At 38.1% G+C, this 57,328-nt stretch overlaps 2 protein-coding genes across 2 annotated transcripts; both read left to right on the plus strand.

The window, feature by feature from the left end:
* The first annotated feature begins 18,259 nt into the window (after positions 1-18,259).
* shisa9b (shisa family member 9b) lies at positions 18,260-40,051 on the plus strand. Its single transcript, XM_003442066.5, has 4 exons — positions 18,260-19,123; positions 21,650-21,756; positions 34,175-34,306; positions 35,916-40,051. The coding sequence occupies exons 1-4, from the start codon at positions 18,615-18,617 to the stop codon at positions 36,293-36,295; spliced, it is 1,128 nt and encodes a 375-aa protein (XP_003442114.2). The 5' UTR covers positions 18,260-18,614; the 3' UTR covers positions 36,296-40,051.
* Positions 40,052-54,288: 14,237 nt separating this feature from the next.
* igfals (insulin-like growth factor binding protein, acid labile subunit) lies at positions 54,289-56,756 on the plus strand. Its single transcript, XM_005468781.4, has 2 exons — positions 54,289-54,381; positions 54,522-56,756. Exons 1-2 carry the CDS (start codon positions 54,363-54,365, stop codon positions 56,261-56,263), a joined length of 1,761 nt encoding a protein of 586 aa, XP_005468838.1. The 5' UTR covers positions 54,289-54,362; the 3' UTR covers positions 56,264-56,756.
* Positions 56,757-57,328: the final 572 nt, after the last annotated feature.

The following is a 57,328-nucleotide window of genomic DNA, read 5'->3' on the forward strand; positions in this document are numbered from 1 at the left end:
GAAGTGAGGGGTGGAGCTCCCGCAGTGCAGCATTGTGATGATTTTATTATGTACTGGCACATCAGGACATTCTTGTTCTTTTGGATGAGATAGGATTTGCGCAGTTTTAATACACCAATACATTTATATGAATACAAACACAAAGCGTTGCCATGCACAGAATTTGCTGAGAAGGCTCAGTCTAGCGATGATCATATTTAAGACTCTTAAAGTTTTGAATAATGCATCAGTTGGCCTTCTGGTCTCTTAAAGAATCATTTTTTTTCACTGAGGTGATGAAAGGATGCAGCATGAAGCAAAGATCGTATATTTAAAACTCCACTGTGTGGAGTGTGGAGCTCTAGAAAGGTTCAAACATCACAAATAGAAGTCAGCTGAATGACACTGCCATCTAGTGGAATAATCAGAGAGGAGATGAGCAAGAAGAAAGCCATTATCAATGTTCTGTTACTCGGGAGCCATATGTGCCCCACAGCAAACAATGATGTTATTTATGCAGAATTGAAACTTGAAACCAAAAGCAGCTGCAGCGTCATGCTTCTATTCATCCGAGACACGACACAAGCAGCCAAACATGTTTTTCATTTTACTATTGAAATTAGCATGAAAAGCAATAAGTGGTAGAAAGCATCAGATACACCATGGACTCTCACTCCAAAGATGAAAGCATAAATTACCAAGCTGTGTTGAATATTGGCCACATGTACTCCAGAATTTTTCACTTAAATGTGGAAATGGGCATGTCCAGCCAAGTGGGGGTGCAATTTTCAAACCAAATTATTTCTTAAGCGAGCACAAGCTGCACGAACCTGATTTATTTTTACAGGGATGAGCAAGCTGGAAACTGAGTGGATAATGATCAGTAGTATGATCATGTAGCTGCTTTTAGTGAGATGTTCTTTGCTTTATTAATTATCCATAAAAGACAATCTTTATGTCAGCCTTAAGAGCTTATTTACATGTACAAATGAATGCAGTGATTAGACTGAGGACTAAGATCATGTATCTCTTGCTTTTCCTCTCATGCTTGGATTTAATCACAGACACAAGGGGGCAGTGAAGTCTTTAAGAGCAGCAGCTTGTCATCTGGCTTTGAAAAGAGGAGGTTAAAATTATATCTGAAGTGTTGCTCGGTGCCACAGAGCGATAATTTTAAAATCTTTTTCAGTACATATGCCCTCCATCAGCTCTGCCCTAAATATGGATCCAAGTATGAAGCTACAAGAGTGTGATGATAATATTAGTCAGTGATTTTCTCCCTCGGAGGCAAATTGTTGGAGTGACTCCATCATGATTCTGCGGGATGTTATCTGTTCTATAACTATATTAAAATTACCACGAGGTACGCCTGCTTGGGATAATTCTTTTAAAATTTGCATTCACATCTATTTCAATCATTTTGATGTGTTATTTTTATGAAGTTTGAAAGAGAATGATTAAAAGTTTCATTATGTGTGTCAGGATGGCTTAAATTTTTTGTAAGAATCTCATATATAGGGCGACGGATGTCAGCTCCTTTCGGCGCACTAAATGACTTCACTTCAAATACAGCTGCGAGGAATAGTGAGTGCTGTGCAAAAGTCTTGATCCAGTTGTCATTTCTTTACATTTTGCTTCTAAGGAGCCAGATTTCTTCTTGAGCAATAAATCTCCAGGTCTTTTAATGTTTTCCTTTGGACATTGGCTGCTATTTCACTCATTTCAGTCCAGTTCTTATACCTGACAATTTTCAGAGGATGTTTTTTCAAAGTGCCTTAAAATGACCTATAAAGCTTTAAAGCAGGGGTCCCCAATCCCAGTCCACGGGGGCCGGTGTCCCTGCAGGTTTTAGATGTGTCCTTGATCCATCACAGCTGATTTAAATGGATAAATTACCTCCTCAACATGTCTTGGAGTTCTCCAGAGGCCTGGTAATGAACTAATCATGTGATTCAGGTGTGTTGACCCAGGGTGAGATCTAAAACCTGCAGGGACACCGGCCCTCGCGGACTGGGATTGGGGACCCCTGCTTTAAAGCATAAAAAGGCACCTAACTCAAGAGATGAAGTAGAGTTCTGTCTACAAATAACAGACAAAATAACCAGTTATTAATAGCTGTTTAGATTTGAATTCAAAATCCTGCTCCTCACATATAAGGTCTTAAATAATCACGCCCCATCTTATCTTAATTACCTTATAGTACCATATCCCCTCATTAGAGCACTTCGCTCTCGCACTGCAGGCTTACTTGTTGTTCCTAGAGTATTTAAAAGTAGAATGGGAGGGAGAGCCTTCAGTTTTCAGGCTCCTCTTCTATGGAACCAGCTTCCAGTTTGGATTCGGGAGACAGACACTATCTCTACTTTTAACATTAGGTTTAAAACTTTTCTGTTTGCTAAAGCATATAGTTAGGGTTGGATCAGGTGACCCTCAATTCTCCCTTAGATATGCTGCAATAGGTGTAGGCTGCCGGGGGATTCCCATGATGCATTTGCTTCTTCAGACACCTTTCTCACTCACTATGTGTTAATAGACCTCTCTGCATTGAATCACACTTGTTATTAATCTCTGTCTCTCTTCCACAGCATGTCTTTTTTCCTGTCTTCCTTCTCTCACCCCAACCGGTCGCAGCAGATGGCCCCGCCCCTCCCTGAGCCTGGTTCTGCCGGAGGCTTCTTCCTGTTAAAAGGGAGTTTTTCCTTCCCTCTGTCACCAAAGTGCTTGCTCATAGTGGGTCATATGATTGTTGTGTTTTTCTCTATATGTATAACTGTAGGGTCTACCTTACAATATAGAGTGCCTTGAGGCGACTGTTGTTGTGATTTGCCGCTGTATAAATAAAATTGAATTGAAATTTTTTTTTAGACATGCAGCCTGCTGCAAAAACACATAACTGGACACGTATAAAATACACGTTTTGTACCTACAAGGTGAGTCCCAAAGAGCTATTAGCTGAAAACATGGCAGTTTGACGAAAAAAAATTATAGGACACAAGAAGAAGCGGAAGGCCTAAAAAACTATCCAATATATCTGAAAGTAATGTCCTTAAAAAACAGGAAAAAACAAATCCAGTAAAGCCCTGACACAGGACCTAATGCATCATGACCATCTACTATTTGTTGAAGCCTCAGAAATGTTCTTGGTGAAAAGGTTGCTATTAACCAGCCATTTTGAAGGAAGGGAAATGGAGAGCAAAGGCTTAAGTATAACAAATTGTACAACAAATAGAGTAAAAATTGATGACAACAGGTCTTATGAAGTGAAGAATCAAAATGTGAAAGTTTTGCTTCAAATAATGTTCAGTATGAACAATGACACCTTTATTTAAAAATAACGAATATACTGTTAAAACTCTGACAAAATGAAATTGCAAACAGTTTCTCTTAATGTCACATTTTGCAAAGCAAGCAAACAAAGTGTAAAGTAACATGTCCAAAAAACATAAAAAATGTGATTTCATATTAAGTATGCATCATAGGATCAACAGAAGCAGCAATATCCTGCTCCATGACTATAATCAATCTCAGTAACCACAGGATTCTGTGTAGTTTTTTTTTAAAGCCACTGGTGGCTTTTAAAAGCCGTGTCCAATCTAAATTGAATAGAGTCCTTTCAGTTTTAAACAGTCCGTTGCTCTCTCTCCATGGATACAGTTGTGTTTGCAGAGTTGCAGTGGTGATTAAGGCATATACAAATAAGCCGGACTCAGCCTGATTCCCTCTGATTGTAAATGTCAAAACTATTTGAGAGGCAGGACACTGCTATTTGGCAAAAGCGCCACCAGAGCAACTGAGGTTTCTGAGCGTCTATCATCTCGAGAAGCACAGCATTTGTTTTAAATAGATAAGCGTTGACAGGTTGATATGAAATCCCTCTGGGTACAGCTTATTAGCCCTGTTCTTGTTTCCATTTATGGCATTTAGTTTTTAGTTGTTCACCGAGTTCCCACAATAAGCCAACGCTATAATTGAAAGAGCACATTTGCACTGTAATCAGGTTTTTTTAAGGGGTGTTTTGCAGATTGTGATTTTCTGTGTCATTTGTTTTTGCACCCTGGAAGTGTGTATTCAATTTAATTCAACTGAATAATCAGTACAATCAGTATAAATACTACCTTCCAAATAGCCCTGCTTATATAAGTATATTAAAAACCTTACACAGGCAACTTTAATTAAAAATGGCTGCAGTGAATCTGTTTTTTTTTTTTCGATTAGCTATTATTTTGACAGTTGTTTTCTTAATTAAATGATGCGTCATATTGTCTGCCTCAGTTTTAGGCAGACAGTTTAAAGACGAGAAGTTCCAGTTTCACAAAGCATAAAACTACTAACTGGATCAATTCCAAAAACAGGTATTTTGTGTTAAAGAACTAGTCAGTCATTTCAGCTTTAACAAGAATATGTCTGATGCGAGCTTTTGAAAGAGTGCAAACCTTTTCGCAATGTTTCTCCTGGGCATTTAGTTTGTCCGTGTGAGCCAGTAATTAAGATATGGAACTACGGAGACCCTTTATAAAGTTCAGCCTATGTCCAAAGTGGTACTGAGTCAATTATTTTCAGAGGGTTATAGGTGATTTAGGAAAACAGAAATCTTTAATGAGTCTCAAAATATCACCAAGTGGCCACAGTGGTACTTTCAGCATCTCATCTGAACCCCTTGTGCAGAAATAATATGAGCTAAATGTTTCTGATAACTAGTGATCAGTACGCAACAGCTTGGAGTCATTTTACCCCCAAAACAGAACAACTTCATCTGGGGTGCTGGCTGGTTTTCTCACATGAACTGCAAACTTAATTTTTGCTGACTGAGATCAGTCTTAAACATTAACTTCATTCTTCTGTGACCATTCTCTGGTATAAAAGACACGTTTGTTGTCTTGCTGCATGATCCACTTTCGCTTGAGATTCAGTTCACACACAGATGTTGTGGCATTTTCTTTTTGAATTTTCTTGTATAATTCAAAATTCAATTCTCTATCAGTGGTGGCAAGCCGTCCTTGCCCGGTGCATCAAAACAGGTCCAAACAATGATGCTAACATCACCCTGTTTCACAGCTAGAACACTTCTGAGCATCAGACAAGGTTTTATTTTGGTGTTATTCATTCAATCATTTATTATTTTCATTTTTAAAAAAAGGCTAATCAAACTACTTTCTGGTCTGTTCATGTGATTTTTTGCAAACTGCACTTGGGCAGCAGTCTTTTTATTTTTTGGAGAGGAGTATATGGCATGGCTTTGCCCTTGCACCCCTGCAAGCCACATCTTTCAGCGCTTTTCTGATTGTGAACTCGTGAATACAAATGGCGGTATTTCTTTAAAATCAAAAACATGCACAATCTATATAATGACTAGACACATTAAGAAAGACAAAACTCAAATGACAAAATATAGACAGACAGTAGAGTACAGGGCACAAACTGCAGTATAGTGAAATGCTGCATGAACGATTCCACTTTAAAAACTGTTTCATTTTAAAATGATCCCAATCAGGATCCAGTTTGACTTCTGAACTGAAACTCTGTTTGTCCAAATGAGGATTTGGCTTTTAGCAATTTCAAACAGATGCTCCACATGTTACTGAACCCAAAGCTTTTGGAGATCACTGAGCATAGGAAGCCCGATTATGTAAGCATTTGTATGGCAGTCAGTCTATAATAAATTTTGCATGCATGTTGCTAAAGCAACCTTGGTTACCTTTTTCAAAAAATACTTGCTTCTCAATTTTCAGATGTGAATGTAAAATAAGGCCCAAATATCATATTTTATATGTGAAACCTCCTCTATGGATTACACATAAATATTTACATTTTAATTTATTGGCTTCTTTTGAGGACCCAGTCCTGGAAAAAAAGCAAAATGACACTGTTTTCTTAATGCTGTGTGTGAGATATGCTTTCAAACCATGGTGATATGAACCATCAATCACGCAACAGTCAATCCATTGCTGTCTGATACATATATCACTGTATTGTTGACATAAGTCTTGAAAATCTGCTCTAAGACATATCTGTGAGTAGATAATTTATCTATAATTTAAGCACACCAAGAACTGACTCCAATGGACTCTGTGGACCCTGCAGACAATTGCATGCTTTGCTGTGGGAGTGATCTTTGTAGACCCCTCCTGAGGAGGGTAACACAGTCTGTTTGAGTGTAGATGGAGTCTGTGGAGTCTAAACTCTTTAGAGATGATCCTGCAACATTTTTCAGCCTGAAGACAACCAGCAAGAGTCCAGAAACCTGGTTCATAAATAAACTAAGATGTCTATTCACGATTTAGTTCACAATCAGAATCGCTGCTAATTTTCCAGATTTCCATCTTTATGCCACTAACGGATATTATTTTCTCTTAATAAGTACATGAACAAGCCTAATATTTATTTCATTTTCTTAATCTCTAAAGGGTTTAATAAAGACCGTGTAATAATGATCAGTTTATTTCATTATACCACACCACAAAAATTAGATCTGTCTAGACTGTCTGAGACAACATGATAAAAATACCCTTTTTCAACTAAGTTTATGGCTGCGATGCCAACAGTTGTCAGTTTCAATACAACACCAACGAGCACCTTTAGCAATAAAGCTTTAAAAACATTGGGCAGAGGTAAAGGCAGGGCTGAATATATGACACGGAAAAGTAAATTTGCAAAAAAAAAACAACCTGAAAAAATAAATGTCAATCTTCGCCGCCTTGAAATACCATCCTGATACGGGCTCGGTGAAATAAAAGCACAATTTGTCGTAAATGGAAAAGTTGTCTGGCCCTGACAAGAGCTGAACAGCTTGATCACATTGTAAAGAAGTGCGACAAGCAACACTCACCAGCTTGTTAAAACTTTCCTGATCTATGAAAGGCATCTGCTCTGTCCACATGCAAACAGAGAATATAAACAGAGCAATAAAGACACAACAAATAGGTGAGAGGCATTAAAGGCTATTGGTGAAGCACTGTTAACGAGACTGTCTGCAGATCTGGGTGTTTTCAGATACTATTTGCAGATTATGATAGGCTGGGCAGACCTGAGTCTTTCCCTCAAAGGTCAAATTTAGCCTCAATTTGATTTGAGTAACCCAGCCAAGTGTCTGCTCAGTGTGTGCAAGTGTGTGCAAGTGTGTGCGCGCCCGTGTGTGTGTGTGTGTGTGTGTGTGTGTGTGTGTGTGTGTGTGTGTGTGTGTGCACACTGCTGCCAAATTCTCCCAGAGAGCATGTCAGGGAGATCAGCTTTGCTCCAGTAAAATGTGTGAGCTCAAAATAGGCCTGATCGAAGAATAGTGTTTCATATTACAGTGCACAGGAGACCCATGCAGCTAAAGCTCTTGCTGATGTCCTCTTCACTTTTCTGGACTGAGGTCTCCACTTCTCATGAACAGCACACTGTGGACTCTAACAGGACACTAGGCAAGGTCACATTATCACCACAGGGAAGTAAAAGAAGCCAAGGACAGGGAGCTGCACAGATACTAAATGATCTGTCAAAAGAACCCTTGACCTATAGATTACTTGAAAGGTGCTTTAACTTGTTTGTTTGGCTCGTGACCTCAAACAGGAATTAATTATTCTACATCATTTTAAAGTAGGTCATAAACATGCAGGTCCACAGTGCTGTCTTTTGGCACCATTGTTTTCTATTCTTATTACAATGCTTTACGCGTGACTTTGCTTCTTACACTTGTGCTTTGAAAGACTCTAAAAATATTCAAAGAAGCCACAAGCACATTGCACATAGTAAAGGGCATTTTATGGGCCTGCTCACCCGGGAGCAGACTGGACAGACATCCAGACATTAGTGCTATAGTTGAGTCACAATTCTCTGGGATATATGCCAAGGCTGGCAACCCATTTCTGGATATCTCTGCTGTCGCAGGTCCACAGTCTTTTCCCTCCAAGCATCTAATGTTCCAGCACCAAAAAGCAATATGTCCCCCCCTCTCCACAGACCTACATATCTGGGTCTCTCACACATAATGCATCGCCTGCAGCAAGAGTGTTTTTGAATGGCAAGGTGAATACTCAATGACATCTGAAAATAACCACCTACAGCAGTGATTCTTGGAAAAGAAGAACAATTTTCTACAGTAGAGCTATGATTGTACATTTTTTCAGTTCTATTGAACTTTCAGACAAGTGGAAGTTGAGTGTTCTGGGTTAGTGATTAAAAGTGGATATTATGAGGAGGAGATGGGGCACTTATTTAAGATTAAAAAAGCACGCCGAATGAAAAAATAAGAATTAGCTGATCACATTCTATACATACAGCTTTTATATCTATTTAAATAACTGACCAGATAAGTACCCAAATACACTGCAAAATTGCTGTTGAATGGAAAGAGTTGCTCCTAGGACTTTGAAGGCATTCGGCACACTTTCCACAAAAGTATTTTGCTCAAATGATCCCAAACACCCTGGGAAAACTGCAACAGAATGGTTGGGGGAAAAAGGTGTTGCAATGACTCAGTCAGTCTCAAGCCAATTGCTGTGAGCTGTGCATAAAGGTAAGGCTGCAAAAATTTGTTTATGCACCTACATTATGAAGTGCCTTGAGGTGACTGTTGTGATTTGGCAGTATAAAAATAAAACTGAATTGAAATTGAATTAAATTGAAAACTGAAGTGATCACTTAGCTGAGCTGGCATTTTGCAGCAGAACTTTACTGAGGTAACCGAGGTGGAAGAGGTCCACAGTAACTGGAACACTATCCTAAATCTAGTGTCACTTCCCAGATGATCTGTTGCTTGAAGGAATTTTGGATGGTTGTCTGTTTCTAAGATGGTTTACGTCTATTCCAAGTCTTTTTGCATTTGTACATCTCATTGTTTCTCACTGCAGATCTGTGCAGTACCAGAGAGAATCGAAATACTTTTTAATCCTGCCAAAACTAATGTATTTCTATCATTTTTGAGACCTTTTAGTGAGCTTAATGGTTCTAAATTGATTATGACCAACACTGCTCTGCTAAATGCCAGCTTTCTTTAAGGTCACCAAGTTACACAACAACAAAAGCAAACAAACATTTAGTGTAACGTAATCTCCTGTAGTTAGAGAAATAGTGCTAATAGGTAGATGCTTCTTATTTTAAGGCACACCAAACTAACCAGCAGCTGCATGTGTCCTTAAACCTATAAGATAAATATGCATGATACCATAGATGGATGGTACTTTTCCAAAATATCCACATTTTGCTATAAGACAACTTTCAATAACATTAAATTAAATTGCATATCACAGCTTATTAAATTGTTACAGTAATATATAACATACATAGCTAGAAGCCTAGCTGACCCATTAGAAAACAATGTAAGTCAGGGAGAAAGCTTCTTCAACTTTGTCTGCTTGACACAGACAGACTGTAGCAGCCAGACGAGTATTACTCCCAGTGGTCAGGAGGCTCATTATCCCCTGTGAAGCTCATATAGTTAGAAGAGAGGTGAACTCTCATTCTGGTATAATGAGCTTGGCATCCCGATGGAGACTTGCATGAAGCTGGCCAACTCAGAACAAATCAGCCACCCTGTTGCTTCACAGATGACTGAGGAAAATGATTGGACCCTATGATGATGTCCTGAATGGGCCGTTAGGTACCCACTGCCAGGCAACGCTGCTTCCACCACTTCCTGTGAGCACTCTGAGCCAACTATTAAAAAGGCATTCGGGACTTTTCTTATAGTTTTCTCTGACTTAGTCGCAGCTGTTCATACCGGCATCTTACAAGAACAAAAAAAGAAGCTCAAATATCTTGAGTCACTCCGCTGAGGTAAGTAAATTATTAGCCAAGATTTTTGTACATATTTCTGCTTTTTTCTTGTTTTTTGGGGAAGAACAGGATGTTCTTTTCTATTTTATGGTTCAAGTTATTTTACTTTTCTCACTCAAGAAGAACAGTACAAGTGTACCTACTTTAGGAGCTAGTGCATTAATTATACCACTGCAGAATACATACATACATTGTATGATCAAACAAAAGTAAAATATTCACACATGTTGAAGCGTTTAGATTAAAAAGACAACTCAGTTTTCTATTAGTGTGTTATTTATATTGTGATTCAGCCTATTTTCTCCCCGCTAAAGCAGATAAAAGAAGAGAAACTTCTAAAATAGACATTTCTATAAAAATAAAAATGTCCAAAAACTTCTCCTGACATCCTTTTCAACATCTTCTTTAAACATGAGAGAGTTTGAAGTCTTTCCAGTTGCTATTTGCAGCTACAGAGAGTCAAAGATGATGAAACATTTCTTACCACTCTTTGTCAGAGTAGTAAGCAGAAACAGCTGCAGGTATGTCAGTGGTTCAACTCTGTCTCAGCAGCGAATCTTCTCCTGTGTCACAGAGCAGCTTCTTTATGGGGCCGCGACCACTGAGAGTGACCGATGGATTTTGGCTCTTAGGCAGAAAGTGCTGAAGTGTAAAAAGAGTACCATTTACAACATCAAAAAAACAGAAGAGGCTGCATACTCTTCTTACGACACCAATGATTAAGTTTAAGTTTCCCCGTCTAATGACAAGAACATACATCATCTGAACAAAAACAGGGAGCTGATCTCAAACCCTTTCAGCCCTGTTCAGCTTCTTTCTGCTTTAAAAAAAACAGAAAAAACTTGAGAACACAATTTCACCAGTTTTTCCCCAACCACACAAAACTATCAGTGATAAATCTAAAAAGTGCTTTGAATCAATAATAGCTGTCAGTCTATGTAGAGATTGGTACAGACTACACAAAAACCAAATTATTCTTTTTCTTTCCCCCCGCTACATACTTTGAAGTTGATTTCCAGAAGACATACTGGGAACACAAAAAGAAATAAGCAATTTGGAAAATTGGCCACAGTGACAGCAGAGACTTCAGCGAATGAAACAACCTCAGAAATATGCCGCTGTTCCAAATGCATATTTAACAGCTTGAGCTACAATGAAATTTATTAACACCATCTCAGGGCAGTGATAACCTTCACAAAAAAGCTAGCTACACACTAGTATGAACCTTAAGGCTCACACTCATTTTTTATCTCACAGTAATATCCTGCAGCTTTAGCATCAGGTCATGAAACCCCTTCGCAGAGTACAGCGTTCAATCAGGTCTGTCTCACTCGTGGTCATTGGGGCTATTTTTTTCTGTTACCATGACAACATCCCTCTGCACTCCTCTGCCTCTTGATTGTGTGGAAAATGAACGAGAAGACAAAGGGAAAAATGTCAGGCGCCGAGCAGCAGAGACCGACACAGGCGAACAGTCATCACTGACTGGCCTACTTTGTCTACAAATTACTTAAAAGGCTCAGCTTGATGTGTTTGAGATGTTGCATATCTCACCAACTTTAGTTGCAGTGCTGCTATCTATCTATAGCTGCGGAAAAGTGTGTCGCTCGATCTTACAGGGCAATCCTTCGCTGCCATTGCACATTTAGTGAAACCAGTCATGGAGTGTAACTGATCAGAGTGAATCAGACTGATCAGATTGAACGGGAGGCGCCAAAAAAAAATAAAAAATCCTCCATTCAGTGGCGTACCGCTGATGTGACCTTCAGATTTTAAGCTCCAGTGTTTCCACTATCCTCCAGTACTTCTCATAACTAGGACAAAGGAGAAAGGAAAACAAGCACACTGGATGTTCACCAAGGCCCACTATGGGACCAAAAGCCTGAAGTAAAAGCGTACAGCTTTTTGACCCAGTAACACTCAGTGAACAGTCCTGTGAACGCAGTAGCCTTAGGAGGAAAACTTCAGTATGATAGCCGGGCACTGTATTTTCAAAGAACTTCCTGTAAACGTACTAAAAATGGAACTAGGACTTAAAAACAACTCACTTCAGTGACATAATTTGAGTGCATGTTTCCCAAGAGTTGTAAATAGCAGTTAATGATCCTTGGCAGTGACTTGCAGTATTGTTTTTTGTGTGTCATGAAATAAATATAGCCTTTTGAATGGCAACTTAATGTCTATAATCACTTGAGTCCATGTGGATGACTGAGTCAGCCATTAAGTTGTTTTGCTCTCGCTTAACGCCATTTCAAAACTCTAATGCCTGTCCAATGTATCAAATGGATTTCCTCTCTCCGAAGAAATTTGCAAAAACATTTTTAAAGGATTTGAAAATTTGTTTGTTATTGCTCTGCCATTTGTCAGTGAAGTAAAATAAAACTGATGGCGGGAATGGGTTTAACACTACGCATTGGAAGCAGAATACATTTGAGCAGAATCACTCTCAAATCATCACATGGTTTAGCACAAAAGTGAGGCTTTTTCTTTCTGGCTTGAAAACAGTGTAGCGCCTCCGCATTTTGTGTCCTTCACTGTCAAAAGACTCTGGAGTTGAAAAGAAACCACAGATTTGAGAAAGTCAAATCATAAGGTCATGTACACTTGTTTGTGTGTCTCGCTTTGAGGTAGCAAGCTTCACGCCACACATCAACAACTCATGCAGCTGGAACTCGAGACCATAACGCCAGGATCACATGAGCAATCGCCGTTTGCATGATGGTGTACACTTTTATATAAAAGGTGCACAAATGGCACCCAAAGAAATCTTAATTGAAATGTTTATGGGACAATTCTACAACAGCAAAGATGGTGGTTATCTCCCCCCAAAAGAGCAGATTAATAACCAAAATTGGAGACATTTTGGTTGCTGATCGTTGTCTACTTGTCTGCTTAGTGAAAATGTAGGATAGATGTAGGTAAGTGTACTTTTGTTGTCTTACTTACTGTAACATGAATAAGCATTGCATTTGTCCAGTGTTTTCTTTGGATGAGCAGATGTGCTGATCGTCTGGCACTCTTGAGTCATTAATGAAGCATAAGATTGTGAAACCGTATAGCAAAAGCAAAACAGAGTTAAAAAAAAACATTTAAAAAACAAATAAATATTATTTTCTGGTTTTTTTTGACTGGTGATTCAGTTGAATTCCCAGTTGTACAGAAATAAACAATGAGGCGCTCTCCCTGTTCATTAGCTAGGTGTCTCAAAATAACTGCCTAAATAGCTGCCTAATGGCTGTAGAAATTTGGTGATAACTGCATTTTACATAAATGACTTTAAAGGACAATATTATCAGGCTGTCCTAAAAGCTCCATGAAAAGCCTTCAGCTGTGCAAAGTGCAGCAGCGAGATTATTGACAGGGACTAGAAAAACAGAGCGTATGCTGGCTTCGTTTCACCGGCTACCTGTTAAGCCCAGAATCACATTTAAAATTGTTCTCCTCACATACAAGGTCTTGAGTAATCAGGCCCCATTTTCTCTTAAAGACCTCGTAGTACCATATCACCTCAACAGAGCACTTTGCTCTAAGACTGCTGGTTTATTTGTTGTTCCTAGAATGGGAGGCAGAGTCTTCAGCTTTCAGGCCCCTCTTTTGTTGAACCAGCTCCCAGTTTGGATTTGGGAGTCAGACACCCTCCCTACTTTGAAGTTAAGTAGGCTTAAATTCTTCCCTTTTGATAAAGCACATAGTTAGGCCTGGATTAGGTGACCCTGAATCCTCCCTTAGATATGCTGCAATAGGCCTTTCCTTACCCTTGTCCCCAAGTTCTAATATTTCTAAAGCGCCTTGAGGTGAATGCTGTGGCACTATATAAATGAATTGAATTGAACTAAACTACTAAACTATACCTTTTTTAATTAGCACATTTCACTTCATACAATAATACAGTAAATTAAATAATTATTAGTTACTGGTTGCCAATAAAAGGCATATATGTTAAAATGAAACTTACAAAACAATTTCCCTTCAAGGATAACAAATACTGGTGGCAGGCTCTGGTATATCTCAGCCTCCTAGTAGATACACTTATGCTATCAATTTCAGAAACCCACATCACTTTGTTCTCAAATTATTACTTTTACAAGATTTTCAGAAAACTTGACCCCTGACCTTCAGGAAATCCACTGAAATCCAAACTCACCTGAGATTTTTTGTAGATGCACTTATGGTATCAATTTGAAACTCTTACTATGTTCTGCCCACATTGCCCACATGTCCAGCACGGTGTCAGCAATACCCAATCAGCCTTTTATGGCTGAGGGATAAAAACCAAGTTATAAAAGTGCAAAGGACCAAATGTGGACCCACTTCACTCTGGATTGTACGCTTTGGAAATCTCAACCTGTTTAACCTGATCAAAGGACTGATGTTAAAATGACATGTAAAAGACGCTGTCTTAAAAGAAGAGATAAATATAGAGGCCTGAAGAAGAGAACAGAACTAAGCTGAAGTGACAAAACAAGAAGCTGTAAGGGAAACAACTCAAATGTCCCAGAAAGGTATGAAGTATGAATATGCAGATAACTGAAATAACATCAAAACCAATTAAACATGCTGTCACACTGCTGCTGACACTGAATGTAAGTGCTAATGTTATTCTCCACGTGTTTCTTTTACAGATCTGACACAACCACGCGCTGCCTCACCTGATCTTTCACTCTAATCGAGAGGCTTGGCTATGTGCTTAAAGAATACAACAGAGACATAAAGCTTTACCTTAGTCATGCATACAGTGTCTATATTCTTTCATAATTATAACATACAAACAGGTGACAAACTAAAGGAGAAACCAAACTACTGCGTGAAAGCTGTTCTTGTGATGCATGATGTCTCAACATCTTACAATCTACCTTTGTATTAAGGCTTCCAGTCTTCCAGAAGAATGATTCGGTGTTTTGATGATGGCTTTGGAGAATGCAGTCTAACATGTGTGTTCAGTTGGCTTGAAATCTGGTTAGCATATGATTCACGTCATTTTCATACTAATCAACGGTGTAATCATCCAGTGAACCCTACAAAAAGAGATGGTCACTAAAACCAATTTGTAATGAACAGCAGAACCTTTCTCCGAATGACTGAGGCCTCACTGTAGGGGTCAGTCATCTGGGGCTATAGTGTTTTCTTATTCTAAATTGGATGACAGTTGGGATCACTGCCTGCGCATATGGACTCTTACATGATATGCATTTAGGGACCTAACCAAATTCAAACACGGAACTCCAGAGTTTCCTCAATTACACCTGCAGCTGCGAAAAGCGCCCTAACAAATTTAAGTAGTTCCAAGAACGCCCCAGTTAAGCCTTAAAATGCAGAAAATCGTTAGCTTCGCTGCGTGCTTTAAAAAAGTGCATATGCATGAAAGATAGGAGAGGAACCGAGATGCTGAGAGAAAGTGAAGCCTATTTGGGTCTGGATTGTTAAGCGCAGTGTGAGTTCAGGTCAGCGGGGGAGTAGGAACAATTGTGCTTGGGCACGGCACACGGTACAAGGAACCCATGCCAAGTGTGAGTACACCCCTTAGTGTTCCCCACACAAACACACCCACTTGTCAAGAATATGGTGGAGGATGATTCATCTGACCACATATCTCTCTTCACACCTCTCTGTAGACCTGTGCCTCTCACAAGTGCATTCATCTTCATAATGAGGGATTCATTATCAGTTGCAATAGTAGAGTTGCAATCCAACTCTAAATGCACTGACGCCTAAGGACTAGTTGCTCTTCTCTTCTAACTCACTTATCACCAAGGCACGAGCACCACAGTCATTTCTGCCTTCACGGAGACGTCACTGTTCCTATTAAAAAAATACCAAGTTGTCCAGTCTTTGTGACTCCTGCCATCTCAATGCAAAATCAGAATCAAAGATGGTACAACATATGGATATGACAACATATAGCACAGTATAGTTCTATTCCATTCTTTGCCACTTATCCTTACCAGAGTTGCGTGGTGGCTGGAGTCCATCCAAGTTACCAAATATTGATAATTTTATTAAAACATGCAATCACTGCAAATTAATTCCTCCAACAATCTGACTTATAGTAACTCCTTAATAAGTGGTTCTACAAGGAGTCAAAATGAATACTAATAATACTGCTAATAACAATAAACACCATAATTTGCAGTGAATAAATGCATAAGCCCTTTTTGTGCCTTTTATTTCCTCTTGATTTACACAGATGTCATGGTGTGCCATACATAAATATTCAGTTTAACTATTGTATCACAGCACTACTATTGTTATGGGCAACATATGGTGAGAGTATTGTATTGTCCCAACTGTATTGTAGAAATCACAGTATGCATACAGGTGGTTCATAGTTCCCTTTAGGGCAATCCCCACCAGCAGACTGTAACAGCAGTCAGTGACAGTTGCATTACTCAGTTGAAACAAAACAGGATTACACTGAAATCCCCCAGCGTGTGAGCATTTCATTAAGCACGCTCCCGTCAGAGCGGAATTATAACCGTCGCGTTTGCCCACCTGTTCCCACCCAAAACACAGCACAGAGTGACTAACTCTCTGGCAAAGATTTACCTGCCAGAGTCATGCAGTTGTCATATGGCAGCTTCATGGTGCAAATTGCTAGAATTTATGAAGAGCATGTTTGATTTCTGTAGAGCATTCCTGCAGAAATCCATTAGTTTTAATGCTTTAAAATCAAAACCTTAACTGCTAAAGCCCCTTCATTAAAGTTTGTGTTATTTTGTAAGGGTACATCATCTAATTTCCTCTATTCATTCATTATCTACTCGAGCTTAGTTCGAGAGTTGAAATTTTAAACTATGTGCCTCTTGCTTAAAAAAACAAACAAACACAAAAAAGCAGCAATAACACAGCAGATGTCAAAAACTAATTGAACAGACTAATAAACACTAAAGCTTTAGTCATTTTTAAATGACTTGGTTGTTAAATTCTTTAGTGAGCCATCTATTTAAAGAAGGTATAAAGAAAAAACAAAAACAACAAAAAAAGTGTCACCATCATCAAAAAATACAAACTGATCGGGGGAATAAAGAGCAATAAAACTAGAATGTGCTTTTTTCACTGAGCATTAATTTAGCATTTTAAACTTCACAAGAATATATAGATCAGAAGTTATTATCTGGAGTTGATCTGGTCTTTATAAAGCTTCATTGCCTGCACTTTATTGGAACTCTGAAGCTTCATCCCTGGGGACTGTGTATAACTATTTATAGTAAACTTTAAAGATTCACAAAGACAAGCAAAAACTCCTCTGACAGCCAAGTGTAAATAAAAGTAGCCTCCCATAGCTAAGATGATTCAACATCAAACAAGAGGAGTGAGAATTCTCAAGTGGCAGATGGTATGCCTCTTTTCACTAATCATAAGTTTAGATGAAACGATTTGTCTAAAAATAATTTGCCACAGTCTTTTTTTTGCAGCTCCGTACTTGTCGAGACTCATTCATCGTCCTTTTGATTAGTAATCAATAGCTGAGGTCAACAAATGGTCTATTTTTTTATGATAAGAGCAGTGAAGGAAATACTGTTACAGAGCACTTGAGAAGATAGTTCGGCAGTTATTATAATCCTAAAAAGGGTTATAATGTTCATTAAAAAAAAGTTTATTAAAAGTGCTTCAGGTCCAAAAGCTGGATGGAGTTTTACACCTATCAGATAGAAGATAAATTCTCCACAGCACTTGTCTTCTGTGGAGCAGGATAAAAACAAACACCCTGAATGATAGTTTTCTAGAAATCACTTGTGTTACAATCGTGTGGGAGAAGCGACAATAACAGAGGGCAGGAGGGTTACCGCTCTAATTAAAACTGCTAAAATTAAACGCTTTCTCCTTGGATAGACTTCGAGGAAATGAAAACTTTGGAGATTTATTAGAACCTCGTTTGTGTGTCGATGAAAATGATTTAAATCAGTGTCCTGTCTAATTTCTCATGCATGGTTTCTGGGACTCTTTTGTCATTGATCAAATTGCATTTTTTTGTGGTGCAACTTGAAAGGTCACGGCTGTTTCAACATGACCTTACGCTTACACAAGAAAGAGGTTTGAGTGGATGCCATCGCTTTTTAAATCAGAACTCAGTCGACTAAATCGAACATGGATCCTTTATCTTTATGGTCAAAGTAAAATTGACTGTCCAAAGCTACTTGTTTTAATTCTTTCATGTACAGAATATTGTTTAGATTTTCACACTGGCTGAGCTTCCCTGAAAACGTATTTACTTTATGATTTCTCATTATAACCATCAACCATTGCACTCCTGTGCAGACATCACTAAGTTGCTCAATAATAACACCGCTTGTTTCTACACATCAAAGCCCTGCCAACTAAACTTGAAAATGACTGCTTCGAATGACTGTTTTTTTGGTTGATGTGGATCACGAATTGTAGCCTACAGACAATTTTACGACACAACCCGATAATAATGGGCTGTCACGGCTTGTAATTAGCGCTATTGCACATCGCTCTCTCTTTCTCCCATTGGCTCTCTCCCTTCTCTCGCTCTCCCCCCCAATTCACATGCTCATAGGGTCCTTTGCGTTGTCTTTCTCCCACTCTCTCTGTCTCTCTGACGGGCTCTGTGGAGTGGAGCAGCCTCAGAGGTGCGTGACACCCTCCAGCACAGCCAGGGGCACAGCTTCGGTGATGCTCTCCAACTATTTACTACTATAAGCCACCCTTTGGGTGTCTGAACTGCTTTTTCCACAACAATCGTTTTGCTGTTGTTGTTAAAGGAAAGAAAAAAGTACAGAGTGGCATATTGTTTTTACGCATGGAGGTTGGAATCAGCCTTTTCCCGATTACGCATGGCTGTATCTCATCTCCTAGGAAGATGCTTCCGAGTTTGTGAGAGCGCGCCAGGGCGTCAAGCAGGGCGGAATAAGTGAGCAATGATGCGGGGCACTGAGCTGCTGCTCGGTTACTTTCTGGTGAAAGTTATGGTGTGCGATGCGGAGGGCGAGCCCGGTCAAACTATCGATGACTATATCATACCCGGATTTAACGACTCAATAGAGGCTGAGATTGGAGTCACGGAGACCCCACATGTGGAGGACAAGTGCCGTGGCTACTACGACGTGATGGGCCAGTGGGATCCGCCGTTCGTGTGCAGGACGGGCAGCTACCTGTACTGCTGCGGCACCTGTGGCTTCAGGTTCTGCTGCGCGTTTAAAAGCTCCCGACTGGACCAGACCACCTGTAAGAACTACGACACCCCACCGTGGATGATGACAGGGCGACCTCCGCCAAAAGTGGACGTGGCGCTCGAGTCCGCGAAGGATAAAACCAACCTCATTGTTTATGTCATATGCGGGGTCGTGGCCATTATGGCACTGATAGGGATCTTCACCAAGCTTGGTTTGGAAAAGACGCAGCGTCCACACAGAGAAAACATGTCAAGGTGAGCTACAAATGTAATAACTTTTGGTTCTGCTGGATTACAGTTTCTGCTCTTTTTTTTTATCTGTCTAAATATTTAAAAGCCCCCAAGTTAGACAAATTCCGTCAGTGTGGAAATAATGTTCGAACTTTATATCAAAAACGAGTCAAAGCAACAGGTTGTTTTATTTTTATATGGACATTTTAACTATGATTGTGTTTAAATACACGCTAAGTGAGTCTTATCAACCCGAGGTAGCGCACTGACTTTAGAAACATGTTCCTTGTTCTTAATTGCAGAAAAGTCTGTTAACGTTATAAAGCAGAATGATCTTAGCCGAATGTTAGATTTTTTGGTCTTTATCTAAAACGAGATTGAAGATGGTAAATACAAAAAAATGGATATAGTCTATATTGGGTTTGGAAAACTAGGTCTCTACCTATTTTCAGTACGTTACAACTGAAACCAAGCCGGTGACCTATAATGGGACTTATGCCTTGCATCATTATTTGCTTGCAGTATTTACAGCTTTTCAATCAAACATGAACACATGCAGGGCTGATGCTCTATATATACTCACAGTGATTTTGCATTAAAGGAAGAACGACATTCTGAGAGACTAAAGGAGCAGTCCAGGATATCACCATCAGCGAACGGCTTGTTTCTGTTTGCACTTATGTTTGTTGATGACTTTTCAACACAAATGTATCCCATTAAATATATGTTTGCAATTTTTTTAGAAGTACACTCTTGACTTACAGCTATAAATGTAATCTGTAAGCCTCAACTGAATCAATCTTTCTACCCAATTTGTAGAAATTTCCTTAAAGAGATCCCCCAGAGATTCATGTTGACAAGAATAGGAAAGAGGTGAGGTCATAGTGATCTTTACTAAATTCTGATTGAGAATGAGTCTAAGTGGATTTTGCTATAAGATTTAATACAATTCACTTTTTTTTTCATGCGTCATAGTTGCAAGAATGAGGCAGACCACCCTAAAAACATAGTGACTCCAGCTATGGGTACCACATAGAAATAGCTATTTAAAAAAATTAGGAAAAAACTTTACTGATTGACTGAGATGCAGTTTTAAATTCTGTCAACGCCTCAATTAGTCAAAATCCACGCATGTGTAGAGCTCGTAAAATATATCTCAATGTGATCTCAAGCATTTTTTTTAACAACAATGTAATCTTCACTTTATATCCCACTACAAGTGTGTCTGTGTATTTGTCTGCAAAGACCCTGTCCTCTGCCTGTATGTTTGACAGCTACAAAGGCAGCGCTAGTATTCTTTTCACTTTGTGAGTCTATGTGTGTATCCGTGGCTAAACATGCTCCTGGAGACTGCAGCAGGAACTACCACAAGAGTTGTGAGAAGCGTGAGATGTGTTTGAGAACAGAATTGCTGATGTGATAGCATCACGTCCAAAAATATCATCAAGGTTTAGAGGTTTGTAGTTAGAATCAAAATGCATATCAAGGTGGTGGTCTGACCTACAGGTACTGAGCAAAGGGTGGAAGTACTCGGGCCAAACGGCCACAGTCCCGTCTCCTTTCTGTTGTTGTATCACTTTTAAAGTTTTCTTTGCAAATTATGCATTTGCAAATCATCATATTAAGTATTGTTATCTGGCGTGTACGTATGTGGTTCAGCAAATAAGACTAAGTCTTTAGTCTTATTTTTTTGCTATGCTTAACAGTGTGCTGGGTGGAACTCGGGGAAAAAAAAACTAGGTGTATAAAGATTCTCCAAGCCAGCAGCCGTAGAGAGCGAGGTGCATATCGTTTTAATTTAATGGAGAGCAGCAGATATTTTCTGTTAAGACCTCCCTCACATCTGTCAGTGCAGCATGTGTTTATTTACAATAAAATGACAAAAATGGTTGTGTGATTTTCAAGAATGAAAAAAAAAATTCAAGATAGAGAGAGAAGATCAAATCCCATCTCCTTTCTCACCTCTGCACAGCAGGGCAGTCACGCTGTGAAATGAGTGCGAATGTTACAGAAATAGTTAGATGCAACCCTCTCCAATACACTGCTGGAAAGGTGTGTGTGTGTGTGAAGGTATTCGACCTTCTGACAAGTAGTTTTGACAACCTAACTCTGAGCCCTGATGACATCTGGTTTATGTCAAACTAGGTGTAAGACTTAAAACAGAAAAATTCTGCATGCGGGATGTAAGTGGAAGCTTTAAGGAGGCAAACATGATCTAAAGATTTGCTTTCAAGATATGTAGGATCCAGTGTTTTAACTCTTCAAGAACTAAAAGTTGGAATGACTTAACCTCGGTTATTTTTCAGTCTCTCTCTTGAGAGTAGTGTTGCAGATGTTTAGAAGAGCAACAATCACTGGCTGCAATATTTCTTAAAACTGCAGAAACAAAGCCTGCGACCTTAGTACTGTGAAGTGTCTGAAAAGTTGATGAAAACCATCTTTGCAACTTTAACCCCAAGTAGATTTAGCTATGGATTAGATCTTTACTTTTATTTTATTTTTGCACATATTTCATGTATGTGTTCATATTCACATTCTTCATCTTTTCAGAGCTCTTGCACATGTGATCCGCCATCCTGCTTCAGAACATACAGACGACGCTGGACTCAGTCAGCACTATGAGAACATACAAACCAGACTCACAGCTAACAGTTTCCGTAAGTAGCCACATACCCACATACATATCTACTTACATGCACATACATATCATAGGACCATAAATATGTGGACAGAGACAATGTTTTTCTTATTTTGGTTCTGCACATTACCACAGTGAATTTTAAAAGAAAAAACGCAGGTGCAGTTGAAGGGCATTCTTTCAGTTTTATTTAGTGTGTTGAACAAAAAGATGATATGAAATAAAAAATGTGAGGAACTAAAACATTTTGAACACAATCCCTTCATTTCAGGAGCTCAAAAGAAATCGGACAAATTAAATAACTGAAAATAAAATGTTCATTTCTAATACTTGGTTGAAGACCCTTTGCTGCCAATGACACCCTGAAGTCTTGAACTCATGGACATCACCAGAAGCTGAGTTTCCTCCTTTTTAAAGCCCTGCCAGGCGTTTACTGCAGCGGCTTTCAGTTCCTGTTTGTTTGTGGGCTTTCTGTCCAAAGTTTAGTCTTCAACAAGTGAAATGCATGCTCCATTGGGTTAAGATCAGATGACTGACTTGACCACTCAAGAATATTCCACTTCTTTGCTTTAAAAAACTCCCGGGTTGCTTTGGCTGTATGTTTTGGTTCTGTGTCCGTCTGTATTATGAAACGCCACCCAATCAATTTGACTGCATTTGGTTGGATTTGAGCAGACAGTGTGTCTCTGAGCACCTCAGAATTCATTGCTGCTTCTGTCCTGTGTCACATCATCAATAAACACTAGTGTCCCAGTGCCACTGGCAGCCATGCACGCCCAAGCCATCACAATGCCTCTGCCGTATTTTACTGTTCCACACCTTCTTCATACTTTTTTCTTGCCATCATTCTGGTAGAGGTTGATCTTGGTTTCTGAGAATGTTTTTCTAGAACCGTGCTGGCTTTTTAATTTTTTTTTTTTTTTTTAGGAAAGTCCAATCTGGGTTTTCTATTCTTGAGGTTTATAAGTGGCTTCTACCTTGCAGTGAACCCCCTGTATTTGCTTTCATGCAGTTTTCTCTTCATGGTAGACTTGGATATTGATATGCCTATTCTCTGGAGAATGTATTTCACTTGTTTGACTGTTGCAAAGGAGTTTCTCTTTACCATGGAAATGATTCTGCGATCATCCACCATTGTTGTCTTCCGTGGACGTCCAGGTCTTTTGCGTTTCTGAGTTCACCAGTTCTTTCTTAGATTTTGCCACTCCTAATATTGTAGCAATTTCTCAGATGGGTTATTTCTGTTTTTGCAGCTTAAGGATGGCTTGTTTCACTTGCATGGAGAGCTCCTTTGACTGCATGTTGTCAGTTCACAGCAAACTTTTCCAAATGCAAGCACCACACCTCAAATCAACTCCAGGCTTTCTATCTGCTCAATTGATAATGACATAACAAAGGAATTGCCCACATCTGCCTATGAAATAGCCTTTGAGTCAATTGTCCAAATACTTTTTGGTCCCTGTAAAAAGAGGGTGGCTCACGTTAAGGAGCTGAAACTCCTAAACCCTTCATCCAATTTCAAAGGAAAGCTAAGAGTCTACAAATTATGTACATGTCCATTATATAACTATAATTGAAATATGTTTCAGTAAACAGGTAAAAAAACTAAACTTGTGTGAGTGTCAGTATCTGAGTAGTCCGGATGGATGGATAATATCTATTAACTAATGTTGCCATCATAAGGTTTTAATTTTGGTAAATTCCCACTTTCAGTGAAGTGTTGTACCACAAAGCTCTGTACCACAAAATTATGTGCGGAACCGGAAGTATCGGAAGCAGGGGGGAAAAAAATCCCATATCCTCAAGCCTGGCGAACATATTAGTCATACCCTCATACTGACAACCTTGAGCTCTTCTGTTGCCAAAACATATTGTATGCCACGGCCATTATATTGCACCGTGATTCTTTCATTCGTCAGCACCAACGCCTACACACACCCACAAATGCACACAGACAGAAAGGAGTTCTTATTAATGCTAACCTGCTTACTGCCAACCTACTTACTGCCTCAACAGCTACAGCCAGTAAAGGTCTCTTTGCACCCCCACGCCCCAACGAGATGGATAATTATGGCAAATGCCATTGTAATAAAAAAGGTTTTACAGACACAGTCAAACAGCACTCATTTTTGAAAAGCTGCTACAGCCAGACATCTGACTTTTAAAAAGTAAATTCCAAACTCTTTGAGTTAACTTAGGATAAACACTGACATGATACTGATTAGGTCCAATATTATACAGTATATACTGGGAAGTATGAGTTAGAGGTAAAAGAAATAACATGATTTAAGCTGAGTTCTGATTCAAATAAAGAATGGAGCAAAGAAATGAGAATAAAGGATGATCTGCCATTTTATGGTAAATGGTTCTCTTAATTTTTTTTTTTAAATTTTAGGTGGAAATAAAAATCACCAGTTTGTTAATTTATCATTAATGAGGCCCAGACACTTGCACTTTCTCAGTAGAATTTATGGGCGCAGCAAGTGCACCCTTATTATTTTGCAAGGGTTTCTAATTAGTGAAAACATGCATTCTGTGATTAGAAAGAAAATCTTTTAGGTCTTAGCACATACTTGTCAACTTTAAGATGTTGAGACATAAATCCAAGATGATCACAGATGAGTGACGAATAGTAACAAATTTTCTCATCCATGTTTAGATGACAAACAGAGAGAGGGTCTGGAGGACTTTACAAGCACGAGTTAAATCTCTTTAAATCTCTGTAAAGCCTTAACTACGAAATAATTGCCAGACAATTCTCTTTTCTGAAACTAGAGTGCTTACTGAACCCTCTGAAAAAGTACAAAATATATAATATATTATGCTACATATGGCACTTTTGTGCAATATATTGCTTTACAATGTGTTTTGCAATTTATTTCATTTTTTGGAGAAAAAAAATCACATTGTTGATTGTAGACATCGCAAAAACTTACACAAAAACGAATTTATCAAACATAATACACTTGGCATTACAGGGTTAAAATATAGTATAATAGTAGCAATCAGGTGTATTAAAAGGCTGAAGAAATGTTATACAATCACACTTAATGATAGGCTGCTAATTATGGCTAACACAAGACCGCTGTGCGTAATGTGTCACCTACAAGTGTATTTTTATACATCAGTGCTTTCATACAATTTCAAGGCAAAAGAAGGGGATTTTTTGCAACTGAGGCGAGATGTCTGCACTCACAGGACAAATAACTATTCTAGTTTATCTCCTGAAAAGAGTAATTTTGACTTAATTAAATTACTTAATTACTTTTCACAGGATATACATTCTATGGTAAAGGATCACATTGACTGAAGCAGAAGCCACAAACATGAAGATTACTTTTATGATAAAACTGTAGAAAGGGGAGAGAGAGAGATAGAATATGCAAAAAAACCCAAAACAAAACAAAGAAACAAAAAAAGCCCTACATTGAATATGATTTGTGTTTGCTCAGTTAATCTCTACTTTTTAACTATTTTGAGGAGAAGACGGTTGTAGCTTTTATTTTGTGACCTTGCACATGCCATTTCAGAGCACAGCAGCCTAGAAATGTATGACAGGGACTCTGTGTAATTGAGTTGGCAACAGAAGAGTCATGATTGTTTTCTTGACAGCAAACCCTGGAAGGTTACATGAGGTGAGGTGGTATTTTTTGACACATGTACCCATCCTGTACAGCTGTGGTTCCTAGTGGCATGCCCAAGCCACTGTATTTTACAGATAGTGGTGTAAAGCTCCGTAGGATACCCGTCTTTATCTGCTGCCTGTCAAAGATAATAGAAATCTGTTAAACTGGGCTATGAGCTCTTATTCTCCTTAAGACACCAGTAACATCGTCTTTATGACAAGGACTTCTTTGGCTACCGGGACTATCATATCTTTGTCCTGCTGGACATCCGAGTACATGGGGGTAATTGTGAAGAGTGGCCTCTTTTTACTCCAGGCAGTCAGCCAGTGAGAACAAAGTCTCCACTCAGTGCCAACACTCCACTGGTGCATGACAGCCCATTTCCTCATTTCCAGATAGAAATGTATTTCAGCAGCATTACTTCTGACAGCAGCTGAGAAACAGCTACCAAATGTAGAGTGTACCTATAGTTATATTTCCGCCTGCCACATACTGTACTCTGAAAATCGCAGCGAAGGCTCAAAGGAGATGATTACTATGTGACTACATAGTGACCTGAACAATTATTTGGATGCGGAGAGAAAGTTCAGTTGGGGATTCTGACTTATAGATGACTGGCCAATGTTTTTACCATTTTAGCCACTCTGAGGACTGGTGCCATTAGTTAACAGTTCTATGATTAATATGAGCTTAAAGTGCAGACTCTAACGTACACGTGATGGGGTCAACCATAATATTGTAATAAATGTTGAGGAATTATTTCTTTATTTGTAAAAAATTATCATGAATCCTTTGCAGCCAGTGATTGCATGAAATCTGGAACCAATGGACGTTGCCAAATGATTGGTTTTGAGGTGTTGTTTTTAAGGATTTTACTTTGGATTTCTCTGCAGACCATTAACAAATATTAAATGTCCTGGCCTTGAATCTTTCAGGTTGCTTCTGCAGTATATGTTGGGTTCTTCATTCGTACTGTGACACACATTCCAGTCAACTTTACTGCATCCGGCAAAAATAATAGCTTTTCAGAGCATTTCCGAATTCATGGGGCGCCTGTCTTCCATCACATCAGTAAACACCTGTGACTCACTGACATAGGAAACTATACATAGCCATGCATCATGCAGTCCGTTTTCCATATTTTTGCCTTAGTTCCTATACAGATCGAGCTTTGCTGCGTTTGTCCAAAGAACGCTGCTTCAGAGTTTTTCATACCTTTATACACGTTTTATTAACTAAGTCTAATCTGGGCTTTCTTGAGAATTATGAATTGTTCTTGCAACTTTGGGTGAGCCTCTGTATTGGCACTCATAAAGTTATCTCTTTATAGTAGATTCAAATAATGAGTCATTTTTGGTGTCTTTTCTTTACTATGGAAAAGATTCTGTGATCATCCATACTTACTTACCAGTCTATGTGTGAATCTCTGGTTTATGTTGCTGAGCTCAGTGCTTTTATTTTTTTTAAATAAATAATTATTAGATTAAAAATAACTGTAGAAGATTTAATAAGAAATATAAGCATGGAAGCATTGAAAAACACAAGCAGTTATAGTTTACAGTAAGCAAACTTTTCTTTGTAAAAAGTTTGTTTTACAACTTTTATTGTAAAAGAAATCTCTTTAAGATACAAAAGCCATTCCTAAATTAGGTTAATGTTAGAAGACACTTCAGATGTAAAACATCACCAGTTTTCACAGGTACACTGGTGGATAGGATGTCCCAAGTATACTGGAGAACTTATCAATCTCTGTGTGTATCCAGGCTGTCTTAATTGCTTTTGTCTTTTGATGTAATCCCAGACTGATTCCATGATGTTGAGCTCAGGCGTTGTGTGGGCCATACCATCTGCTGCAGCACTCCTTGTTCTTGTCGTCACTGAATATAGAGCTTCATGATTTTGGCTGTGGGTTTGTGGTTGGTGCTGTGTTGATGCAAAATGCAGTTGGGACCAATAAAATGTTTCCCTGATTACATAATATGATACCTAAAGTTCCTCAACCTTTTGCACAGCACTATATGTACTTAAATGTTAAGAAAACTAACAAAAGTTAACTAACTTTTAACTTCACCGTGTTTTCAATATCTGATTTTCAAGTTTGTATGAAGTTTTTTTTAATGCCTTTATTTTTTAAAAATAAAACAATAAAGCTTTGTACACGGAGTAATCCTTACCTAACAATTATCAGACTAAACCATACTCGTTGGCCAATTTATTCGATCAGTCTTCTTAGTACAGTATTGGACCCCTTTTTGCCTTTAGAGCTGCTTTATTCTTTTTGGCACATACTCAACAAGGTGCTGGAAACATTCCTCAGTGATTCTGGTCCATATTAACATGACAGCATCCCACAGTTGGTGCAGATTTGTTAGCTGCATAATTATGATGCAAATCTCTCACCATATCCCAAAGGTGCTCTTTTAAAGATCTGGTGACTGTGGAGGCTATTTGAGTACAGTAAACTCATTGTCATGCTCAATAAACCAGTTTGGGGTGATCTGAGGTTTGCAATATGAAGTATTATCCTGCTGGAACATGGGCACACTGTGGTCATAAAGGGATTGGGACGGCCAGCAGCAATACTGAAATAGGCTGTGGCATTTACATGTTGTTCCATTGGTACTAAGGGGCCAAAAGTACACCAAGAAAATATGTCCTATACCATTACTCCACCAGCAGCAGACTGAACTATTGATATGAGGCATGGTGAATCAATGTTTGAGTGGTAGTTACACCAATCCTTCTATTCAAATCTCACAAAAGCAATCAAGATTCATCAGACCAGGCAACATTTTTCCCATCTTCTGTTGTTCAGTTTTGATGATCCTGTGTGAATTGTAGCCTCGGTTTCCTGTTCTTAGCTGACCAGAGTGGCTTCCAGTGTGGTTCTCTGCTGCTCCACTTCAATGTTCAAGATTCGTGTTGTGTGGTCAGAAATGCTCTTCTGCATACCTTGGTTGTAATGATTGGTATATGAGTTGCTGTTACCTTTCTGATGCTGAGTTTGTAGGTCAGGTTGACTTGCCTAAATGAAAATTGCTGCTCAAATTTGATCAAGTAATTTAAACAAATGTTTAAAAATACATAAACTAAAATAAATATATAAATGTGTTTTGTAATTCAAATTTTAATAAATCTGGTAGAAACGTCAAGATATTCAATCAGAAAGAAATTAATATTTTCATTACCAACTTGAAAGTAGGGTGCCTGTAAATAAGAGCAACACTTCTCCTTGTACCATTTATTCCGGGGCATACAGCTCCCAAAATACTCTCTTAAATCTTTTATGAGTTCCAGGGAGGTGTCTGTGTCTGGAGTGTTAACTCACTTATTTCCCGCATCAACCATTGAGTCTTTAACCTTACAACTCTTCAGAAGTGGCCTACTTTCCGCCAGCAGCTGACACAGAAGCTGTGACTAGGACAACAGCGCAAGCTCAAATGGCACTCAATCAGAGTAAAATATGCAATAAAGAGGAAAATAAACAACAGTACACATCAGTACATCAGTTTAATGATGCTGAGTTTGGAATCCTGAAGATGACATCAGATGCTAAAAATCAGCTCCCAGTTTGGATTTTAGTGTCCATTTTTCAAGAGGAAATTTGATATACTCGAGACCTCCAGACACGGAAAAGATCAAATGTTTATGACAAATATTGAAATGACAGTTTTACCAAAGCATTCAGAGTATGGGAATTAAAATATTTACTCTCAGTGGTCTCTGCCTTTAAGCAGATACCTAGACTGTGACCTTGGCTGGAGTATCAGATAAACAGAAGTCAGGTGAAACAGCTCGAATGGTATCACTTACAAACTTGCCTGAGACTGTGGCCCAACAAATGAGAGCATGGACAGTTTTCCATGGATAACAGCTTATCTAAAAGGAAATTGCACTCCATAGAACTATATTTAATTCAGGAATGTCACTTAACATGTATGTCAAAAAGTAAGCAGATTGCTTTTATCAAAAGTAAAGTAACTTCTGTGTATGAAAACAAAAGTTTTAATCTATGAGCTTTAACAAGATCAGGCTGAATGAGAGCCTCTGTGGCTGGCCCACTTACAACAACTGTATGAAACTGAAACAGGTCAATAAGCTCAGAAAAAAAGTATGACAGCAATTTAAACCAGACAGATTTAATGTAGGGATTTGATTAAATGTATTAACGTTTTGACTATTTTTACCAGCAGTGACTATGTGGCTGGACTTTCTTTCACTGTGTATGCATATAAATCTGTCTCTGGTTTTCTCTTCATGACAAACCAGGTCTTGGTGACATTAAAGGTAGCAGGAAGCATGACACAATCAGTTTAAACTGTTTATACTCCATCGATCTATAGAGACCGACAGAATGTTTATTTGCATATATGGACAACTATGTATTATGAAGCATGTACATGAAGCATATGGACAGACAAAACAAGACACAAACTACAGGATGGCCATTATACTGTAGTTTTACTTTAACATCAGTGTCTCATGATGTAATAATACCTGCTAAGGTAATGTCTGAAAAAAATAAATAAATAAAAATAAAACTTTGGGGGAAAAATTATTCAGGTTATTAAAAAAACTTGAAACGGGACCATCTGGTGTTTTCAGTTTTCAAGGAAGAGGAGACAAATATAAATAAATAAATAAATGCATACATACATAAATAATCTGCCTCATATATTTAGCATTTTAAGGTGCAAAAAAACAGTCATGTCAGCTTGAAACAGGAACCCATCCATTCCTGCATCCATCTATCCATCCACCAGCTCCAGCCTCCCCAGGACCCTGAATTTGATAAGCAGAATTAATAAAGGAACATCCCGTAAAAATAAAATAGGCTAGTTGTTAAGCTGGCCCAAGATAGTGAACAACTGAAACAGGACCAGGTTTCTGTCTTGTAGAACCTTTTCTTCCTCCCTTTATTTTACAGATGGTCAATATGGTTGGACAATGGTGTTTGAGTCCTCGTCGCACTGTGCCGTGCTCTTTTGTGATGTGTTTGAGAGCCTGTCATTTGAGTCATCACACAGAACAGTGCTTTCTTTTTTTTTTCCTAAGAGAAGACAAGTTTAAGGACATCTACAATGTTGGCTGCTGACTGACAGCTTCACAGTCCTCTCTCCTACCTACATCCTCACCCATTGCCATTTTCACTTCTTCAGGACCAGTCCATGATTGATCATTTTCCATTGTATATTTCTACTAACGGGCAGTGTTACTGCACCAGCAGTGTGTTTGGAGTCATTTTCATGGTGAAAGTGAAGCAACTGCAATCAGATCCTTTCCAGATGGTAATATATGATGGATCAAAATCTGATGATACTTTTCTGCGTTCATTATTCCAACATGTCCCCAACAGCTAAACCTTGACAGAGCCTCCACCATGGCTGCAGACGCTCACTGTTATACCTGTCTCCTGACTTGTTTTGTACACTTTGCAAAAAGCAAAGTCATGTCAGCTTGGGACAGGAACCCATCTATCCATCCATAGGCTCTAGCCCGCCTATGACCCCGAATTTGAGAAGATTGGTACATTTGGATTCATCACTCTATTAGACTTGTCACCACTGATGTTTTGACCTCCACTTGTTCAGTTTCCTTAAAAATATTAAGGACATCCTGCTTAAGAAATTACTTGCTTCTTCCTTGCAACAGGCTGCTGGTAACAAAGTGCCAAACGATTGAAAGAAAGACCATTTAAAATTCTTTACTAAGTTATCTGCTATGGACACAATACCATGTCATCTCTTGACTTAGGAGTCTTTCTTATGCCTGAATGATTCATAAGTCAGTGTTAAGTGGCTTCACAAACAGTAAAAATTGTGATTTGAAAATGAGTAGGTACAAGGACTGGACTGTCAACTCACATCTCTACTGAAGCCTCCTGCTCTGACCATGACCCTAAACCTCTAATTCATAGGTTGAGAAGGTTGAGGGTCACATATTGATTTGTATTGATTTGTTTCCACTGACTTTATTGGACTCTTATGTCATGCTGTCATCCTGATGCTCATTTTGTTGAAAAATTTGACCACACTGACAAAGACAAAAACTGAAATACGACTGTTTCCTGTTTCAGTTAGCTTTGCAAGTACAAAATATTGTTTTTTTTAGATATTTTTAGTTAACTAAAAGGCTTTTTTTTTACAACTAGTTTTAATTTTTTTAGTTTTGTTTTAGTGAACTACTGTAAAATGTCCTTGATCACAGATGATCTTTAGTTTTTATTGAACTGAATTAATTAAGTCCCAGGAAAGGAAAGCTTGGTATAAAGATATTTTTATAATACAACGACCACTGTGGCACCACTAATCTTTTGCTATTTAAAATCCCCAAATCTGTTCGTACTAATTATACCCTCCCCTTGTCTATGGTGAAGTATCTGTTGCAGCTGTCCTCTGCATCATTTCATGAGACAGCATTGATAATTTGAGACTTTCTGAATTAATTAGCACAGTAATAAAGTTTCTTGCTGACCAGTGGGGAATAGGAGCCTAATTAACCCATTTCCTGTATTAATGATCTGTTTTTATGAGATGTATTCTAGACCAATGGGGCTAAAGGAATCATCGCATTTTAAACTTTGTAAACTTAAATAAATAAAATAAATAAACATTTAATTAAAACTGTTCACAACATGTACGACCATAAACATGTTGATATCTCTACTCAGATTCAACACAGCACACAGCGCAGTCCTCAAACAGCCAGCTGTGAATTGGTACGTTCTCCAATCTAAAGTAGGAGTAGACACTCTGAACATCTGTTTGCTCTGTCATGCCAGTAGGCAGGGGGCCAGTCTATTTGCTGTGCACCCCTTAATTTACCAGATGTCTACTATACGATTAGGATGGTCTTACAAAGAGCAGTTCAGCTCTACAGCTGGCTCACCAAGAAAAGGCTACTTAAAGGAAAGTGACACTAGCAAGTCAAAGAAAACACTTCATGTTTTAGCCTATACGTTCACATCTGGACATCAAGTTGATTTGTTTTTTGGAAGTTTGACATCACTGAACATTACTAGCTGACTGAGCCACGACTAAATAAGTGAATAAAATACAAAAATTTCATTCATCAAACCTGAAGCATAAACTTCGTGGACAGACTATACCACACAGTAAACCATAAAGCTCAAAAAAGCACTGCAGAAACATGATCAAGTACCTGTTAAAGTAGTCATGCCCCTAACTCTAGTATCAAAATCACCCCCTCTAGTGTTGTTATGACGGAAGAAGCTATCCATGGAGATGTGTCTGTGAAGGTTCTCAGTCATCCAGGTCATTGTAGTCTAAGGGGCTTGGAAAGAAAAGCATCTGGACTTCTTTAAGTTTCCTTGAAGACCTTTGACCTCTCATCTTAGAAGCGTCTTCAGTTCTAAGAGCAACTGGTGGAGAGTCCCACATTTTAAGCCCTATGGGAGTGTCCCCTATTGATTCTCTACCTAATCACACGAGCTGTGACGCGAAAACGGGTGTGGGTCACAATCAGCCAAGTGCTCGGGTGAACCCATTGTGAAACCTAGCCCCAGCCTATCATGTAATTTACTGAGGTCAAATGGCCCAGGATGTGAGTGGGCGTTAAGGCGTCTGGGAAGGGATCTCATAACTGGATTATAGATGGCCGACAGTTGGTGTTGTAAGCCACCACCTCTGTTCAAAGATGGTCGTTCACAGTGGACCTAGATGGCTTATTTCACTCCACTTTTGGGACTCTCCACCAGTTTCTCTTAGAACTGAAGAAGCTTCTCGGATGAGAGGTGAAACGTCTTCAAGGAAACTTAAAGAATACCAGACACTTTTCTTTCCAGGCTCCTTCGACTATCCATAGAGACAAAAAAAAACACATTTGGATCGAGCTATCTGTCTGTGAGGACTAATTTGCTATTGACTTAATAGCATGGCCACTAGAGGAATTGCAGTTTCTAGTACTAGTACACTTGAATTAAACATACTCTAAAAAAATAACATTTGTCATTTCTGTTTCATATTTATGTCAAATGTTGCTAATATGCTAATGCATATAGCAAAATAAAATTACTTATTATCAGTGATAAGATCAAACCTGCTACAGTAATGGCCAACAACTTCGCTCACTGCTGGTACACACTTCAATATCTCCTTTCTCGATTATTATAACTCACATTTCACTAGCCTGTCTTCAGTTAGCACAGAACACAAAAGCTAAGCTGCTAATAGAAACTTAAAAACCTGCACATCACTCCTTTTTTTGTTCCCCGCCACTTATTCTAAATTTCATTAGACGCCAATATTGAAATTTTATTATTTACATGTAAAGTACATCCATGGCAAGGCATCTTATTTTTCCAGCAGTTGGTCCTCTGTAAACACCTGATCAGGGTCTTTTGACTGTTTCACACACACTTGTTTTAAATCCAAAGTCGACCATGCTTTTGAGGTTGTAGTCCTCAACTTTTGATCAGCCCCCCCTAGCTAATCAGCTCACCTGAATCAGTAGTTTGTTTCAAACGACTGCAGTGCGCTCACATAGATAGGCTTGTATTTCCTTAATCTGTTATTATTGCATTAATTTTTGGCCTATAACTCAGAGCAAATGCATGTATGGAAGAATGAAGAAATGGAAGGCTGCATGATCAACTGTATGCTTGTAGAAATGTACATTTTTTAATGTCTATTTCATCCATGAAACTGTGTGTTTTGAAAACTGCTACACTAATAAAGCTATTGTTTTATTATGACTCATTTTAAATTTGTTGACATCTTGCTTACAAATGCACTTAAAGAGGAAACTGTAATTCAGTTTCTGCATTAATAACTATTGATTACCCTTCTTTAGAGAGCAACCAGATGAACAATGCAGCTCAAGTACCAACTCTGGTAAGTCAGCCATATCCAGGTGTGGGACCGATAATCAGCCCATATGAGGACCCAAAGGATCTCAACAAGTACACCACACTCAAGGCTGTGGGTAAGAGGTTGTTTATCACAAACCCCCAAAAAATATGGTAAAAAAGCACTTGAAACTTTGATTTTATAAGGTAGGATCTTACATCAGATATAAAGGACATTTGCATAATTAATGAGGATTTCCCTGGATCTATAATGAGTGTCAGGGCTAACTGAGTGAGCTGAAACAATCTGTCATATGAGTAACCATGAGTTCAGAAGTTAATGAGGCAAAAATTTTGGATGAAAATCTTCATTAAATATTCTTTGGCATTTCAATAAAATTGGTGTTAAAAATTGCTTATATCAACAGACAGAAGAGAGTAAGATGTCATCTCTCTCTTTTTAGTTTAACATCAACAAATTACCTAATACATCTAGCTTTTCTTATTTGATTATTATCTACATGCCAAAGATATTACTTACATAATATGGCAGTAAAACTTTACAAGTTCTATTTTGTTATTATAAAGGAGAATAGTTGGTTTGAATCTCTATCAAATCTCTTGCTGTCAGAAATCCTTGTGATTTAATCCACAGTCCATCAATGCCAACAGCGAGGGAAACTGAAAGATTATTTATAGAAGCAAGTTTGTTGTTCTTCTCATGGGCTAATTTTGGAAAGTCTACAGCCAGTTCCTGGACAAGCAGCACTTTAAACAAGAAATAATGGAAGCTGTCAAAATAGTACTACTTAGAAACGCGGCTAAAAATATCTTTTTAAATATCTTTTGACATGCTTTTAATGTCAGTGTAAAGAAAATAAAATGACTTCTCAGTTCCACTTCAAGGAACAATATTGTAGTGGTATGTATTTAGCAAGTATACTTTATTGTTTGATTGATGTGTTCATATATTCTCAAGAGCAATAAACTCCAACTTCAAAACCTGAGTTTTGAAATGTATTGTTCCCACTGTATTATTAAAACCTTACCAGTAATCTGAATGAACTATAGCTAACCAACTACTTCTCACATTGATTGCTGCAGGAAAAATAATTCTACAGTATCTTCCAAACAAATAGTCCTAATTTGACCCGATCGCATCCAAGTCTCTAGTGATGGTATTTGTAGATCTGTACATAATGCTATTAACACAGAAGTGCAATGCTTTTTTTAGATTCCACTGAAATCAATTGGCTCTGTTTGACGGACCTGATCATGGGAGAGATGACAGCTATCAGCATGCGTGAATCAAGGTCCAATCACTGCTCGCTGTCTTTGTGATGGCACAAGCAGCTGATGCTTCTTCGCTGCTAATCCACTGAAGTGCCGTCAAACTAACTTATCATTAGGGAGCAAATCTTAGCAAATGAGAGCAGGAACAGGAGACAATCAAGAGCAATCAAAACAAAAATGAATGAGGGGATAGTGATGTGATGCATCTTGTGTGCACACAAGAGGCTCTGTGGTCTGAATATATGAGCTATACCAACAATGATTTGGTTTTCACTGGTGCAAGGAAAATGCTTTTGTGTGTGCGTGCCAATTACAGCATCACTTTTACCAAATCAAAGATTTTTTTCTGTATATATTTCTTGTTTTAGTAAAGAATGTCTAATATATGATGATGACACAAACGCACACACTTTTTGCTACAATAAATCTCTTGTTTATTTTTGTGTTTATTAGCGGAGAAAGCCAATGACAGCTTTCACAACAACCGTCGACAAGTGATTGAGATGACAGCCAAAGGTAGCCTTCCAATGGAAGGTGTGGATATGGAGCCGGAGCCGAGCAATCCTTACAGCCCACCCAGACAGCTGTCAAAGCAGAATGGACACAAGTATAAAAGCTCCAAGAGCCACAGCTCCCAGTCACTGTACTACAGCTCCAGCAGTGCTCCCAGTCCAGGCATGCTAAGATCCTGGGAAAGCAAGGACACACTGGGACTCCGACAGAGCTACGGCCCAAAGAAACTCTGCATCACAGAAAAGGAGCTGGACACCATTCGCTACATGCCTCCACAACCATACTATGTCACTAACAGCAAGACAGAAGTGACAGTATGAACGACTGCCTAATCGTCAGGCTTATAATGAGTCTGCAGACTCCAGATGAAGTTACAGGAAAGCAGTGTGGACTGTAGTATGTGGCTCTGTCTTTGTAACGGACAACATTTATGACACTGTCAGGAGGTGAAGTGTACTTTAACAGGACTCTGTATCTAACACCGTGCCTCAGATGGGCACTGTAATGAATATTTTGTGTTTAATATTCATATAATCAAACTGCTAAAGTTACATAACTTATAGTACAGTGATGAGATGTGACACATTAAGTACTATCGCCAGTATCTACTGAAAGGACCTTAAAATAAAAGCGTATTATGTAACTTCTATTAAGAAAAAAACAAAAAAAAGAGGTTTATGTTTATCTAATCAGAGTGGAATAGCCTGTGGTTGGTGGGATCTTCATGAAATGCTTCACTAGATAATAAATAGTGTTTAAAAATGTTGGGAACTGTTCATGTGTAAAGAGTACGGATTAATATCCAGTAGCAGTTGGACCAATTGCAGGGACCAGGATTTGTATTTTCAATCTATACTAATCTGTACCATACTCTGAATATGAGATAATCTAAAACCTCACATGAGACTAAATATCTCTAAAGTCCAACTTAAGGACGTATTCACACAGGCACAGAAACCCTGGCAGCTGGAGGTTGCCAGAGAAAACTGTGTATTCCCCAACCAGCTGTTGACCAGTGAAATTGGTCACAAAAAAGGATGCTGCTCTGGAAACCTCTCTGCGAATGCTTTGACCTCTAGCCGATTGTTGCAGTTGCCTGTATTTTGCATGAAATACATCGACTTGTCTGGAAACAGTTACTATACTTTGAGCTGTAGTGAAATTTGAAAATGTCTGAAACTGGAAACGGACGATAATCACCTTCAAAGCTGTATCTTATTGCTGCAAAAAAAGGTGCTTCAAGAGGCACAACTTTTACTTTAAATGCGAAGGGTCTCCATTTTGCATTGCTTTTTTCACAGTTTCACAGACAAGCCGCCATCTTCCGTGCAAACTACAGGTTTTTAGTGCCAAATCAAAAACCTCTTTGTGGCAAACTCTACACTCGCAACAGCTAGGGACCTCTAGCAGCTTCATTTCCTCATCGCAAAATACAGACTTTTCCCTAGTAGCCAGGTGATCACTGTCTGATCTCAAGGCTTACTTGAAAGAGGCTTTAGCAATTAATTTTATAGTGACTGCCAGCAACCGCTCACCAACCAGCTGGAGAACTTTTTTCCTAGCAAACGGTGGGAGCCCTTTGGGACTGGGGCAAGATAATAGCTGTACTTATTTAAAAGGAAAAACAATCAGAAACAAGAGCACTCAGAGAGTGTAACTCCAGCTTGATCTGATTTTCACCAAAATTAAATTAGCTTGAGCTATTATTGGTATCTGCTATCAAACACCATTTGAACATGATATCTTGAAAATTGTGGATGCCAGACTGCCAAACATACCTTACATACTCCATCCCTTCAGGCGGAGAATCGATCTGTTTCCAAAATGCCGTCCATTTTCAAAAGCTGTGTTTGTTAATAAAGCATAGAAGAATCAGTTTGTAAAAGTGTTGATGTTTACTTAAATGACTTAAGACTCATTTAAATTTGACGTAGTTTCCCTTTTTAAAGTTGTGGTTGTCTTATTTTGAAAGAAAACCATGTCAATACTAACGTACAACTTGGAGAAACATTCAGTAGCTGTGGCGTAATCAATCCAGTGTAGTCATGGTGTAATAGACCCTCTCGTCAGTATCAGTATGTGTGATTATCCTAGAAAATCTTGTACGTGAAAACCCAGCATTAGAGCGGAAACTGGTTTTATTCTTAGTAACGTATTATGCTCCCAACAAAAGTAATTTAAATGTTTGCATTATAGTTGAACCTTTTGGGTTTTTTAACATGTTATTTTTGTGACTTAATTCCCAATTTTGACATTTAAAGAATGTACGTGGTATGGATAGTCTAAATACAAGTGATATCAGTTGACTGTTAGAGGCCAACAATAAATCAGAATGAATGTAAAATTCTTGTGAAGCAATGTAAGTGGGTGTTCAAAGGTGTTTTTGAAATACAATGAAATATTCCAAGTCAGGTCTGAATCAATAGGAACATTTCTGCCATATACTGGAGTTTTTTTCTTTACCATACATGGCAAAAGGTTTTTAATAAACAGGGTTTTCAGGTGCCGTTGATCATTTGTTACACTGATTTCACAGCCAAGCAATACAAAAGGACATTCACGCCTGCCTCCATGCAAGTCTTACTCATGCATTTGACTATTTGAGGTAGCTGAGGACAGGGATGTTCTCAGAGCTGCCACACAAGTGGGAAGTGGGAACTGCTAGTGTAAAGATATATTTATGTCTTCTCGAGTCCACATCTTACAAAACAAAAAATATAACAAGGCCAGAAATTATGCATATTGTTGTGTTTTGGTAGTTGTTCGTATTGTCACACACTTCCAATCAAACTTTATGCACTATTTTCCAATACGCATATCTAGTGGGCTGAACTAGCTTATTATGTCACCTAATTAATCAACTGTGTCAGCAATCACCTGATCTGATAATCACAGTATTCAAAGGTCAGTTGAGATTTTTAATCAATACTGCGTAGTCACGATCTTTGACTATTCTTGTTTTGTGAATGTTTTATTACCTCGTTAATACTGTTTAAATCACTTACTGTATATTTAACTACAGCACACCACATTTAACCATGAAGCTCTACTGTTATACTGCCAGTTAAAGCATAATGTGACCAATACACATCTGGACTGCAACATCAGTAAAGATTAAAAGAACGCTCCTATGAACAGTGTTGTTCACAACGATAACTGCAATTTGTTTGATCGCTGTTTTTTCATTATCATAAGATGCATTTGAGTACCTATTTTACCTAAGCAATGTCATGTGTTATTTTCAATACAGGATTACTTTGTTTTTAAAAAATGAACTTTTTCTTTAAGTGGTTATCATGTACTGGGAAGTTTCTGAGCAACTCACTGAATGTTTTCCATATGTTATTTTTGTGTTGTGAACTGCAGTTCCCATATTGTTGGTGCCCTGCAAAACCTTGAATCCTTAAAACGGCAGTAATGTTTCACTGTGGTTCAAGGTTCATGACAGTGTCCTTGTATCTGCAACTGCTCTAATGTTCATACAAGATTTCTACAAGACAGCACAGGCACACATGTACAATGATCACCTGTAGTTAGGCCTAAGTCACACACGCCTGGAGACCAGTCAGTGACCACCTGACAACCAGCTGTTACTGAAGGAAAATTTTTATTCCCCGACCATTTGGTGAGTGGTTGTTGGATGTTTCTGACAGTCACTAGGTGAAATTGGTTACAAAATACTGCCTAGTCTGTAAATATTTGCCAACTACTCAACAAACTGTATGAAACTTGAAAAAGTGCAAAGCAAATTGGAAACTGAGGACTTTGCCTTCAAAGTAAAAGCTGTACCTGTTTTAACCAATAGTCACAACTTTTACTTTGAAAGTGAACAATTGGAAGGCATTTGTAGATAAGTTGACATCTTCCTCCCACACTATGAGTGACCGTGGCAAACTGCTAACAACCAAAAGCGACTGTCAACGACCTCCAGTGAGCAGTATCTTTCTTATCAATGGAAGGTTGCCAGAGGATCACTGACTGGACTCTAGGCCTGTTTGACTGGGGCTTTAATAGACTTCACTAACATTCCAGGAACAAATGTAATACAATTTACACATTAAACATTTTATAACTTGTTTTCTCACTGACTTTTTCTTTTGCAATAGGTAGACAGACACCTGACATATGGTAGGGCCTATTGTGGCAGCACTAAAAGTGACGACCACATAATCACAGAAACATTTCTAGAGCGCTCAGTTGACAGTAGCAGTTTTGGTGCTTTAAAAAGACACACACACATTGACACACATTGTGTCTTTTTGTTCCTAATTTATACTTACAGATGGTTGTGTTGTCCCCTCACTACACACACACACACACACACACGCACCCCTCTCAAACACCACCCCAGATGGTATCATAACACAGAAGAACCTTTGAGCTATGTCAAAAGACCACTTTGATATCACACATTGGAGCTTTTGGGACCTTCTGTTAAAAGTGCGCTCCAGCTGTACAGAAGTGAAGTGTGATTATAGTGTCAACATTAAAGTAATGTTTTAATAACTCTGCCTTGTGCTTACACATTCTTAAAACCTAGATGATTTGCTGCTTTTGCGCCCAGTGAAACTGTATCTCTCAATTCATTAAGACATAATGCTTACATTGGAGGCCAAGTTTCGATAATTGATATGAATGCAATAGTTTGCAGAAATTGTTAAATTTCCCTCTGAATATTAAATATAGAGTCAGTAAAGCATTTGCTGTTTAAATTGATCAGTGGAAAGCACTCACACACACACACACACACACACACACACACACACACACACACACACACACACACACACGTATATATGTGTGTGTGTACATGTTTAACATCTTGTGAGGACAGAAAATTGGCATGTTCCTATACTTGTGGGGACCAACAGTCACTTACAGGGACAAAATGGCTGTCCCCGTGAGTTTGAAGGCATTTTTGAGACTCAAAATGTGGTTTTAGTGTCAGGGTTACAATTAGGTTATGGTTAGATTTAGGCTGAGGTTTAGGATTAGGCATTCATTTTTGATGGTTAGGGTTAGGTTAAGCGGCTTGGGAAAGCATTATGTCAATGAGATGTCCTCACTAAGATATAACAATGTGTGTGTGTATATTAACTAAATAATATCAATAATATCAATCTGCTACAACTAAACTCATTTACACCACACAATTTCTACACTCTGTGCAAATCAGTTTCTTTAACTGTGGCCTTTCTTACACTCATGTGACACACTCATGCTCATCTTACAAAACCTGGATAAGTAAAGGAGGTGAATCAATTCAGCAAAGAACTAAGGCCCCTCTGTTACGTTTAACTCCACAGAGAGCCTGGGGCTTGTTGATAAGAGCACGGCATGACAGAATAAAAGGACAGAAAAACTTAACAGAGAAAAGATTTTTTCCTCTCTTATGTGTTTGGTAATAACTTTGCATTTAAAAACTTTGGAAAAACATCTCCAAAATACATCAAAGTATCCAAACTATAGAGGGCTGACTGGGGACACATCCTTATACACACTTACACCCCTAATCTTTGACTTCAGGTTTTTCCAGTCCCATTGTCATATATTTGATGATCAACTGTAAGTGGTATTATTGCAAAGTGGAAGTGTTTAGGAACCACAGCAACTTGACCAGAGTTGGGGTTGTAGAGTGTGGAGGCATACACTGTGTAAAAGTCACCAACGTTCTGCTGACTCAATAGCGGTAGAGCTCTAAACCTCCTCTGGCATTAACATCAGCATTAAAACTGGGCTGGGAGTTTCACGGCATGGGTTTACAAGGCAGAGCAACTCCAGGAGAAGGTGGCCCCTCCTGGATTATAAGTGCCCCAGCATTTTAGTCCACAAAGTAAATCCTTTTGCTGTTCACTCTTCTTTTCACTTAATTCAATCCATCCTGCACATGTTACTGTTTACAGTTTGCCTTTCTATCAAAACTTGAGTGTTAACAAGCCTCTGGGAGCTCTGTCATTTTCTTGAAAATGCCAGGAGACATTTTTGTTAATTAGCAAATCATGTTTCCTTCCACCAAAGTGATTCCCTCTGGAAATTAAATCAGCACAATAACCTAATTCAGTCAGATATAAGGGCACAGCTATGGCGAGAAAAAACTTCAGCAATGACATAAAAAGAAAAAAAAAACTGCATGCTTTTTTAAACATGAAATAATGCAACAACAGTCCATCCACAGGGGAGAAAAGTACGTTTAAGTTCGAACTTGCAAACAGGCAAATGCATTGGAGTAAAAAATTAAGTATACCAAAGGTTTCAATTCAGAGAATCATCTAGAAGTCAACCACTTTGACATAGTTTTATAGTTTTGCTTACACAAACCCACATGTTGGGAAGAAAAAATCTGCTTTTTAAAATAAACATGTTGGGAAGAATTAAAATTGGGCAGCGACAGAGTTGAATAAAACCTCAAGCAGAAATGCAAATGGATAGTCCAATTCATTTGGTTCCATCGGCCCTTTGGCTTTATGGTTCACATATGGTTTATCTTTCTTGTGGTATGCAGATAAATGAAATGTTCAGCTTACTTCACTGAAAAAAGTGGGTGTGGGGTCGTTTATAAAGAAAAGCAACATATTGATCAGAAATGTTATAAAAAACATTTATTTAATGGAATACTGATGTAACCAAAAATGAGCCTAATTTTCAGCAACCATCACTCCTTTATTACAATGTTATTAAATACTAGGTAATCATGTTACGAAAAGATGCTATCAGTTGCTGATAAGTTGATTACAGCTTCCAGTACTATTGTTTTAAGAAACTGAGACTTCTTCTAATTCAAATAAAAAATATGAAAAACAAAATGCTTATTATCTCACATACAACTCAAATGTCATTAAGTACAATTTATTTTAGAGGTCTTTTCTTAAATATCTGTTTAATTTTAAAGTCATGTTTTGGCATTCTCTACCTGAGAAACCAAAAATAATTCATTCAATAATTCCCATCATTTTCATCAATCATTACTCATCACAGTAATAGTACATCAGCTTCTAGCTATAATCACATAGAGTAGAGTGCGTATTTTCAACATAAGTGGTAACAATGTTTCAGTCCTTTACACAAACTACTCAGCTATCAGAACTTCATCTTTTGGGCTGTGCCCTCAGAGAAGTCACCAGCATCACCAAAGTCCTGTTGTTCATATCGATCTCTTTTCTGCTTCCTCTTCTGAGCTCCACTTTTTTGCTTTGATTGTGTAATTTAAAATACAGCTGCGCCGGCTAACTACTCTATAAGACATTCACTGAAAAAAAAATCTTTGCTTCAACAGCTTCAACAGATCTTCTTCACAACATTTTTGAAAAGTATTAGTGGAGTGTAAAATGACTAAAATTAAATTCATAAGGAAAATAATCCTGCATAAAAAAAGTTAGCCTTGAATTAAACACACAGTATAGTGAAACTTTTATAAGTCCACTTTAACATAATGCTGGCAATACAAGTATCCAGTGTATTGTAGAGGAGGGGCCTTAGCACATTAACATTGGAAAACTCTTGTTTTTCCCCAATAAAATGATATTTATTTGAATAAGTTTCACTTCATATTTGTTACCTGATTTTCCACACCCACCTCTAGTGGCCCACAGTTTGAAAACAGCTGTTCTAATCAAAAATCACCAGCAATGTAATAAAAAAATAGATTTTTACCATTTTTAATAGGAAAGGAAAGAACAGACTAATTGCCAAAACTATACGTTGACCAAGCATTTTAAGCAGCATTTTGACCTGTTGGCATCCATCACCAGATTAATGAAAACCTGTTTAGGGTTAGATTAACATCCATATGGATTTTTCATATATCTACTGAGGGTTAACTCAAAAGAAGTATGAGGCCAAATGCATGCGTGCAACTTTAGCTTTGTGTAGCACGTGACTACAACACAACCTACCTAAAAACGTCAGTGGCGACTCAATGAATGCATCAACAAAGCTTATCTGATATTACTGTTCAGGATAGTGACATCAGCAGGCAACGTTCAGAATAAATACTTTTAGACTAGCTGATTAGTAACTGTTAGTATCTAAGCTCACACTAGCATACCCACAGAATCTTGACTAAGACCCTCTCCTCATGTAATAATTTTCAACCTTATCATCAAGCTCACCAACAACAGGCTTATAGAACAGTTGACTGATGGTTTGAAACAGACTTACTTAGGTGCTCTGTGTGACTTCAGCAGCAGACAAAAGACGCAATTATAAGAATGCAATTATACAATGAATGGATTGTGTAAGCCCTCTCTGCTGCCACACCAGTAGTGATACAATTCTTGGGGTTCATGAAACGTGCATTGCTGGACTAAAGGGAAGTTTAACATGTCTTATTCAATTACTCAGTTGATTTGACTTCTGACTGCAGAATCGGTTCCCATAACAATTACATGCATGAGGACATATATACAGTCATACATATCTTTTATGCGCGCAGTAAACAGAGAGGGACTGTGCCAGTTTTTTTTTTTCCTTGTGACTGCAATAAAAATAGGAGCCCAGTGAGAAGCTTCAGATGACAAGCTGTCGAGATTTCATAGTCTCTGACATGACAAAGTGAACAGGCTGCATATTCTGCTGCAGATGCATTCAATATGAGCTGATGCTTATTAAAAAAAAACAGCTGATAACTACGTTTTATGAGTCATAAAGTGAGGAAATGTGGGAGATTTCTGTATTTACAGGAAAAATGCACTTGTGGCATTTAAATGAATACAATTGGTGTTTTTTTTAAGCAACAGCTATACAGTCATGGTGTTCTTTGGTTTGATGTACCTGGAGGGCTGAGGCATTTTGAAATATGCTACACTATAGTTAAGTATTTATAGGTTCAGTTTAAAGAGCATTACAATAACAGTAGATGTTTACTGGAGTGTTGTTCTCATGATAATTTCTTAATGCAAAGAAGTCATGTAGCATTTCTAATGAAAAGGCAGCTATGTTAATTATGAAGGGCCAGAAAAGATCACAACACATTCAACTGTGCTGCAGCCAAGCTAGATGTTAAACAAGGGAGAAATTTCCAATTGCAAAGCAACTTAGCCTAGATTGTTGTGGAGCAAATGAAACAGCACAATCTGAGACTTTCTGAAAGGAGGCACACAGAGATTAGGAATGTGGAGCTCCTCTGAGAGATGCCTAGACAGCAGACAGAGACAAAGGGAAGTCTTTCCTCTAGATCAAGTCAAAAGAAAGGTCATTGTGTTATTTTGGGGATAGGCACAGTTGAGATACTCTGATTACCTCAGAGAAGCAATGCAAAACCTTTGGAGTTTGTGATAACTTAGGTTCATAGTGTTTTACCTTATTAATGAAAGTTGCTTTATTTCAGCTCCTCTACCAAATTTTGGGTGTTGTATTCCTGCACACTGAAGATTTGATTCAATCATAACGGTCGGTGAGTGCTGCTGTTCATGTTTTTTGAGCATAAAAGTAAGATAATATAATGATATCAGTATGAACATAATAATTGTAAATTCATTAATTTACCTAAAAGTTAAGATTTCACTAAATATGGAACTAACTGTACTATAAATGCATACTTGTGTTGTGCTTTCATGAAGATATAAATACAGTTTTCTATCAGCCTTCTTTGTTTGTCCTACAGAGACTTACAAGCAACTTATCCATTTTAGCTCTTTAATCCTCAAAGACCAGAATGCTTTCTCTTTACTCCAGTATTTTAGTGAATGTTCTTCCTTGTCATCTACTAAGAGATTTCAGTCAATCCAAAGAAAAGTATACGTGTGACTGTGAGATAAATACACCTGGACCTCCAGTGTTGTTTGTGTGTTGGTCCCAAGTCACATATGAAATTCTAAGGAAAGTATGTTTAAAAATATTACAGCTTTAAGATTTATATTTGATCGTTTGTTTCCCCACCTGTCCTTCAAACCTTGCTTATCCTTGGACCTGGTTTGGACCCAGAACTGCCAAACCACTCCAGGTCCTTTTGGAATCCTTTTACAGACAGATTCCTTTATTGTACGGTCTACCTTTTAATAAAAAGAGCATATAATTTTTTTTATAGTTTGTTACTTTTTCTGAGCTTGAGTTGTTCCTCAGTTTGGGTGCACTTTAAAAGTGCTGCTTCATTGCTGAAAAGGTAAAAGAGACACAAAAACAAGCTTGGACTTTAAAAGTCCCTCTATTTCTGCCTCTGCTGCTCAGGCATGTCTAACAATATCCTTTTGTACTTTAGCTGTAAGCACAGCAATTTTTAAAGTAAAGTAACCATTTTATTTCTGAAGTCTCTCCTTGAATGTACCCACGACATTAAACCCCCCCCCAGAATGAAGTCCTTTGGAAGCAATCTACCCTAATTGCATACTTAATAATAAATTGCAAAGTATGAATCTAGCAATTATGTAAAATGAGAGTAAATGTAAATGTACATAAACTTAGAGCACTTGAAAATGTGTCTGATCCTCTGTGGAGTGCTTAGTTAATCAAGAAATGTCACAGAGAGGGGAGTGACAACTGAAAGCAAGCTGATGAAATTCAAAGTCCTCTGCAGCTTAATAATATCAGTGACTTTGAAAATGAATGCTTGCGAACCTTTTGGTTCACAAGAAAATTAAACCGGCTCCCAAACTATTCTGCAAACTCAATCAAGGCATACATCGATCATTTTCTTAACCATTATTCCAACAAGGGTTGTAGAGGGGTGAGAACCTTTTTTTTAGCTAACACTGAGCAAGAGGTGGAGTACACGCCATCACGAATTCTGTAAGGCTACATGCTATTGTGTTTTATTTCATGGTTTACTTTTCCGCTTGTACTAAAATTGAAACTTTCCAATAATTTGACATACTACCTTCAACACAACTCAATTCTGAAATGCACACAGCCCATTAACATATATACATACAAAGCTTTTCTGTCACCTGCAAAGATATCTTGTGAGCTGAGCAACTCATAAAGACTTATGAGTTGCTCAGCACACAAAATATCACACCTCTCAAATATCTAACCTCATTAATTAAATGCCACTTCATGTACTGTTCAATCTAATGACAATGTAAATGAATGCCTAAATGAAGCAGGCAGTAACAGTAATGCAAAAGCCACCCATGTCATTTATGTCTAAACTGACATACTGCCATCACTTTAACACACTGACAAAGCTAGCAATGATATGTACCCCATTTCTGCAAAGTCCTCTGCAGCTTAATAGTATGGACTTAAAAATGTCATATGATGTATTAATTTAATTTCCTTCATTTCTGTGTCAGCTGATCTTTTTTTCCCATTTACTGGTGGCAGTTCATTCAGGTTGCAGACATGGCATATAATTTTTAGGTCTCTTTGTGCTTGGAGACTGGCTGCACCTCTTTATCTCATTTCTTTCTTTCACACCCGTTCCATGAAAGGTTTCTCACCTTTGCTTTGGCAGTCTCACAAAAGTCCGCTGTGATGGTTAAGCAGCAAAGTCACATAATAGACCCAGCACTATAAAATTCTTGACTTTATTTTGAAATGTAGCAGGCCACCCTTGGAGCAAAATTTAAAAAAACAAACAAAAATAACATATCAGCCAACTTATATCGATCCACACACTTAGAAAGGGAATTATTTTGATGATAATTTATATTTTAATTCCCTACAGTTCTCTCTAAGAGTTAAAAAAACAAAACAAAGATATTTCACTGCATGCATATGAAATAAGAAGGAGAAAAACGGCGTCCCTACACTGTTCATTAACAATAAGTGACAGCAGCCCATTACAGTAACAATTCTCTTTCAGGAGAGAAACAAAACTAGAAAATTACAGCCCAAATAAAACAAGACGGGAAGAAGCAGCTTTATATTTCTCCAGAGGAGCATAGCAGTTGGCAGAATTCAAAAGGCAGAAACAGAACCCATGTTGTCAGCTAAAACGAGCTCTTCTGCAGTGAAACTACTGTTGGACTAGTTAATAATTCATTTATCCACTGTCTGTAAGGAATTCTGACTGTAAAGTAAAGCTGAAGAAAAAGAAGAGCATGTTGCGAGTTTTTACCGATTTAAACTGCTTTGAAATGCTCTTAGTTTTTCCCAGTAATCCTAGAATAACATCTCTTTATGTAGACATTAGTCAATAAAACTGCTGAGGCCCAGTTATTAAGGTTTTAAATAAAGCTAGTAATGGATTGTTTTGGAATTAACCTCTTTATTTGATGAGGTGCCACTATTTCGGGGCCTGAAAAAGGTCAAACCAGTGGGCCGTTTTGGTTGGTTTGTTTCAAGAAAGACCTCAAGGATGGTCTAGGGGCTTGTTGATAGAAAAAGACATGGCTTCTCTCTGGGTACTCCAGACTCTTCTTGCAGTCCCAAAGTATGCAGTTAATGGGGTTAGTTTAACTGGTGATTCTAAGTTGTCCACTGTTGTGAGTGTGAATTCTCTTTGTTTTAGCTCTGCAATGGATTGGCAAACAATGTAGAATCCTGCCTTTTACCCTTTAAAGCCCTCTCATGGCTGTATGATAAAGCCAAAGTGATATCTATGTGCTATAAGCTGTCTAAGAAAAGGAACTATTAAAATATTTCCATTGTCCCATAGGCACAGTGTTATTTTTTTTTATTATTGACCTACACTTCTATCCACATTTATACACTCTATTGCCTTAAATGTAGAGCATGAGCTGCGGGCTACAGACTGCTAACACAAAACCAGTTCTATCATCTTGCCCTGACACACATTTTTGACTTGACCTACGTACAAAGACAGGAGTAGATAGAAAAGTATCCTACGTGTTTTACCACTTCAGGAATATATATTGTGTATAAACTGTAAGACGACCACTGAAGTATCTCAACATTCTTGTTGAAGATTAAATAAAAAGGCATGTCAGGAAAGTTTGCAGGACCAACTGAAAGAAGGAAACTGCCACGCGTGAAGGTTTCTTACTGTAGTGTGACAGGTCCAAAGGTATAGTAAATGTCACAATAGCGATGAGGACTTGAACAAGAGAGACAGTGAGGTTTTTTTTTTGTTGAGAAGGATGAAGATAAGAATGTAGAATTCTTTTCAAGGATGCAGTACAGGAAATTGTTTGATTCTGGCAGAAAGCTTTGAAAGGCGCCAATTTCACTGTCATTTGGAGAACTGATGTGACATGCACAAACACGCTGCTAAAGTCGCTGAGTAAAGGTAAAGTTTTGGCATTTTTTAGGGAACTGTCTCCTCAAAAAAATGAACATGAACTACCAGAAGACACTCTCTATTAATAACAGACCATGTAGAAAAAAAACAGTCAAGATCGGGTCTGCGGCAACTTTTCAAAGCCAAATTTTAGGAAGCATGCCGAAATTGCAGACAAGCCGACAACTAACATTAGACAAAGGAGATCAATGATATGTCATTATTAATATGGCTCCACCTGTGTCTGGCCCACAGGCCTCCAAAATTGGACCGCACTATAAGTAAACTCACTGCCAATCAAATCCACACCCTTCAAACGGCATTCACTTCAATGCATTTGAAAGGAAGGTTATTACGAAGTCCTTATAATGTTTGATATGTAGCTTTATTAGTAACATACAAAATAGCTAATATAACTTTATATTTCCATTTTTGGGTTACGCTGTTCACATGAAGTTGCATTTACTCATGTGAAGATAAAAAAAGGTATAAATGAAGAAATAAATGAATGAGAGACCTAAATGAAGCTTCAGATTGTCTGCATTTCTACAGGGATTCAGGAGCTGCTTTTCTTCCCTCCTCTCAATGAGATCCAGGTCTCTTCCCAGTTGCCTAATTCACACAGACATTAGTGTTTGGTTGTGTCTCTCTCACCTGTCTTCTTCAGCTGACATTGTCTAGGTGTTTCAGTTTCATCCTGGATCCCCTGAGCATGGCTAAATGGGCAGGATGACAGTGAGGGGAAAAAATGAGAGCGTTTCAATGGAGTTTCATTTCAATTCAGAGCATTTTCTTTGACAATATATAAATTGACATGTGTGATAGCAGTTTACTATAAATCAATTTAACCCTGAAGTAGCCAAACTATTTTTTTCCCCTTGTCAGGATTCTTGTCTATCACTGCAAAATATTTTTTTCTTTAATAAATAGAAATAGAAGGGCATCTGGTGTAAAAAAACAACAACAACAAAACAAAACAAAACAGCCAAATCAAACATGCAGAGGTATCTTGTGTGGTGACCTATTGTGCACAAGGGACCAGTAAAAAGTAACTCATGGTCAGGTGTGCTTTGACATTCTGTGATAAACATCTTGTTTATGTAGATATGCAAAAGCATTTAAAAGCTTTTGCAGCAATAAATCTTTAAGTACTCGAGGTCTGCTAGCCAAGGTTTACTGCAAGGCATTCATTATAATGTTAAATAAAAGATACTTGTCACATCTTGTACATATTGACAACAATTCTAACCAAAAACCTAATTTGGATTCATCACTCTGTAAGACCTCTTACCCCTGATTTTCAGTCTAAGCCTCGTCTAATCTGGTATACATCAACTTTTGTTTCATTTCCCTTCCTTAAGGATGGCTTCTTGACAGCCACCCTTGACATTAGATGGATCAGCTAAAGCCTGTGATTCATCTCTCACGTCATGTGTCAGGTTTCTTGCTTGATCATTTCTATTTCCATAGACATAATCTTCAGATACTGTTCATCTGCTGTATATATTCATTTAGGTCTGATACTTTTCAGCAAATAGCTCTTTAGAAATCACCTTGTTGGTGCAAAAATATAATTTTATATATGTCAGAGTGTGTTATCTTAAACTAAATATATGGGAACAAAGTGTATTTTTGTAACAGGCGGCATGCAAAAAAGCATAGATAGGTATTCGATTGGCTATGGCAGCGCACGCATCCAACGGTTACAATGTTACAATAGAAATCTAATCTGGATCATCAGCTGCATAATTTGGTCACATCATCACAGTCAATTACCAAACAATGGCCAGTTCCAGCAGATTCCAGATGTGGAAACTAAGTCATTGAATTCTCTTTCCTCCTTGAAAGCAGCAAGTTGACTGTGAGCCCTGGGTGTTATTAATAGCCACTGCAGGGGTGTTGAGGGTCTTTTTACTGTCAAAGGGTGAGGTGGCAGTGCTTTCAGAGTAGTACTGAACCAAAGGCAACTGAACAATGATTTAAACTCAGATAAAACACGTCTCTCTTTTACTAATTTGTTTTTAAAATGTAAAGGGAGGAGTGCAACAATCTACCAGAGGATGGCAGTGTTGACTGTCACTCCATATGAAGCTCTTATATATGTTTATCATGATGTGTTGTTCCCACTTTAATCAGAGACAAATCAAACAATTTGGGTCACTAAAGTCTCTCCACTTCACTAATAGCAGATTATAAGAATAAGAAAAGAGATCACTTATTTAACCTTTCTTTTTTCCAAGTAAAAAGTTCTTTCGCTGTTACAGCAACAGAGCACAGAAATGAAAGTGCTCCTTTTGGCTGTTTTCCACTGTGTTATGCGCAACAGATGAGAGCAGCAGGAGGGTCCAACATTAGTCATGTCCTGAGGCCCACTACAGCAGCACAGGAGGAGTAATCTTTGGTTTTACAGCTTGTTTTTTTCTTCTTCTTTTGATAGAGCTATTTCTTCACCGAAGTTACTACATTCAGCTGGTTTTTATGTACTTCTCTTAGACTCATTTTTAGAATCCTGGTGGTGTTTGGCTGTCATTGCTTTTCTAAAATGAAGCAGTTAATACCGCACACAGTCTTTTTAGTGTTGGTTTGTCACATAGCGTTTTATGTTTGAAAAGACAACAAGATAAGTTGTGTGGTTTCAAAGGTGAATCAGCTTGGACTGTGAATTGAATACCAGCCAATTAAACAAAAAAAACACAGAGAAAAAACAAAGTACTAAAGTCTGAGTCATAATCACTTTAACAAGCACAGCAACAAATTTTCATCTTCACTTGCTAAATGGGCATGTTTAATTGTTTTTACTGTGATGCTGAAAAGGTGTAGGTCATTGGATGGGATGAGAGTGACTAGATATATGTGTTTTACTGTTAATGATGCACAATAGATAGATAGATGGACAGGCAATGTAGTATAGTATATATTTCCAAATCAGTTAAACCTAATAAAAATCCCTGAAAACCCAGTTCAGTTTAAACTTGTATGATTTCTGTATCCAGATAATGATTACAAAAGTCTAAGTTAAACAGGCCTAACATAGCTGCAGCAGGATAAGCCTGTGTGTTCATTAGCTACAGTGTATGTGTTCTAATACTTTATCTCTCTAACTGGCAATAACTCTGATGAGCATCCAGCTGCTTAATTTAGATTAACATCTTGCTTTCTAGGCAATTTCTCTGCTGTTAAACAAGTAAAAAAAAACGTATATAGAGTTATTTGAGAAAATTATTCTTCCTTAAACAAGACAAAGCCCAGTCAAAATACTACAACCACAGCGACAGGCTTTCCCGCTGACTATTAAGATGCCTCTCCTCCACCAAGTGAGCTCATAGCAACCGACCAAGCTGGAAACCTCTGTGTATGCCACAGAAGGAGCCAATCAGAGGTGTTTGTCAGGGATGCAAAAATCAAAGAACAGCTCGCTGCAGCAGCCATTCTCCAAGTTTTTTTTCCATATCACTTAAAAGAAGAAAAAAAAGAAATTCACTTCAGAACAAGAAAGCTGCTTTCCACAGTTGATCTAGTGAAGCCTAGAAAGACACAGCAAAATTCATAGATCTGCTTATGACTGCTGCTCATACTCTATTAAGCATTTACCATTTTGGTTAGTATAGGAGAGGCTTCCACAGAGGAAGACAGTGCTGTTGGACCAAGATGAAACAGCAAACCAGCAGTGCTCCCTACTGGCAAGAGAAAATTCTAATTTTGTTTATCTCAGTACACTCTGCAGCCTTTATCAGAGTTACACGCATGGCAAAGGTTTCAGTCAGGACACATGATCCTTTCATATGAGAAATGTTGAGAGCAACAAAAATAAATATGGTGTGCATTTCTTTTCAGCGTGGGTCATAAAAGTATTATTAGATACCTAAGAAACAATGTGTGAACTCTAACTTTGTGCCACATGTATTAATCAATACAAATGTCTATTAAAGATCAGTTAAAAATGTTTATTTCAGATAAAATTTAAAATAAGACACACACCAAGCTCCATCTGATTTAGATAAATGCTGGAATAAACATAACTATCACTGATATTAACGTATAAATCTGCCAGATGTAATTATCAACAACTGAAGAAGGCTGTGCTGCACATCACATAGACTTCTTAACAGATAATATTTTGCCTATTTGTGGAATGCAGCAGTGGACAAGATTTAGCAAACAGTCACTACATATGTAACATAATGTTTCTTCATATTGTAACAAATTCAGTGTTGGAAAATTACCCAGTTAAATTAAATTAAATTAAATTAAATTAAATTAAATTAAATTAAATTAAATTAAATTAAATTAAATTAAATTAAATTAAATTAATGAGTAAGCAAAAGTATTATCTAGATTTGGTTGGCCTTCAGAACTTCAGCATGGTTCTCTAAAGATCTCAGATATGGGGAAAAAGAGCAAACACAAAGTTAGTCATTACAGTCATTGATAAGGAAATTGACCTCTGGAACTGACCCCATCCTACATTATGAACTTTGTGAATGAAGCATTTCTGGCACTGCCGTCACAGTTTCTATGTCACATGCAGCTTTTGTCAAAACACATACATCTTAATTTTTTCAAACATAACAGATTTGTTCGAAAAATATTGTTCAGTAACAGATGACAAGAGGTTATTGCATATTTAATATGATGTATGCTTCCAAGTTTAAGTTTGGAGGTGAAATATATTTTCAGTCAGTTTATCCTTAGACAAATGTTCCTTTGATAATGGATTACCTATAAGCAGGAAAAAAACAAAAAAAACCTGAAAAACATCATAAATTCAGTCAATGCTCAGTGCACTGGGTTCATCTTATCTCTTTAACACTGTATCTCAGTTAAAATCTACAGTAAGTGCACTCAGTGGCATGACTCTGACAGCCACCTGGGCTGACAATATTTGAGAAAACTTACAAAGAAATGAGATACATAAAAAGACAAATTTCAGCACAGCAAAAACCGCAGTGAGGAATGGAAAGTCTATAATATTCTCATTTTGCAGACTTTGCTATTATTATGTTATTATTATGACACTGAAATGATCAGTATTGATGCTAGGAAGAAAAGTTTAGAAAGCCCAACTTAAAATTCTAAGAAAAAGTACATAAATAAATGTACTTACTAACAACTCTGATGGAAATGAATGGGTTAATGGTGCAGAAAAAGTGGACCTGACCAAAAAAAAAAAAAAAAAAAAAAGAAGCTGGGGGCTTGGTGGACTTTTCATTCAGCATACAGTTGCACAAGGATCAGTCATTCACTATTACACAAGTTGTCTGCCTTAAATCATGACCTCTGAAACTCAAGGTAAACAATCTTTTCTGGCCTTTAACTATTAACAATTTTAGAATTGAATGTTTATTTCTTATTTCTTAACCATATTTTGCATTCTATAATGAATTTATGTATTACATTTTTACATTTACATGTTAATATTCTCTCCACAGCTGGTATGCAAATCACTGCGCTGATGGTAGTCTGGATACTGGGAACATCACTGGTGTTTCCACAGTCGGACACAGCAGCTACAGAGAAGGTGGCTGAAGATCCCATTCCCTGCTCTAAGGTGTGCACCTGTCAATATGATGATTTCATCTCGGAGCTCAACATGTACTGCAGTTCTCGCAACTTCACACAAGTACCAACTGACATGCCACCATCCACTTATTCTCTCTGGCTGGATGGCAACCGGTTTACATCGCTCCCAGCCGCAGCTTTTCGGGATTTGACCAACCTGGACTTTTTAAATCTTCAGAATGGCCAGCTGACGACAGTTGACCCTCAGGCTTTCAAGGGCCTTGGGTCACTAGCACACATTCACCTTGAGCGGAATCGCCTCCGTGTATTACCAGGTACAGTCTTCCAGAATACACCCAACCTTGCTTCACTTAGTCTGCATAACAACCAACTCAGTCGCATTGAGGAAAGACTGTTTGCAGGACTCTCACAAATATGGCTTCTTAACCTAGGTTGGAACTCATTAACGGTCTTACCTGAGACAGCTTTCCATGACCTGCAAGGTCTACGAGAGCTGATACTCGCAGGAAACAGACTTGCTTACTTGCAGCCACAGCTCTTTCAAAACCTTGGTGAGCTCAAAGAGTTAGATTTGACAGGAAATTACCTGAAGGTGATCAAAGCTAACGTTTTTCTTAAACTAACTAAACTGCAAAAGCTTTACCTGGCACAGAATCAGATTTTAACAGTAGTCCCCAGAGCTTTTGCAGGCATGAAGTCACTTAGATGGCTGGATCTGACAAACAATAAAGTGACTTCTCTACATGATGACACCTTCCTTGGCCTGCACAATCTCCATGTACTTCGTCTTTCTCACAACTCTATCACTGGAATTAGGCCCAGGACTTTCCGTGATCTGCAGTACCTAGAAGAACTAAGACTGAGTTACAACAGGATTAGAACTCTGGGCGATAGGATCTTCGAAGATCTTGGCCATTTAGAGGTCCTAGAACTAGAACACAATCAAGTGCAGGAAGCACACGTGGGGGCTTTCACAGGCCTCTCTCATGTGGCTGTCATTAACCTTTCTGGAAGCTGCTTCCGCACTCTACCAGACCAAATGTTCAAAGGTCTGCCAAGGCTTCACAGCCTACATCTGGACAGAGGCTGCTTAACTAAGATAACAACTCAAGCTTTCAGTGGACTGTCTGGTTTAAGGAGGCTCTTTCTGCAACACAACAATATCTCTGTTGTGGAACACCAGAGCTTTGTGGATATGGTAGGTCTATCGGGACTAGATCTGAGTTTCAACAAGCTGGGTGCTCTCACCACCCATACATTCTCTGGCCTCAAGAATTTGGAGTACTTGCTGTTGTCCAACAATGAGTGTAGACAGTTTTTGCAAAATGGCACAAGGCAGATTCTTCCAAGGCTGCGCTACCTAGACTTGAGAGCTAATGCTTTAACAAGCTTGGTCCCAGACTTCTCTGATAATATAGAAAAACTATTACTGTCTGGAAACAGGTGGAAATGTGACTGCAGCACCCTCCCACTTAGAAACTACGCGTTGAGGAAGTCACAGGTGATTCCTCGGCTAGTGGAGACCCACGCAGAAGGTGAAGAGCCTGATACGACAATCACCATATACAACAACATCACATGCACAAGCCCACCTCGCCTAGCAGGTCAGGACTTACGGGATGTGGACGGTGAACACTTCCAAAACTGCTAAGCTGCACTACAAAGACAGTTTTACGGAGCTGGTTGGTTAAAACTCTGCTATCAGCATTAGCATTTCAACATTGTAAATTAATTAAGTTTGATTTGAACATCAAAACTGCAATACTGAAATGTGTTTCATGTTCTTATATAGCTATTAACAGATAAGCTCCTGCCATCTCATGCTTTTACAGAAAATGCTATTTGTTTCTAAACATATCTGGATTCTCTTCAAAGGAAATTCCATGAAAACCAATATTCCTTTTGCTTCATTAGTTATGTTAAATATGTGGTTGTGGTTGAATGTTATGACAGTTGGCAGATTGTCAACACTAGGAAAAAGAAAATGTGATGCAGCAACTTCACAATGCTTTGTGACACATCAATTTATGTTAGTATTAGAGAGCATGATGGAATGTGAAGAGCTCAATTTGTAATACCTTTGCTGAAGTGCTTCATATGGATATGAGTTTGCCTGAGATATTTAATAAAACATTTCAAATGTGCAAATGTGGTTCATTTACTTTTGCTAAAATAGTTATAAAATGATCTGTAACAGAGATAACTTAACTTTAACACAGAATGTATTAACATTATGATAAGGCCTGACAGTACTTTAATTGCAGAAATTTCAAGCAAAGTAAAATAATAATATTAATAATTATGATCATCATCATGGGCCTTTGAAATATGAAGAAATGTTTGAACATGAATATCTCAAAAACTATCACAGATTAAATCCTGGCATTTTCACTGGCCTGGCTTACCACAAAAATGAAACAGGATCTGCAATTTGGAACAAATCCATCAAAAAATGTCTGAGTATTGGTTAGTTAAAATTAGAAAAAAAATATCAAGCAATCCTGTAAAATCCTAAATTTGAGCACACACAATAGAAATACATAGTGACAGTTTCAGAATTGCATATACGGTAGTTGCATTTTACGATAACGCATGAATGTCATGTTGGGTTGATCAAATATGACATTGTACCATACAAACGATATATCGGTCTAATCTAAATAGAACAAAATTCTGGAGTTTCAAAATGGTATTCTAAATAACTGAGAAAATAATT

This window comes from Oreochromis niloticus, linkage group LG4 (genome assembly GCF_001858045.2).
Source record: "Oreochromis niloticus isolate F11D_XX linkage group LG4, O_niloticus_UMD_NMBU, whole genome shotgun sequence".
In the NCBI taxonomy this organism is placed as follows: domain Eukaryota; kingdom Metazoa; phylum Chordata; class Actinopteri; order Cichliformes; family Cichlidae; genus Oreochromis; species Oreochromis niloticus.

Bases quoted from the DNA above. Each gene is read 5' to 3' on its own strand.
- shisa9b (XM_003442066.5), top strand. From the start codon at position 18,615: ATGATGCGGGGCACTGAGCTGCTGCTCGGTTACTTTCTGGTGAAAGTT. The intron at 19,124-21,649 runs GTGAGCTACAAA...TCATCTTTTCAG, and splicing joins CACAGAGAAAACATGTCAAG to AGCTCTTGCACATGTGATCC. The intron at 21,757-34,174 runs GTAAGTAGCCAC...ACCCTTCTTTAG, and splicing joins ACTCACAGCTAACAGTTTCC to AGAGCAACCAGATGAACAAT.